This window comes from Mustela putorius, unplaced genomic scaffold (genome assembly GCF_011764305.1).
Source record: "Mustela putorius furo isolate JIRA1106 unplaced genomic scaffold, ASM1176430v1.1 tig00001433_pilon_pilon_pilon, whole genome shotgun sequence".
NCBI lineage: Eukaryota > Metazoa > Chordata > Mammalia > Carnivora > Mustelidae > Mustela > Mustela putorius.
Window position 1 is genome coordinate 294733 of NW_025421741.1, and position 60948 is coordinate 355680.

Genomic DNA, 60948 nt, shown 5'->3' on the forward strand with positions numbered 1-60948 from the left:
ATTCCACCAGCGAGCAGGGAGGAGCAGCCTCTCTCCTGCACTCACCCCTCCCTTCGGTTGGCTGAAACAGCTCACTGGAGGAGGGACTCCCTTGGCACAGTCCCAGCCTGGCACTGAGGCAGAGTGTGGAAGGGCGAGTCTACGGCTCACTGGGGACGGCCCAGAGATCTATGCAAAGTCAGAGAATGAGCCGCTGTGCTGATCCCCAGGGGCATAATACTTCAGGCAGCGTGGGAACCTGAGATGAGGGTCTGCTCGGTGTCATCCAGGGCCATGACACTGTGGAATGACCCGAGCCTGCTTCTGTATATGATGGCTCGTGTTTGCCTGCTATGAGTAGCCAGATTCCCTTCTGCCTTCCCCAACTAAATGGAGCCCTGCTGTTGCCTGATGATGTGTGGTGACGTCTTGCCTGCTGAACTGTTGTGGTTCTTGCAACCTGGCGTTAAGCACTTGGTAGCTATCTACCTGTTTTTCCCCTTCTGAAGATGCTAAGCACTCTTTCAAAAATTTGCTTCAGAAGATCGTAGAGACTGATACTTCCCTAAATGCTCAGTTTTAACTTTAGCTCTCATCTGGGATGAACTTTCTTCTTCCTGCCAGGAACAGGTGCAAGTCTGGGGCAATGGCAGCTGTCTTGCCACCATGAGGTGGCCATGGAGCTCAGAATCACTCCCTCTGGATGGTGAGCAGGAAGATAGAAGAAAGCTCCATAATAAAAAAAAAAAAAAAAAAAAAAAAACCACAGTAAATTTGTGACATTGCTGCATCCATCTCTCTTGACTTTTTGTCATAAGGCAAAGTAAATGGTTGATGATTTTACCCAGTGACGTTTGAAGCTGGTTTGGTAGGTAGCAACGAAGAAAGAAAAGTTCCTGCCAGATACAGGATGACAGAATATCTTAATGACAATCCCATAGGACCCATGACATGGTTGTATCATGCCTCTGGGCTGTGAAATTTCTTTCATTTCTTCCGAGAGACTTGGCAGTTCCCACTACCATTAGTTGTCCTGCCTGGCATGCGGTGGCTAATGCTGCTTGTGTCGTAGGCTCATCCGTTTGTGCGTGTCTTCTTTCCCTGGATCCCCCGAAGCGCTTGGATGTCGCCTTGGAAGAAAAATGTGGAACTGGAGTCACTTCTCAAATATTTGCCTTAGCGTCTGGTTTCCAGAACCAGATCGCCGTGTGGCTCTTGGATAACATTTCTCCCACTGCCAAACCCGACATTAGAGGAGCAGACGACAGGCAGACATCACCGACACAGTGAAGGTTGAACCGCTGGGACCGAGCTTGAGCCCCCGCCGGAGGCTGCCACAGCTAGGTCGCCCCTGCTGGCTATTCCAGGATGCCGTCAAGGGCAAATCAGAGGCTGAATGCAGAGATGAGAAATGGGTCTCACGGTCCACGGGGCATGAGTACTTCCCAAAGGCTGTTGCTTACCCCTTGCTAAGGACAGCTGTGTGACTATTCCACGACTAAATTTGAGATGTGCTGAAAATGTGCTAAGTTTAAAAAAAAAAAAAATCTACCTAGGAGAGTAATCTGAGGTTTTTTGTTTTTTTTTAAAAGTCAGATTAGTGTTTAATCAACTTCCGTTATCTCCCAAAATTGGGCGGGGGGTATTCGTGTGGGTTAAATACGCTAACCCTGGGTAGACTCCACACTGAAAGGAGCAAACGGGTATGGGAGACACGCCCGCTGCTTGCATGGATCGTGTGCAAATGGGGCCGCGGCTCTGAGGACCCAGGGCACTGCGCAAAGGGAACGCGTCATCAGCACCTGCATCCGTCGAACAATATGCCTGGCCCATCACTCACTCCTGTCTCGCGTGTGTTCAGCGGATGAGCAGCTCTTAGGTCCCTGCACTCGAGACCCTGACTGGCTGTCCATGAGTTCGTCCCACTGTCTCCTGACTTCCCTTCTGGGAGCATCTGTGCAGACACTCCGAAGGCACTGTCTCTTTCACGGAAACAAAGCCCTGTCTTGAAGAGGAACTCCTGAATAGTCAGAGGTACAAACCCAAACGGGAGATCCCCCACACAGCCTGCTTCAGGAACATGGGATACAAGAGTACCAAAGCCAGAGCCCCCCAAAATGAGGCATTCCCAGTTATTCATGGGACCGGTATATTGGAGTGCCGCATAAAATCCGAAGTTGGGGGTTTAGAAATATGTGACATTTTTTAGCCTAAAACCACCCACGGATATTTTCACATTTAAATACCCTTGTAAATGAAACTCCATTGTGAAATGCCGCTTTAAATATTCCAGCCTTGGAAAAAAAAAAAAAAATCCTATCATGGAGATTTCTTCCCACTCGTAAATGAGTCACGCATTTATGGAGCATGGATAGTTTTTATTTTTAATTTCTATCCCTTTGATAAACAGCTCTCTATGGTGACAGATATCCTATCCCTTTCTACAGAGCCCTAGAGATCAAATCCTTATTATGTGATATGGTGTTGTAGATCATATTACACTGCTTGATTAATTCTAAACCAGAGGTATTAAAAAAGATTGATGGTATGTTAGGATCATAAAATGCTTTAAAAAGAGCCTTTGATGTTTACAAACAAAAAATACTTTATTTCACTGCTGAGAAGTGATTTTTTGGAAAGTGGAGATATTAGAACATATTTAAATGAGGACAGAAGACACCCGCGTGACAGCATCTTTCGCTTTGAAAGAAGCGGGTATGTTTCTACAAACATAATGTGAAGAAATTTGAGCATAGGGCCACAAAGGAGACCCCTCTCTTCTGCTGGGGACCCCCCCCAGAAAACAAACGCAAGTGACCCAACTTGGAAGGACATAAATCGTAGGGTAAATACAGTGATACGGGTTGATTCTCATGGGAAATTTCAAGACCTGCAAATGGCTTTATTATAACATACATTCTTTACGAAGATCTTGGCAAGACCACAAGAAAATGCATCTTTTCAAGGGCCTGGGTTTTTTTTAAGTGATTGAGCTAGCATGCACGTGCCATCAAATGGACCTTTCTGAGGCTGTGATTCAGTGGGGTTTCAGATATCCACACAGTGGAGCCATGTCACTGTTAATTTTAGGACATTTTCATCAGCAGGGAAGGAATCCGTGTGCCGCTGGCAGCCCCTGGCCCTGTCATTGGCCCCAAGCCGAGATTCATCAGCCTGCTTCCTGTCTCTGCGGACTTGCCCGTCAAGACGTCTCATGCACCGGGGATCGTCCGGTATGTGGTTCTCGGCGCCTGGCGGCTTTCCTTCGTGCAGCACTTTCAAGTACATCCAGTTGTAGCAGGTGTCCCAGACAGGCGGCTTTCCTGCTGAATAATAATCCATTTGCTAGATGTACCACGTTTTGCTTTCTCGTGGGTCGGTTGATGAACATTCAGGTTGTTTTCACCTTTGGCTCTTTGGTAGAAGTTTTTAAGTGGATATATGTTCTCAGTTTTCTCTCACGGCTCAGGAGGCCAGACGTCCGATATCAAGGTGTGGACAGGGCCTTGTGACCTCTGAAGGTTCAAGGAGAGCGGCCCGTGGCCCTCCTCAGTCCCTACTGCCCCATGGCTCGTGGCCGTTCTACTCCAGTATCAGCCTCTGCCTTCACATGGCCTTTTCCTCTGGCTGTCGCTCTGTGTCCTCCCTCCTAAGGACAACCATCACTGGATTTAAGGCCCGCCTAAGTCCCTGATGATTTTATCTCAAGATCTTTAACTAGTTACAGCTCTAAAGACTCTTTTCTAAATAAGGCCACATGCTGAGCTTGTGTGTGAACATGAATTTAGGGGGTGGGATTAGACATCCAAAGATCGGCCAGGCAGCATCACCCAGGCCCCCCTTGCTGGCTGCCTTTGAGCCGGCTGCTGTCGGGGTTGGGAGGTAGGCACAGGCAGAAACCACGGGGCAGGAGGAGAGGCAGGCAGAGCATTTCTTACTGAGCGTCTCGTGGAGCAGCCCCCGGGTTCAGTGGAGGCTGCATTCCTGCCCACCTGCAGGTTCTGCTGACCGAGACCACCTGAAACCTCTCAGCACTCAGGGGGCTTCCAACATTCGGGCCCCAGGGGAGACACCCCTCACTGCAGCTTGCCTGGTGTCCCCATAAGCAGGGAGAGAATCAGCCTAGCGCTGCTTCCCTGCGCCCTGTCCACCTTCCCAAGAAGTCCCTTCCTTAAAATATCTTGCAGGGAACCATCTGAATGAATTCTTTCTCCTGCTGGAAACTTGACTGACACAAAGATGATCATTTATTTATTTTTCTTGGTACAAACTACAGACTGTCCTTCCTGAGATGGGTGACTTTTTTCAGTTTATCTACAAAATAGCAACATGGGGATAGGCTGGGTGGCTCAGCTCAGCACTCTATAAACACTTCCTGGCTAAGACCATCCCTAAAACACAGGAGTCCTGGGGAATAGGTTTTTGGTTACCTCAGTGCACATTCCACTCATTCCCAAGGTCTCTGAAATCTCCCGTGTCCCATCTAACCTGTGCGCTATCCACCTGACACCATGCACTGCCGGTGTCCCATTGGATAACATTCTTTCGAGAGACCAGTCCCACACACCATCCCACTTGCTGCTATGTCCTGCCAAACTTTGGGGAGCAGAAAAGGGAAGGTGTCCTATGATCCTGGGGCAAGACCTGGCTGCCAGAGAGAGGGGCACAACCAATGAGGAGGGACAGACTCACTTCTGAAGGGAGAGGGTCTTCTGTTTACAGCCCTCCGGGTAAGTAAGACGAGAGGGCTAGCGGCTGCATGCGCAGACCAAGGGACAGCCCCTCCCCACTGCCGACGGGTCATTTCACAAAAAGACCCAGACAAAAATCAGGTCTTCCAGACAGGAGCCCCCTTCGGTCTGTGCTGACAATTCGACGCTGGCCATGCAGCTCCCCAAAATATTTGGATAAACAATGATTGATTGTATGCAGCTTGCTCTTAGGTGCCTTGTTTTTTTTCCACTTAAAATACACTGTGAACATTTTCTCATGCCATTAAGGATCCGTTTATGATTTTACCGATAATTATCGCATAGATTTTCATTCAATACCTTTTATCTTGTTTGGCTAATCACATAATTTTGGGTGTTTAATTTGTTTGCAGGTTTTCAATATTATAAGTAGTACTGTAATACGTATCTTTGCCTATTAAATCTTGGAGCTTATCTTTGATGATTTCCTTAAGCCAAATTCCTCATAGTAGGATACGTAAGTCAAAGGATTGCATATTTTAAAGTTCGGTATATACTGCAAAAATATCCTCCAGAAAGTTCGAGCTAATGTAGACTCACACCAGTAGGCTATCATGTGATAAGCATAAAATGAATTCCCTTTGTGTCTGCATTTCTGTGATTGCTAGTGAGGTTTAATGTGGCTTGTTAATATTGATCAAAAATATTTTTCATTGTTTCTTGTCCACGTTTTAGGTTTGCTTTTGAAATTCTTTAATTTTACGGAAAAGTTGAAATCTTGACGTGGCCACGTATATCAATTTTTTTCCTTCACATCATGTAAGAGGTCTGCCCTTTTTATCTGCGGAGAAAGATTCTTTACTATGAAACATAAATACACCCATGTCAAACTTGGGGTTCTGGTGTTTCTTTGGCTCCTTGTTTTATGTTTAAATATTTAAACCACCCAGAATATCTTTAGAGAAAGTTATAAATTATGGGCTTAAATTAATTAATTTTGTTCTAAATGGTTATGTAATTGGCCCCAAATTATTAAGTAATCCACGCTTTCCCTCTGACCTGAAATGCTCTCTTTTGTCTTCTCCTGTCCTTGAGTTTGTGTTCTGTCTGTTCCCCGCCCTGCGAGCCCCCTTCTGACTTCATTGCTATAAAAATATATTTAGCTTGTGACATGAGCCCTTCCTTATCATTCTTTCTCAAAATACACCTTTGTATCAGTCTTGGTCCAACCTGGAAACAGAAACTGCCCAGTGATTTAAACAAGGGAAGTTTAATATGGAGAATCCTTTGATGATGATGATGATGATGATGATGATGATGATGATGATGATTAAGTATAAAATAGAAGGTACCCTAGCTGGGAGACGCAGGTCGAGGAAGCCCAGCCGGGGAGGGCTCTCCCCAGCCTGGGCTCAGACGTCATGCGGGAGGTGCAGGTCTAACTTCTGGGCGGGCGGAGAACTTGCCGGTGTGCCCGAGCCAGACCCGTGCCCACTCACTGCAATGGTGGGAAGCCCCTGCTGAGTGAGGCACAGGGGAGCCCCAGCTGGCGGCCAGGTACCTGGTGTGCAGAGACGGGGTCGTCTGCGCAGGCAGGAGCCTGCAGCCCGTGGTGTCCACACCCAGAGACCGCGGGACGTGATGGCCGGGCTGCACAGGGGCTTGGGCGGCTGAGGCACCGTGCACTCTGCGTGGGCATCTCAGGCAGGTGTCCACTGCGACCGCATGCTTGCCCTTCTCTGTGTGGGTTAGTGTCATATGTATCTTGTCACAGAATTCACACCACTGGAATCAAGTTAGTCAGAGACAATGAAGCCTTGGCAACCTTCAGTATCCCCGTCCGGGAGTATAGCTTCCTCCCCGTCACTCGAGGCAGGCAGCTCCGAAGTGTTAGGGTTTCTTCCTGTTCGTGCTTTATCTTCATACCTTCCCTTCACAGTTTACACCTCCTACTTCTATTTCGTGCCTTCTTGCATCAGCTAAAACATGATCAAAACAGGTAGTGAGTTTTTAAGTCTTTTGATTCTAGTCTTCATGCGAATGTCCCTGTTTTTCACTGTCCGGAAAGGAGCTGACCGGATGACATTCATCCTTGTGTCTGGCTGTGTCTTTCTCTTCCTAGTTTCTTTTGTGTTCAAATGCCTCCTTAGCATTTGTCAAGCTGACCCAGTAGTTTGGCTTCTTTATCTACTTCACGTGATGGATTGTATCATGAAGTCTCTAAATAATGAGCTATCCTTGCGGTATCAGAATAAGCCTGAATTGGCCACGGTGTGTTATCTTTCTGCATCGTAACTGAATTCGATTTTCTAGTATTTTATGGAGGATTTTGAGATCTTTAATTAGAAAGGAAATCATCTCTATTTTCTTTCTTGAACTGTTGGGCTTGGGGAAGCAGGATCCCACTTGTTTGCTAAACAGCCTGGAAAGGATTTCATCTTTCCCGAGGTGCACAAACCAAGGAACTGTCAACTTTTGGAGATTTGAACTCCTCTCTCCCATCTGCCCTTCCCAATCCCTCTGCCTTCCTTGCTTCTAACCACTATCATTATAGATTTCCAAACCATCTCGGCCTCCGCTCTCTGCCCCTGGAAGTTTCATGTAGGTGTTATGATTTAAACCTTGGCCCCAGACCCCATGCCCTGAGCCACCACCCTATGCTAGGGTCCTTAAGGTTTGATCACGAATTCCAACAGCCTGAGCACAAATTCAGTCCCCATCAGTTGCTGCCTGACCAAAAGCAAGTCATGTCACCTCTCTGATTTGTACAAGGGAATAATAATAATTCCCTCCTGTGAGTTTCCTGGGGCCACATAACCAAGCACCGCCCAAAATCTGCTAGAGAGAAATGAGTACAAAAATTTGGAGTAGGCACCATTGCAACCTGAGGGTGCAAAGTTTGCCAGTGTTTGCTGTATGTCAATGCTAATTAAAAAGAAAAAAAAAAGAGCTTGTATTTTGTATGTCTTTGTTTTTCCTCATTTCGCTTCTCTGGGCATTTATTTCTGTCCTGTTTTACAAAAGGAGCAGTCTGTGGCACGTGGGGCATAAACGGCCACAACACAACGGTCGTTGCTGGCTGATGGGGTGGGAACTCTGCCGTACAGAGGCTCTGAACTTCATCCCTGCAGAAATTCAGGAGTCCTGCAGATCCTGCTTGAGACAGGCAGGACCCGCTGGGCGACACTCACACCAGGTGTACACCTCGTGTCAAACACTTTGCACAGAAAGGATTGTTTTAGGTTCCCCAGATTCCCAACAGCAAGCTGAGGCTTTGGATGTTGAGCCAACTGCACGAGGGCTCAGATCTGGGAAGCAGCACAGACAGAATTCAAGTGGTGCTCCCGGGGTCCTGAAACCCACGTTGCTCTGATGTGAGCGGTGAACGTGGAGGGTGGCGTGAGGGGAAGCGCTGTCTCGATTACCGACAAGCAGACCCTCTCTCTCCATCCCCAACCTTCCCACCCAGGCGTGATTAGATAGGTCCTAGTCTGGTCACAGTGAACTCACAGGTGTCTTAAAAAAAAGGGGGGATAGAAAGAAAGGAAGGAAGGAAAGAAGGAAGGAGAAGAGAAGAAAAGGAAAGGAAAGAAAAAAGAAAAAACAGGCACTGTCTCAAATATTAAGGAAGAAGCACGAGACATCAAGCCATTCCAACAGCCCAGAACCAAAGCGGCAGAATTACGGTAGCCAGAAAAAGCAACCTTTCAAACCTGATCCTTGGATGCCAGTCATCTTTTTATTTTTTGAAAGAAATGACAAAACGTAGCTCCAAGATCCAGGTTTCAGATGCTCAGACTGATCCCAAGCAGCGAGACCATATTTTCTCAAACGCAAGCCTGTCCGTGGATTAAAGGCAAGCATTTGAAAAATTACTCCGTAGCTTAAGAAAACATACTTCAACAATTACTGTTTCCTTTTCCATGTAACCAAATTCACTGTACATTACAACTTTAAAGCTGAGATCTAAGGTTCGGATCAGCCCTTTAATCCTGCCTGTGGCTTCGGGTCCTTCCTGCTCTTTATAAGGGCTCCAGGCCAGCAGCTGCCTCTGAACAAAAAAAAAGGAGGTAGGGGGAGCATTGGGAGGGAAAAGAAGAGAAGAAAGTAGCTGACTGGAACAAAATTGTACAGCATTAACAAGGTTAAGCCACTGACAATCTGACACTTGAAGAACACAACGCGTAATGACACAGCTCTCCTTCGTGCTGGAGGTCAGGTAAAATCACTTAGGACCAAAGTGCCATTGAATCTCCTTCTCGTCAACAATTTAACTCGGAAACTCTGTTCCATACCGGGAGTGCCGCACGTTGGTTCTCACAGTCAAATTCACTTCTGTCTTAACTTGGCGCACTGCGTCCCAGAGTTACTTGGTTTTCTTTTGTTTGTTTGTTTGTTTTTTTGTTTTTTGAATTATTCATTGCTCTTCTTCAGCATCAGCAGAGTTTAACCAGACCTTGAGATGATGTTGTCGAGGAGGGATGCCCAGAAAACCCTGTGGATCCCCACATAATTCTCCATGATCTGGTGGGGGCTGTTCATAAAACCTGGGTCCGTGCGCGTCGGTGTGCATCATGGCTCATACGTCCGGCCACGTGGCCTTGAGCAAGCCGGGTACCGGTTCGGGCATCCCGTATTCCCGTCTGTGCTATAGGCACAGCCTCCATGTCGAGGGAGGATCCTGGGAATGAGTGAGACGGGAAGGTCAGGGGTCAAGCAACACCCGGTGCGGACATGTTGCTTCGTACACGCATTGTGTAGACTTTGCTCCCTGCTTCGTACCCTGCTGCTAACTGTATTGTCACCAGAGTAAACTGTCCCCTAGAAGATCCACAGAGGAGAGAAAGACAAACACAGTCACAGCCTCTCAGAAAGCAGAAAATGCTCTTGGGCTCTGTGTCCCTAAGCAAGTTAAACCCCGTGTTCAGGAGAGCTGAGACGCCCGGCTCAGCCGTGTCTGCTGAAAGCAGCAGGTAGTCCAGGTCCAAGAGCATCACCAAAAGTCTCTCCTATTCTTTTCCCTATCCCCTCCCATTTCATTCTGTTGGATTTCGCCAGAAATGTTTGTTTCTGGCTCAAGGTTTTCTAGAACGTATTTAACAGGACAGCGGAGAGCCCGAGGTCTCCCCATAAAAATTAAATGAGTAACAGGCCTATGGTTTTTATCCACAACGACTGACAACCAGTGCAAGACTGATCCAGGGTTCGTTCCAAGTTTTGTAAAATGGGACCAGCCTGTGTCACATTGAGGCTTGACTGGGCCGCGTGTGAGGACACGGTGACCCCGAATTACCAGCAACCTGCCCCTCGGCAGTGTGGGGACCCCCATGCCTCCAGCTGGCCTCAGTGGCATACAGAGAGGAGGCGCTGGGACTCGTTCCGAAGCCCGTCCCTGTCGCTCTGGGCCAGCTCCCACGGTAACGCTGGATACATCCGACACGGGCTCGCTTCTGCTAGTGCTAATGGAACTTAAAATAGCACACGGGAAGGTGGAGTCTTTCTCGAACCCGCTCCTTTCCTGCCGTTCCTTTCCTGTCGCCTCTTCCTTTGCACCTTCTCCAACGACACGCGCGAACAGCTGTCTCCTGAGCAATTCCGGCCTCCCCAGGCATCTCTTTCCTGTTTATACTTGTACATCAAATGTGCCTTTGGAAAATTCCCTGATTCCTTTTGTCCTGTTTTCTTTGTTCTGTTTCCATTTAGAGATGACATGTAAAGGGAAGTGGCTTATTGCGGCAACTGGGCATGGTGGGAAAGGATGTGAGCTATGCAAAGAAAACACACACGCGCACGGGGCACACTCACACACACGCCACGCTCGCGCACAGGGCACACTCACACACACATGTCACGCATGCGCACGGTGCACACTCACACACACCATGCACGCGCACAGCGCACACTCACACACACGCCACGCACGCACACGGCGCACACTCACACACACACGCCACACACGCGCACGGTGCACACTCACACACACGCCACGCACGCGCACGGCGCACACTCACACACACACGCCGCGCACGCGCACGGTGCACACTCACACACACACCATGCACGCGCACAGCGCACACTGACACACACGCCACGCACACGCACGGTGCACACTCACACACACACACCACGCACGTGCAGGTGCACACACACGCCACGCACGCGCACGATGCATACTCACACACACGCCACACACGCGCACGGTGCACACTCACACACACGCCGCGCACGGTGCACACTCACACACATGCACAGTGCACACACACCACACACGCACAGTGCACGCTCACACACCCCACATATGCATGCACAGTGCACACTCACACGCACAGGATGTGCACACACACCCCACATGGCACATGCACAGCGTGTGTGCACACACACACACCACATGTGCACCCATAAATACACCCCCCCCCGCGTCCACACATACACACACAGACGATGAGAAGGCAAATCTCAAAGTCATACCTCCCAAATAACGCCTGGCCGCTGCTCCTCACGTAGGATGGGGCGCACTGAAATGTGGACTTCTTTCCGGGAGATTTTATATGAAATGGCATATGTGAGCTTTTCTGTAACTTTCCGCTTCAAAGCTACTTTCTCTTTGATCATCAACAGGGGAACTAAATTCCAAACTGCTAAGTTCCTCCTAACACCCCCTTGATACATGGACTCCACTCTCTGTCTCTCTCTCTCTCTCTTTTTAAAATATTTTCTTTATTCATGAGAAAGTGAGAGAGAGGCAGAGATGGAGAAGCAGGCTCTCCACTGAGCAGGGAGCCCAATGTGGGACCCGATCGCAGGACCCTGGGATCATGACCTAAGCTGAAGGCAGACGCTCCATCGACTGAGCCCCCCAGACACCCCAGACTCCCCTGCCCCTTTCCCTGCAGATGGCAGCAGTGCTAAGGGCGGACAGCCTGGCGACAGAGGTAGGAGCTGGTCTGCCTCAGTGTCCCCCCACCTGAGCATGACTCCAAAGTGAAAGCGGCTTGCTGTCCATGCAGGGGTGCAGCCCGGCTCCCCGCAAAGGCAGGGCCATCCCCTCCTCCTCCAGGAACACTTGGAGCTGAAACCGTTTGCTCCGCTGCTGTGAGAAGTGAAAGATCTAAGAGGAACCACAGTCAGATGTTTATTTTAATTTACAGCACATCACGGATCAGGGGAGGGACCGGGAGGAGACAACCTTGAACACTTCCAGGCTAGAAATGACGCGTGCCTGTCGCTGTAACTTCGGGAAGTGGGCAGCGGCGTTCAAGTCCTCACGATTTCGTGAAAGTGGTCGTGGGGTTTACCGGCTCGGTGGTGGTTAGACTTGGAAGCCACCCCTCCCCCCCCACCCGCATGGCAGGGCATTTAACTAATATCGTGAAAAGGCTTTGATAATCCTTCTGTTTATCTTTCCGGCAAAGCTGAGCTCAGATGAGTCTCAAATCATGTTTCTGTAGCTTTAACCCTTGACCCGCAGGAGAGCTCAGCCGGTTACTGTATAATAAATCTCCCCACTGCGGGGAAAGTGCCCAGGGCAAGTTCAGTGCTAATCAGGAGAGAGCACGCCTTGCATAAATGTGCTCTGTTTTGATGAAATATTCATCTATATTGATATCGAAGCAATAAAAATTATGGCTGAGAAGTTCCATAACCTCTTTGTGGGCTCAGTCCCAACCTGTTAAATATCATTCTTTCAAAGGTCACTGACATTTGGATTCGATGATATCGGCTCCTGGCCTTTGCAATGGAGACCCAAACACAACGGAAACCTTTCATCCCCAAGGGCTGTGATCAGTCGCCTATGTTGCTTTATTTTTTAATATTGTTTTTTAAATATTGTTTTAAATATCGCTTTTATCCAAACTATAATGGAGTTTTTAAATAAACTCCAATGATTGGAAAAAGATGCATAAAGAAGAAATAAAAATGGGGAATACTGCTTCTCTCCAGTACTCTCCAGAGAGTGGAGTCAGATAGTATCTCTATCCTTCCAGATCTGCAGACCCACCTGCAGTGCACACACTCACATGCACACCCTCACACGCACACTCACACACACTCATACGCACACACTCACATGCACACCCTCACACGCACACTCACACACACTCATACGCACACACTCACATGCACACCCTCACACGCACACTCACACACACTCATACGCACACACTCACACGCACACCCTCACACGCACACTCACACACACTCATACGCACACACTCACACGCACACCCTCACACGCACACTCACACACACTCATACGCACACACTCACACGCACACCCTCACACGCACACTCACACACACTCATACGCACACACTCACACGCACACCCTCACACGCACACTCACACACACTCATACGCACACACTCACACGCACACCCTCACACGCACACTCACACACACTCATACGCACACACTCACATGCACACCCTCACACGCACACTCACACACACTCATACGCACACACTCACATGCACACCCTCACACGCACACTCACACACACTCATACGCACACACTCACATGCACACACACACACTCGTGGGTGCCTGCACACAGAAGATGGAGTCCAGATTTATAATTTATAATTATAAAATACAAATTTATCATTTATGGTTGCAAGCTAGACCATGGCACACGACCCCTCTCTGGTGTCCCCCTCCTCCCCAGCTTGCCTCCCCCCTGCTCCTCCCCTGCCCCTTTCCCTGCCTGTATCTCTGCCTCCTTCTCCCTCTAGCTTCCCGCCAGTTTAGCCAGTAACAGTGAATGCTGTGCCTTTTGCCAATGGACACATCATTTTCCAACAACCCTGCAGATGACTACTATCCATCCCATGATTTATTCAGATGCTCTCCTGCTCCTGGGCTTGTCTGCTCCTTCCAAGGAGCGTGGGTTCTAACGCCCCCTGCTCTCCGTGATGCTGGTTAGAGGCTGACCCGCACTCGGTCAGCCGTAGGGTGAATGAACCCGTCAGATTTGAGCAGAACGATCGGCTCGTTCTCCACTGTTACCATCTTGGTGTTTACGAATTCACTTCCTTAATTTAATACATCAAGTCTCCTTGAGGAACAAAAAAGGGATTGGCTTAGGGAAGAAGGGAACCGGGTAACCAAGAGAAACACGACAAGGAGCGAGATTTGGGAAATACTGGAGGATCCTCCTAGGGACAAAGTATGTAAGTTTGATAAAACCAAACAGATACCTATAAAACGACTATATTTTGCATATGTTGATAACTTCGATTTCAGCTGGTGGTGTATCTTCTTCCTTATGGTCATACACACTAGTAGTGTGCTTTTTGAGTGTACCAAACCGAAGGGGCACCTGGGTGGCTCAGGAAGTTAAGCCTCCATCTCTGACGTCCACTCACGTTGTGATCTCAGGATCAAGCCTCGTGCCGGGCTCTGCACTGGGCATGGAGGCTACTTAAGATTCTCCCTCTGCCTCTGCCCCTTCCCCCCTAAAAATATAAAAATGAAAACTGTGCCAAATCCTAAATCTAGCCATTTGTGTTGGGAGGACAAGTAGACCATGAGCACATCACTTTAAATAAATCTAATGATATCATTTCCTTGTATTCATAAATTCATGCCGAATATGATGTCCTTCAGTGATACATGGAGAACTGTGTTGACATGGTGGTAAGGTCTTCCTTTGCTGGGCATTGAAACACAGGTGCCTTTATTTAAGTGAAAACATACGAACACCTGGGCAGGCTCTTCCTACTTAGGAAGATGAACCGCTGACCACGGAAGAGCACGGGCGTCAAGGTCAGACAGACCCGGACCCACGATCACCAATGGCTAACACGTGTCCTCTGACCAGTTCCTGACTGCTCCAGCCTGTTCCTCCGTCTGGAAAGAAGGGGCAACAAGAGGGCTTGCTTTAGGAGGCTGGTGAGGGCTGAACGAATGATGCCTGATGCACGGCCAGTGTTCAGCAGAAGCAGAAGCTGTTATGATGATGGTGACGATGGACATGGAGACGTGGTTGTTGGCTGACCAAGCCACAGGAAGGGCAGGTGAGCAGTAAATGGCCCAGACGTGTCTGACCCACATGAGCTAAATACCTATGTCACCTGGAGTAGCTGCCATTCTTTGGGATGGAAGAAGGAAGAGTTATAGAGATGGCAATTTGTCCCAAGTGAATGTGGAAGCTCCTCGCCTGGCCAATCACACTGGGACTTTCCCTGGAGCTTACTGGGGTTGGTGTTGTCATTGATGGTCAAGGCATTCCTTCAGGGAGAGGTTCAGCACAGCCTCTGTGCTAACAATTTCTTCACATCACCTCCTCTTACCTCCACAAGGCCTTGATCAAGATCTCATATATTCATCCCCTTAGTGGGGTTTATACACTGGCAGGGTTGCGTAATCCTCATCACGATTCTAGAACATTCTCCTCCACCCCCCAAAAGGAACCCTGTGCCCATCAGTAGTCGCGCCCTCATTATACCTCAGCCCTGGCGGTATGGGCGATCGCTAATCTAATTTCTGTCTCTGCAGATTTGCCTGTCCTGGGCACTTCCCGTGAATGCGGTCGTAGACTATGAGGTCCTCGGCGTCTGGCTTCTTTCTTCAGTATCTTCAGTATCACGTTTTCAGGGTGTCTCCATGAAGGAGCTTTCCACGTTGGTCCTGAGTGGTCTGGTGTTATTTTCATCAGCAGTCTTGGACTTGCAGACTCTTTCCGCCACGTGGGTATCGTTTTTTTCAGTCCCTGATATTACTGTCTCTTGCATTTTACTACCTGAGAGGCTTAATATCTTATGGCCATTTTGTGACCCTCCTTTCTGAAATACTGATTCATATCATTCTCTTGCTGTTGTACTGGATTACACGAGCTCGTCACATGTTATAGATACAAACCCCTTATCTCTCATTTTTACTGCAGATAATTCTCCAAAATATCCTTTGTTCATATGCTCTACTTATGTCACCCTTTGCCATTCAGAATTTTTAGATTCTTCAACATTTCCATCTATTATAGTTTCTGGGTTTTCTAAAGTTACAAAGATCTCTTCAGTACCCAGGCTGGAACTTACAGTCTCCTGGTGGCTCCTGAGTGTTTGAACTGTTTACTTTGTGCATATACATTTGTATCCCATCAGGAATTTTATTTTGTGTCATGTCTAGTTTAAGCTGGGAATGCTACCTGATTTTTCTCTAGGTACTATGTTGGTTGTGCCACTCCTTTATTTCAAAAAATCTATCATTCCCCCACAACTGAATTGAAAAAAATCACCTTTGCTATATCAAATTCCCATTTATACTGGGGACTCTCTCTTACCTCCCTTTTATTCTTCACAGGTCTGTTTGTCTACTCCGATGTCAATACCATATTGTTTTGAATCAAGCCTTCATACTTGGTAGGAAAGTCTACTGGCTTACATTCTCCTTTTTTTATGGGAACAATTCCATTATATTTATTAGGACAATTTTTTTAAAAGATTTTATTTATTTATTTGACAGAGAGAAATCACAAGTAGATGGAGAGGCAGGCAGAGAGAGAGAGAGGGAAGCAGGCTCTCCGCTGAGCAGAGAGCCCAATGCGGGACTCGATCCCAGGACTCTGAGATCATGACCTGAGCCGAAGGCAGCGGCTTAACCCACTGAGCCACCCAGGCGCCCCTTATTAGGACAATTTTAAACCCTCCCCAAGACAAGATAAAATGACATTTTAAATTATTGTCTTCCCATCCAAGGACCAGATATGGCCTTGCATTTTTTCAGATCTTGTTCTATGCCCATCATGTGATTTTACAGTTTCTGCATGTAGATCCTACACTTTTGTTAAATGAAAACACCCAACAGTGGAGAGGATGGCAGTGACACGTATATCTGTGTAGCTACTAGCAATGGGAAGTAGCCCAATCAAGTCTTTCTGAAAAACAATTTTATAATATATAAGGGGTCATAAAAATGAACATTTCCTGGAAGATAATATCACGCTTTAGGGAATTCATCCTAAAGATATCTCCAAAAGAGAGAAAAGGCTACATATGGGGCAAAGCACTGTTTATAATGTTGAGAATTAAGAATCAATGAAAAATCCAATCAAAAAGATACGACTTTCAACTTATGATAAATCCACTTAATAGCATAAGTCATCAAAATGGTAATTTGAAATACATGTAACATAATCATCACCTACTAAGAGGAAAGGTAGAGTTTAAATTGAATGCATAGGTTACAACTGGAAATATATATAAAAAAAAAAAAGTAGGGGAAAGCCTGCTGGAGAATACGTGAAACTGTTAAAGGCATCATTGGCTTCCTGACATGATAGTTGAGCTTTTCCCTCTATTTCCAAAGATTTCAAAAATTTCATTATTTGTGTTGACTATTTAAGAAAATGTAACATGTTACTTATCAGATTTACCTAGAAAAGCAACTGGTTTGATTAGGGTGGGGAGATGTGAAGAATTTTGGAATTAAAAAAAAGAATTTGATTAATTTTAAATGCCCATGGCAACAAAAGTAGCAGTGACTTTACAAATAGGAATAAAGATCATATAATACTCGCAGGTTGTAAGCAGTGCAAGAGGCCATTGGTTCAAGAACAGTTTTCTTTCCTAAATAGGTTAGACCTGTCTCCGCAATCGTGTTGACACAACTGATTAGCAGCGGAAGCCCTCCTTGCTATACAAAGATAAACTTGGACCCAATTAAGGTTGCATTAGCCCTGATGCTCATTAACAAAACTCAACACAGCAAAATTTCATCCTGCATCATCATTTACTAAATAAATAAGGTTTTATGTTCATTCAAGTACATAAAACCAAAGTTGCTGTAACTCACGCGACCCGTAACTCAGGTTTGCAGCTCGCCTGTCTTGGTGCGACACAAGAATTTATTGTGCACCTACATGGTGGGAATAGTTTAGGCGTTTTATGGGTATTATCTCATTTGATGCTCACACCGGTCCTGTGAGGTTGGAATGGCTGATTCCAGTGTGACCGTGAGACACCCGGTGCTGAGCTCTGTGGCTTGCTCAGGATCATTCACTCATACTTGCATGTTGCATCGTTTACTCACTCAATAGATAATCACTGAGTCACTGTTTTTGTAAGGTAGCCAGAGTGAAAACAAATGGTGGTGGCTTCAGGGGCCTCTAGCCATAAATATCTGTAATCTATCAGCCCTCTTAAGCCAGCCCGAGTAAGTATGCAGTGGCCCACTGTGCAAATGAGCTTCCACACAAGTGTCCCAGGCTCTGGCCACTCTGTGCCCCTCCCCGCACCCGGCCCAGCAAAATAGAATGTTAATGGTGTTGCTGGTTTAGGCGGGGTGCTTAGGCTACCAAAATACCCACCATGGTCAGTCTAATCCACAACCAGTGCCTAGTACTAGGAAATCACTAGGTTCCAGAACATTCTAGTAAGGTATGGAAAGTTACATGCACAGTCATGCATATGTGTGTTTCTAAAACCAGGCCCACAGCTTCTGGATTTCCAAAGGTTGAGAACTACTAATCTCATATACTCAGTCCAAGATCTGTCTACTGTGAAAGTCCAAGCTCTGCTCATCACACAGCACATACTGTCTCAAAGTTACCTTTCCAGTATGATTCACTATCGCCTTTCTGATCAATGGAGGAAGAAAATCCTTATCGTGCATATTTCTTTATAATATACAAGTGACACCTCGTGTCACAGAGCCCTATATAATTTTGAAGCAAACAATATTGCAAGTGTTTCATTTTTTGCTCTTTGAATGCAAAAGATTGAAGTAACACTGGATGAAATTTTAAAAACATCAATACATGAATAATTAATAATACAGATTGAGTGGACATCTAATGGCCCGTCCAAATTATTTCTCCCTCTGCTGATGATCAGTTGATAAACTCAACAGTTTCTGAAAGAGATGGATCTTACACTATTTAGAAACCCAGACTATACAATCAAATACAAGGAGAAGCTAAAATTTCTAATGACAAATTTAATTATTTGCGATTGCATTATTGCCATTGTGACAATACGAACCTATTTCCAAAAATTATTTTTCAAAGTCCTATCTCCTGTGTCTCCTCCACATGCTAAAGATGCTGAAACTTTGTGACAACTTTTGCAACATATAAAATAACTTTGTTCCAGAGAGATATTAATGAACCCCTGAAGGATATAACAAGAACACTCAGGATACTTGTTTACTTCGACATAGTTACCCGAGATCTGCTATGTATTTGTCAAAATCAGTGCCCTTAACTAAATTCTGAATTTAATTTCAGCTTCAAGACTGACTTTGAAACATAACTTATAGTATTTCTCAAAGTTTGACCTTGAACTATTGACACAGAACCAGCCAGGGAGCCTCCTAAAACTTGAGATTCTTGCAGGGTACGGTCTAAGTTCAATTCTGTGGGCTCACCACTCAGCCGCGGAGCCAGGAATTTTCATTTACTGAGGTCCGTGGAGGTGCTGCCCCACACACAGGGGTGGGAAGAGCCCCTTCTTTGCTTAAGGTGTCGCTGGCTGCAGTGACAGCCCGGATTCACTGGGGTTAAGCCGCAAAGACAAGTATTCTCCAGTGGTTCTGCTCAAAGTCACAGGACGGCAGCAGCAGCTCTGGACCTCATCTACTTCAAAGTCCAGAGGCAGGAAGCACTGTCTCTTTGTTAAGCCTTCTTTTTCCTTTTTCTTTTTTTTCACTGACCCCGGCCAACATCCTCTCCTGTGTTTTTGGCCAGAATTATCTCACATGCCAGGGTCTCAAATAAAGCACTCACTGGCAAAGGTTTGGGGGCCACTGCTAACGTTTCAGACTAATTTATAATGAACCCTCAAGTCACTTGCAAAGGGGGTTGACACCCACCAAAATGCTGGGTCATGACACGGGATGGTGGGAAATGGCCCGTGGGAGACTCAGGCACCAAGAAATCGTGTGCCACTTAATTCTGGAGAAATACAGCCGATCGCTATTGTCACTGCCAAACAAAACAACACAACAAAACCCCAAACACCTGCAGCTTTTAGCAAAAAATAACCAAAAAATTTCAGAGCTCAAGACACAGTATTTGAAGGGGAAAGAGGCACCAGCAGGCCGATGGCTGGTGACTCTCACCCTCATCTGACGCGGGGAGGCCCCTGGAGTGGAAAGGGCCGTGTGCTCACAACACGCAGCCTTTACGTAGAGCTGAAGGCGGGCATCTCTGCTCATTTATTCAGCAGTATTGCCAGATCACACACCCAACTGGGGGAGACAGGTCCTGTCCTCAGGGAGCTTCCTGAATAACAAAAGGAACTAGTGGGGAAGGGTTCACTCCCAAGGCAGCAAGCCACAGGCTTGAACACACGCAGGACACAAGCCGCAAGCCCAGAGAGGAGAGCCCTCCTAGAGAGGGGACAAACTCCGAAGGAAAACTTCTTGGAGGGGTGCTGTCCGAGCCGAGCCGCGGGAGTGCCCCGGGCACAGGGCTGGCCCGGCTGCCGGGCAGAAGGCAGACTCCCGGCCATGTCCAGCACGCGTCACGGTAAGTGTTTGGGGCACGTGCGCCCAAGACATTTACGCTTAGTTACAGTACACTGCGGTCTGTACTTATAAGACACTGTGCTCTACTATGCACATGAAAAATAGGTTCCAAAATAAAGATCGCAAGGAAAAATTTCACTTTTGCAAGTTTTAAAGATGAAATTTCATTTCTTAAGACTTTATTTATTTATTTGACAGAGATCACAAGTAGGCAGAGAGGCAGGCAGAGAGAGAGGAGGAAGCAGGCTCCCTGCTGAGCAGAGAGCCTGATGTTGGGCTCGATCCCAGGACCCTGAGATCATGACCTGAGCCAAAGGCAGAGGCTTTAACCCACTGAGCCACCCAGGCGCCCCTGAAATTTCATTTTTGACTTTCATTTTAGTAAATTATTATTTTATGTAATTTATTATTTATATATTATTTTATATATTTCTATATTTTACATGTCTTATATGTTTATATATTATTTTATATTTTAATTCCTTACATATTTTTATGATATGCATTAACTACATTTGTATATTATCATATATTCCTATATTACATGATAAATTTAAAAACTATGTATTTCATCACATTTCATCTTTAACATGAAAACTTGAAAGACAAAATTCTTATTTGAGAAAAAGATCTCCTTCTTACTACCGATCATATTTTTCAAGTGAGCAACGAGCCTGTCAGACCCGTGGGGTTCAGCATGTAGGACCACACAATGCTTATACCATAAGCGCAAGTGTTGGTTTTAATACAGTCTTGCTGTTTGGTTCTGTTTGCATTTTTAGTTGTTTTTCTTTTTTTCTTTCCTTTTCTTCTTTCTTTCTTTCTTTTTTTTTTTTTTAAAGATTTTATTTATTTATTTGACAGAGAGAGACACAGCGAGAAAGGGAACACAAGCAGGGGAAGTGGGAGAGAGAGGGAGAAGGAGGCTTCCTGCCAAGCAGGGAGCCTGACGGGGGGCTCGATCCCAGAACCCTGGGATCATAACCTGAGCCAAAGGCATACGCTTGATGACTGAGCCCCTCAGGGACCCCATCGTGTTTTCCCACCATGGTTCCACTGCAGGAATCTATCTGTTCCAGAAGCTATCCCACTGGGAGAAGGTTGGTTCAGAGTGAGTGAGTTGGATTCCATACCCCAAGCCGCTGCCTGCGGGCCACACGCAAGTTGTAAGAGGTCCCAGTGGTCTGACCACAGGCAGGACACGGGATGGCCGTGGAGCCCTGCCCACAGACACCTCAAAGAGAGACCCAGGAGCACGGGAGGGCATCAGTGACACCAACACCTCAAACATCACTGAAGCTTCATTTCTTTTTTTGTTTTTAGAAAAAGCTCGTTCTGAGTAGACGCTCTCCCAAACTCCCACCGCTGTTTGTACCTCCTGCTAATGAGACTATTCCCAAAGTGACCAGGAACAGAGGAACCCCTACTAGACTATACCGGAATGGGGCTCAGCAGCGACCCACAGACACTAGGGCCATTGAGCTCAAGAGGACGTCTGAGGTCATGGCAATAAGTGAGCCACCCCAAGACCGAGTGGGTGCCAATCTCAACCCCTTGCTCGGGGAGTAGGCTCCATGGATCTCACACTACCCAGTGGTTCAGAGCCGATCAGCAGGCCACTTTGACACAGGTTTCTGGCCTTACCTTCAAGATCCTGGTTCAACCACAGTCTTGGGGTGGGACCCAAAAACCTCCTGCAGACTCTTGGGGAGGAGGACCACACTTTGGGAACCGCTGCCATGCACATCTAGGTCCCAGGCAGAAGGCACATCTATGAATCATACACAGAAGGACTAGCCGGAGATGGAGGAACAACACCCAGGTCCAGGCAGGATGTGATACTGTTGGGGTAAAAAGAGGAAGCATCACTCTCAATGGTATAGAGAAGACAGGCAGGTCCAAAAGGTGTCCCCTGGATTTGGACACGAGGATGGGATGTGGTCACGAACCCAATGGCCATGGGCTGACCATGAGTTCACAGGTGTCCAGGATCCCTGCTTCCCTTTAAAAACATTAGACCCATCCTTCAACGGGTAAATGGATAAACAGATGTGGTCTCTTCACACAGGGGAATATTATTCAGCCATAAAAAGGAAGGAAGAACTGATCCATGCTACAGCGTTCAGGACCAACCTTGAAAACATGAGGCTCAGTGAAAGAAGGCAGAAAGCCACAAAGGACCACACATCGTATCAGTCTGTTCACGTGACACAAGTAAAGGAGGTAAATCCATAGAGACAGAAAGATTTGCAGTGGCTGGGGCTGGCAGGGAGGAGTGAACAGGGAATGACAGCTTAAAAGGAGTGGGGTTTTGCTCTGGGATGATGGAAATGTTCTGGAACTAGAGAGAAGTGGTGCTGGCACAACGCTGTGGAGGTGCAAAGTACCACTCAACTGTTCGCTGTAAAATGGTTAATTTCATCTTGTATGAATTTCCCCTCAAGGAATCAAAGCAAACAACAATGATAAAATCGCATGAGAGCCAGCAAATCTGAGCCCTCCTTCCCTCTTGGTAGAGTCTGGCTAGGACCCAAAAACCTCTGACCAGTTCAGGTATGGAGCTTACAGGCCTGTGGACACAGTCCCTGCCTCTCACCCTGTTCTGTGCCTGGCTTAGCTGTGACATGTTCCCCTTGGGGGTCCTGGGGCTTGGCATCATCAGGACGACAGAGAGCGTGTCTTATTCACACCATCTAGCAAGGTGTATTCAGCAGCCTGGACATTGTTTATTGTCATTCAACTTCTAGAACCTGGTCTGCAGCTCAGTGTCACCCCCTCAGTGATCACTCCTGCTGGGCCAAATAGCTAGATGCTCCCTAAACATCCCCACCGGCTTGGGCCACAGGGGTCCCTGCAAATCCCATTCACCCTTTCAGACCGCAGCATCAGCATCTGCCAAGTGACCTCCCTCCCAGCAGCCAGGTCCCTCGTAGTGTTCTGCTCCCTCTCCGGGATGGACTCCCACCTCTCCGCCCACCCCCCTACTCCCCAGCACCTGACCAAACTCCTGGAAGGAGAATCTATATCCCTTCACTTTTCAGTTTCTAGCAGGGGCAACACAGTTGTATCCAGTAACTGGAGCCACTGTGTCATGCTGTCGATGTCGAAACTCTTGAAAAAAATGATGCTTCCCCAATGTCTCTCTGTAGCTTTTCTTTTTAAATTTTAGGGGAGGTTTGTGAGTTGCACTGTTTGCACCATCAGAAGCACGAGGGGTTTGCCTCCATCTTGCTGAATCACAACTTCCTATGTCTTTAGAAACCACGCATTTCATACAATGCACACACCAAGATCCTCTGCGGATGGTGTATTCTTAGCAGTCCCAAGGAGTTTAGGCACACAGAGAAGAGAAACGGGAAAAGGGTGACTTCTTTGCTGTAAGCTGCATTCCTGGTATTTCTTGCCCCTGCACCCAGTTGAAACTGTAGACTTATTTCTTGTTTTCTCGCTCCATCTGCTGGCAAGACCACAGAACATCTTTCTCACCAACATGTTAAATTCCTCTTAGAAAAGTGAAGGTTTGTATCGTTTTTTTTCCCCAAACAGTGCCTTCTATTTTTATAAAGTGAAGTCATCCCCCCACACAAAAAAACTGATTGGGTGTCTCCCCTTTTCACATTAATCCTTTCTTTGTGTACGATGTCAAGATCACAGATCTTGCCTTACATTGCTCAAAATTTTCTCAGCAGAAAAATCACCTGGTGTCTCTTAAAATACTTGGCTCCCATTCCAAATCTCTTCAGTCAGGATTACCTGGGAATGTGTTTTTCAGAAGTTTCCCCCTTCTCGGTTTTGACAATCAAGTGAGTGAGGTACACCCTGAAACCCAGAGGGCTCCTTCTGACCCACAGGGGAGACAGTGGACTTGGGGAGGTGGCTTGGGAAAACTTCTGCCCCACCCCACCCCAAGCGCCCTGAATACATGCATAAGCATTAATTAAATGTTTGCTGTATAAATGCAGCTTTAAGACAATCCCTCCAGATAACTGTTGCCACTGCCCCCCTACACTCCATCCTTAAGAAACCCCTGAATCATTACTAGACTTCTCTAGCTACATAGAATCCCATTTCCCAGTCTGACCAAAAAACTGCCCTATTTTACTATGTTTACAATAGTTTCAATTGCGTTGGGTTTGCCCAACGACGAAACAAATTCTCAACGAAGGCATCTAATTCCGGGACCTCGTATTCAGGCGGACCCCGGAGCAGCTGGGGCAGCGTCAGGAGCGATTTGTCAAGAGACGGGGAGTAGCTGGCGGGCCAACTGAACCTGCCGAGTCCCCGGGGAGGGGGCGCGGCCCCGTGCTTTGACCCGCCCCGTAGGTGACGGTGCAGGTAGATGCAGATAAATGCGGCGGCCGACCACCGCCATACACGTCCACACGCGTGCACTGGGCACACCGTCTGTGCACACGTAAATGGGCAGGTGCACAGCCGCCCCGCATTCAGGCTCTGGAATGCGCTTTCTTTTCTTGGGGGCAAAATTCGAATCTCATCTCTCGATTTGAGGAGCTAAATAGCCTCCCATTTGAAGGGGCCACCCAAGGTTCAGTCCGCTGTTTTGCACCTGGTCCGGCTCTCACAGCGGACCCAGGCCGCGGCCCTGGCTCCACGTGGCTTCCCTAGCGGCGAACGAGGCAGGTGTTGGCGTCCGCCACCTGCGGTTACTCTCGGGGCGGGGCCTGGGGCGGGGCTCCTGGGGCTCCGCCCCCCCGAAAACCGCCGTGCACGTGCCAGCCAATCAGGGCGCAGCGCGCGCACGTCCTCGCCGCGCCGTTAGCCCGATGTCACGTGCGGGTGAGTTCACCGCCAGACGCAGGTGTCCTTCCGCGCAGGAAAGGAACGCGGTGCCCCTTCCGCCGGGTCCGCGCCCCGCGACGGCCCGCGAGTCGGAGGGAGCCTCGGCTGATGGTGAAGGGACGGTGAGCGGCGCGGCTCCGCGGCTCCGGGGAGGGCCGGCTCGCCGGGTTAGGCGTCGGGGCGCCAGGTCCGGGCGCGGAGGGATCCGGCGTGCGGTGACGGTTGGCGGCGCGGCAGCTGTTAGCGCGGCGGCGACGACGCGGAGCTGAGGGGTCCGGGGCGCGGCGGCCTGGCCGGGTGCGTGGGCTTCGCCGCGACTGCCGCTGTGCGCCTGGTGAGGACGGCGCCGGGACGCGGGGAAGGCCTGAGGGCGCGCTGCGGGGTCCGAGGGGGCGGTCCCGGCCCTGCCCGGGCATGGGGCCACCTGCGAGGTCAGGGCGCGCTCCGGGACGTGGCTGCGGCTCGGGGGCTACTCTTCGGGGCACGAGGCGTCCCGGATGCTGCTTGGGTTGGGGGCGCTCTGCGTGGCTGGGTCTGGGGCGCTCCTGGGCAGGCCGAGGGCCGTGGGGGCCGTTGTCTGGGTTGCGGGTGCTCCTTCCTGGACGCTGCGGGGCACGGCCTGCGGGGGGCGCACTGCGCGGGCCGACGGCGTTCCTCGGCGCTGCCCGGGGCGGGACAGGGGCCCCGCGGGGCGGGGCTGAGCCTGGGTGCTGCCCCGCGGCGGCCGGTGTGCGGGGGCAGGGGCCGTGGCTGCCGGTGTGCGGGGACGGGCCGCGGCGGCCGGTGTGCGGGGGCAGGGGCCGTGGCTGCCGGTGTGCGGGGACGGGCCGCGGCGGCCGGTGTGCGGGGACGGGCTGGGGCGGCGGGTCGTTCGCAGCCGGGTCTCCCGGGCCCCATCGTCTGTGGCCCCGGGTGTCCCGAGAGCGGGCGGGTGTAGCGGGAGCCGCGGCCGCGCGGACAGCCCCGCCCGTGTGCGGTGCCGTGGGAGGCCTGGGCACGCGGGAGGCCGCTGGGTCGGCCGCGGGGGCCTCGTCTGTCTGACCGGCGGGGGGACAGCCCGGTGCCGGGCCGGGTGCCGGGGCGACCTGCGGCTCGCAGGCTGGCGGGCAGGGGTGCGGCGGCGGGAGGAGCCCCGAGCGAGGAGCGAGGCGCCGACGCTGGTGTCCCTCCGCACAGCGGCCGTGCGACCCCTGAGCGCGGCGCGTCGGGCCCCGGGAGCAGGCTCGGGGCGTGCGGCCGCCCGGCTGCAGGCAGCATTGGGCGCAGAGGCCTCAGTGCGTGGCAGTTGTCGTGTCCCGGCCTGCGCCGGCCGCGCTCTGCAGCCGCGCCTGGAAGCGGCTGGGCTGGGGGCGGCCGGTGCAGGGGCTGGATCTGCCGAGCCCCCGCGCTGGCTTCTGCGCCGCGAGGCCCGCCCCGTGGGACAGTGTCCGGGAAGGTCCTGCCGGAGCCACGAACCTCGGAGCTGCGAACGCCGAGACCAGTGGGACCCTGCCTTGCAGCGGAGCGACCTTCAGCGTCGGTGGTGCCGCAGGCCGGCCCTTGGTGCTCACAACCTTGCGGGTCTCCGCGCAGTGACGGTGGAATCCCGCCCTCCTGTTGGCCGCAGGGCCCACGTTCGGCTGCACCAGCTCCCCTGCCCCCGTGCCCTGCGGCCTCACTCGGCGTCTTGCAGCTGCACCCGCCGCGCTTCCCCGGAGCCCGGCGTCTCGTGCCCGCGGCTGCGGGTCTCTGGCACCGCCTGGGCAGGAGGCCGCTGCAGCGTGTAGCTGAGTTGCTGCTTGCTTCCCTGCTAGAACGTTCGGCTCAGTTCCTTCATAAACTTAAAAAGTCGTCGTTCCAGTTTTATCTGCCTTTCCCGCGAGCGCTAAGACGGGGCGAGAGTTCACTGCGCGCCCGGCGCCCTGAAAGCCCTTCCTGCGTGTTGTCACTGGAAACGCGCGCTGGGCCTGCGGGGCGCTTCATTCAGACGCTTTCACAAGTGAACGCACGAATCTCAGGTTCTGTCCCTTCTGTGAGGGACTCGTAGCGCTGAGGTCTCCACCCTGTGTGACCTGATACGCTTTCTGCTCCGTGGTGGGGGTGAGGGCGTGCATCCGCTCTTATGCATGGCGATCGCTCTGCCCTGAGCATGGGCCCTGGCTCCCAGCCACTTCACGGTGCTGCTGAGCTGGAGAGCAACAGACGAGGCATTGGAAGAGCGAGGACCCTGTCCTTTTTCTTTACAGACACGGCAGATGGTCGTGCCTCTCGCCAAGACAAGATGGGGGGCATAAATGGTGTGCTGTAGAAGATGGCGGTTTGGGTGTGTTTACGCTGCGCATTGTGCTGTGGGAGGACCCAGGAGTGTGCAGCAGACACGTGGAAGAGTTAGGGAAACGGCCTGACCTCAAACATGCCGTGTGGGCCCAGTTTCATAGATACACACCCACATGTGAAAAGAGTTGGTCACCAGCCTCTGAGGTCTCTTAAGTTTTCCCTAAGTTTGGTTGAGATAGTAATTCAGCAGGTGACTGTCCATATTAAACAAGCCCTGCACCGTAGCCCTGCCACCCAGCATGTCCAGTCCACCGTAAGCACTTATGTTCATTGAAGGTAGTGGACACTGCCTTTAGCTCGGTTAGGAGAGGTGCGATGAACAGGTGCTGACTCAGAAACTTACTGTGGAGTCTTCAGTACATCTAAAGGAATTCAAAACCACACTGAGATACCACCTTACACCAGTCAGAAGGGCCAAAATTAACAAGACAAGAAACAACGGGTGTTGGAGAGGATGTGGAGAAAGGGGAACCCTCTTGCACTGTGGCTGGGAATGCAAGTCGGTGCAGCCACTCTGGAAAACAATGTGGAGATTCCTCAGAAAGTTAAAAATAGAGCTACCCTATGACCCTGCAATTGCACTACTGGGTATTTACCCCAAAGATACAGATGGAGTGAAAAGAAGGGCCATCTGTACCCCAATGTTCATAGCAGCAATAGCCACGGTGGCCAAACTGTGGAAAGAACCAAGATGCCCTTCAACGGACGAATGGATAAGGAAGATGTGGTCCATATACACTATGGAGTATGATGCCTCCATCAGGAAGGACGAATACCCAACTTTTGTAGCAACATGGACGGGACTGGAAGAGATGATGCTGAGTGAAATAAGTCAAGCAGAGACAGTCAGTTATCATATGGTTTCACTCACTTGTGGAGTATAATGAATAGCACAGATGACATGGGGAGAAGGAGAGGAGAAGTGAGATGGGGGAAATTGGAGGGGGAGACAAACCATGAGAGACTGTGGGCTCTGAGAAATGAACTGAAGCTTTCGGGGGAGAAGGGGGTGGGGGGTTTGGTGAGCCTGGTGGTGGGTATTGCATGGAGCGCTGGGTGTGGTGCATAAACAGTGAATTTTGGAACACTGAAAAGAAAATAAAACGGGAAAAAAAAATAAAGGGAACGTTGCAGAAACAGTCAAATGTAATCATGTATGTTGAGTGTTGTCTTTACAATTGTTTCCTCTCTAGGAAAAAAAATGACTGGGCGAGCCAGAGCGAGAGCCAGAGGACGCGCCCGTGGGCAGGAGACAGTGCAGCATGTGGGGGCCACTGCGGTGAGTGCTTGACCTTTCCCCTACAGAGCATGTCCTTGTAAAACAAAAACCTACATCTTTATTGGCTTAGGCTGTTGAAGATAAGTTTAAAAACTGTTCTGTGAAGGATGCAGGAGCCGAACAAGAATGATCCTGTTCCATTTCCTGAGCATTGGAACAGCCGATTCTTTAGTTAGTGACTCTTCTTCTTCTTTTTTTTTTTTTAATTTTATTTACATCCAATTAATCATAGTGTAATACTAGTTTCAGAGGTAGAGTTCAGTGATTGTTCAGCTGTGTACCACACCCAGCGCTCCTTCCATCCTGAGCCCGCCTTAATGCCCATCAGCTAGTCAGTGATCCTTCTTGAAGAAGCTGCTTTAGGGGAATACTTAGTTACTAACATAGACCAGTTTTGTTTGAACGTCTTAGACTTGCTGAAGACTGTTTCCTCTGACCTGTGACCTTTTGACATGAAAAGAATGCTGTTTGTTTGCATTATCGCCGTAGAGTCAGCAGCCTGGCTATATCCAGCCCAGGCCTCAGCAGCCACCAGCGGAAGGGGAGTTAGTTGGCCGTGGACGACAGAGAGGAGCAGTGGGAGCACCCGCCAAGCCCCAAGGTGAAGGGAGAGTGAAAAGATCTCCTGTGCGCGCGCAGTAGTAGACGTGAAGCGGTAACCAGCATGCGGAGTCATTATAAAAAGGGGCCCCTGCCGTCCTTCAGGAAGAACAGACCCTTTCTCTCAGCGGTGCAGCCTGGACTTAGGAAGGTGCCACAGGATTTTTCTCCTTGGAAATGAAAAAGTGTATTCTTGCCAGGGCCCCGTATTAGCTCTTGCAGAATGATTAAGTTCTGAACTAACCATCCATGTGCCGACTCATTAGTCATTGAGAACTTTTTGGCATCGCTAGTGATTTCATCACAAGCTGAACTGCCTTTAACATGTGTAACTTTGGTCTCCTGGGGGTTGCCCTGGCTGGCCATGTTTCTCAGCTGCAAAACCCAGGCCAAAGTTATGACCGCTGATGAGGTCAGCACACCAGTTCGGATTACAAAAATTGTGTTTTTTCAGTACTTAGTTACAAACGTGAATTATTTAGATGCTTGATAAAAGATTTATTTTACAGTTACATTTGGTTTTGATACAGGAAACACCCCTGTGCACACAGGGAATTAACTAAGGACATGGCTTTCCAGCTAGGGTGGGCATGGAAGTGTGCTTTTGGGGAAACTTAGCGTGGAGGAAGCCGGCTAGCAAGAAGGCAGAGCCGCTTTCCTCTCTGTGCTACATTCCCCCCTTCTCCGAATCACAGCTAGTGACGTCATTGAACAGTAGAGGGTGAATAAATCTAAGATTTTAGGGTGGTGTGAACGGCTGTGTCAGCTACTGGGCAGCCTGAAAACTTCCTGAAACACAGAGCATTCTTGGGAAACCACAATGTTTAACAAGCCAGGGAGCGCGTGGAGAGGGAAATGAAGGGGCAGTGCCTTGAAGCCTGCAGAAAACATTGAGTCTTCATAAAGACGCTTAAGCCAAGGGAACGCTTTTTACCTCTTTGTTCTGCACCATTTTATTTTTTGCCATTTTACAAATGCTGACAGTGGAAAACTGCTGCTACTCCCTGTGGGCTGGTAGAATTGTGCCAGCTTTGGGATACATGGAGCAGTTGCGATGGTACATTCACTAGCAGGTCCCCTCATGGGAAGGCAGTTGTCTGTCAGTGGGAGGGTGCTGACTGTCCTGCTCTGTACCCCACACTGCGAACACCTGACCAGGAAGAGCCAGCACTGCCCTATTGGTCGAGCACCCCGTACCACTGCCCTACATCCTACAAAACCAAGTGTTATCTCTGTATCTTTAACAAATATGTGATTGTATAAATCTTTGCACAGACAACTTTGAGGAAAAACATCGGTTAATAGTGCTACCCTTGAAGAGTCAGAGGAGGAGAGGGTCTTTCATTTATGTATCCAATTTGCCACTTTTTCGATGTAAGATACGTTATTTTTCAAGATGTCTGATGAGAGTTCATTCATGGGCAGTCATCTCTTTATAAAATTATAGGATTTTGCCCAGTTTCTCCTCTATACTTGGTATCTGAGTTTCTATGACACTTTCCCATCTCTAAAAAGCTAGTATCTAACTTTATATGTAAAGGTCACTGTGAGGATTAAATAATACTTGGAATAACAAATGCAAGGCCCTATTTCACAACTTTTCACTGCTGTTGTAAGCATTATATCTGAGAAGTATTTGTCATAAATGTTCAAGTGTTTACTGAATTTTAGAAATTGACAAGTTTAACAGATTTTCTATGAATGAAACCTTGCCTAGGACCGTGGTTTGCATTCTGTAAGTGGGGTGTGGATATGTGGAGGGTTCTTAAACAGCAGTAGCAACAGCAGGCTTGTGTTTTTAATCACTCCAGCAGCTACACAGAAGGGAAGTTCTAGGCACACCTTGAAGTTACTGCAGCTCCAGTTCTAGACCACTGCAATAAAGCAGACCTCATAAAGCGAGTCCGATGAATTGTTTGGTTTCCCGGGTTTTATAAGAGTTGACACCATACCGTAGGCTATTAAGTGTGCAGTAACATTATGTCTAAACTGTATATACTGCTAAGAAATTGTAACCATTATTTGCGTTTTCAGCAAATTGTAATTACTGACCACAGATCACCATAACAAATATAATAACAAAAGAGTTTGAACTAGTGTGAGAATTACCAGGATGTGACACAAATGAAATGAGCAAATGTTGGAAAAATGGCACCAGTAGACTTGTTTACCACAGAGTTGCCACAAACCTTCAGTTGTAAGAACTGCAGTATCCGCGAAGCACAGTAAAGTTAGGTGTCCTTATAATTAGCAAGCTTTCCAATTTTATTCATTCTAAAACCTGTCCTCTTTACAGATTGACCCATAAGGTTTGGCTAACTGTAAAAGTTGTGTTGTATATAGAGAGGGAAACAGACTTCATTGTTTGTATTCAGAAACTTGCAGTCAAGTTTACATATCCAGAATTGAATTTTTTTTTTAATTTTTTTTTATTTATTTGAGAGAGAGTGAGAGCATGAGAGGGAAGGTCAGAGGGAGCAGCAGACTCCCCGCGGAGCCAGGAGCCTGATACGGGACATGATCCCGGGACTCCGGGATCATGACCTGAGCCAAAGGCAGTCGCTTAACCAACTGAGCCACCCAGGTGCCCCAGAACTGAATTTTAAGACAAACTCAAATTTTTCAGGAAAACAGCTGCCGTGACCTGTTATTGTTACCAGCTTGGATTCGGTATGCCTGACCTGCATTAGTATAGTTAATCAACCAAGACCAAGGCTACTTTAAATTGAAAGTCTCTGGTATAAAAATTTCAAGGGAAACAGAACAGTTATGTATTTGAAGGACTTTTAAATAAGTCCCTGAATATCCTGAGGTAAAACAACCTACATATTTAGCAACACCTTTAAAGGGGTTTATAAATTATATTTTCATGTAAAACTCAACATGCCCATGAAGTGCATCAGTTTTTCAGGTAAGGAAGTTGAAACTCATGTTGGAATAAGTTGCTTCCAGAGTATATCAGGAACCAATATTCTGTTAAAGCCCAGTTCCTTCTCTAACAAAAAAGTCCAGAAGTTGGCACTTCAGAGCTAGTCCTGGCATTGGTGGTCAGAAGAAAAATGGCCTTTTCGATTGTTTTGTTCTTTTGTCTTGACTTTTGTCATTAAGGCTTATGTTTGGTGATCACATCCAGATTCCAGGCAAGACTGACAGGTCAAGGGTCCCAGAGAACATAGACACTGGCTGCTGACTCCCTTTCAAGGCACTTTCCCAGAGGTTGATCCGGCAATTTCTGTAAACCTCTTAGGCCATCCTTCCCTCTTGGGAAGATGGAATTCTAGTCCATTAGGTATGACTCCCTAAAAAAATCCAATTTTTAAAAAGAAGACTGAGGGCTTATGGAGGCCACCAAAGTGTCTGGTACTCAAGGTACGGTCCCTATTAACTGAAAGCTGCATTTGTAATAGCAGATGACCGAGGCCACGTTCATTCTTCGGCCCACACCACACTGTTGATGAGATGCACTTCTGTATGATGTACAAATTGAAGGATTCAATAATTTTGGATGTTATAATCAGCTTTGGAAACCACATGAACTTCTAGCTAATCTGTCCCACTGGGCCATGTGTATGGTGGCCGTGGGGTACACATAGGATGATCCTGTCTGTTCTTTTTTGTTGTTGTTATTTGTTTTTGTTTTGTTTTTTGTTTTGTTTTTTAAGATTTTATTTATTTATTTGACAGAAATCACAAGTAGGCAGAGAGGCAGGCAGAGAGAGAGAGAGGGAAGCAGGCTCCCTGCCGAGCAGAGAGCCCGATACGGGACTCGATCCCAGGACCCTGAGATCATGACCTGAGCCGAAGGCAGCGGCTTAACCCACTGAGCCACCCAGGCGCCCGATCCTGTCTGTTCTTAAGGAATTAGTGAGGAAATGACACTAGACATTTACACATTAAAACCTATGAATCACCGATTCCTATAGCTATAAGTGCATCATAAAACTGTGAAGAATACTTCTGTTTAGGCTCTTAGGTTGTTATCAGAACTGTGATTTCCCAGCCACTAAGCATGCTCCTGAGTTCTTGAATCCCAAGCCAGTTGTCTTAGTTTTTTTTTTGGTTTTGGTTTTGGTTTTGGTTTTTAACACGGATGTATCTTACAGGGGACCAACTGAATTTACCTGGGGCAGTGGCAAACGGTTTATAAAAGTCCTAGCTGAGGTGCCCTGGCCAACAGATAACCTGTGAAATTTCTAAACAGTATCTTAGTACCTCTGTACCTTTTAGGGTCCATGTAGTACTTTGGGAATTAATGTCATCATTGTTTCATGTGACATAGGATATCATTTTTTTTTTTTAAGAGATCCAGATATCTGCTGGATTTCAGGAGTTATCATTAGCAGAGAGAGGAGGTCGTCGTAGAGACTTTCATGATCTTGGTGTGAATACAAGACAGAACCTGGACCATGTTAAAGAATCAAAAACAGGTGAGTTAATTATGAAGAATGCAGTTTCCTGGGATTACTTTTTGAGTACACAGAACACTGAATTGAAGCCCTTTATTTTACATATTTATTTGTATGGTGTAGTAGTAGGGAGAAAAAGCACATTTGGTCAGGATCCAGCTTTTCCGATGGCTTTTCCATTTCCCTCTCTCTTTTGACTTTAATGAAATAGGTTGTCAGTGTCTTCAGCTGCACTGAAATGTTTTACTGTTACATAACTTTTTTTCTTTTAAAACTTCTTGCCACAGAGATTTGGTGGGTTCTGATGTAGATTACTTAGTCTAAGGAGGATTTATTCTTAAACATATGCTTGTGGGAACTTAAGTGTGGGTAGGATAGTCGTACTCAAAGTCAGTTGTCTGAGAAGTTCAGTGTTGTATGCTGTTCTTAGCCTTTTGTTACAGATCTGTGTCTGCTTTGTCACGGTAGGAAAGAGTAGGAAAGATTTCAGGGAAGAATGAACTTGTTATTTTGTTAATGAAACGTGACTCGTTCTTACAGGTTCTTCAGGCATTATAGTAAGGCTGAGCACTAATCATTTTCGATTGACGTCCCGTCCCCAGTGGGCCTTATATCAGTATCACATTGACTATAACCCACTGATGGAAGCCAGAAGACTCCGATCAGCTCTTCTTTTTCAACATGAAGACTTAATTGGAAGGTGTCATGCTTTTGATGGAACAATACTATTTTTACCTAAAAGACTACAGCACAAGGTTATTTTAAAATGTTGGGTTGGGGAGAGGGTGATGTAGGATTTCCACCTCAAAAGCAGAACTGCCACAATCTAGGGTAGCTTTTAGAGAAACTCCAGTGGTCTTCTGTCTCACAGTTTTAATGAACGCAGAGGGGCCTTTGGCATTACTGTGTCATTTTCAAATCCGCCTGAAAAACGTGATGACAATTATAATAAGGCCCATAACCACTCTTCTCATAGTCATTCTTTTTTTAATTTAAAACTTTTCCATACTTTTCACTGTTGCCTTTTTAGCAGGAATTATGTGATTGGGATTATTAGTTTCTCTTAACAATTAAAAGTTTGGTTTTCCACTGCTCTGGCTCAGGTTACTGAAGTGTTCAGTCAGACCCGAAATGGAGAGCATGTGAGGATAACAATCACCTTAACAAATGAACTCCCACCTACGTCACCAACATGTTTGCAGTTCTATAATATTATTTTCAGGAGGTATGTTGGTGTTTTCTTAACATTTTACTAAGAAAAATTAAAAACCTAGAGAAGAGTTGAAAGACCAGTGTGGTGAGTCCCTGTGCATGAAGACACTTAACCAGTATTTGCTCCTGTCTTCTGACCTTTGAATTTCTAGGCTCTTGAAGATCATGAATTTACAGCAAATTGGACGGAATTACTATAACCCAAGTGACCCAATCGATATTCCAAATCATAGGTTTGTATGAAGTGGAACCTTTCTGTTCCTTAGGTATGATCACAGACTTTGAAAATGATGTTCTTATTTGAAATAATCAAATTTATTACTGGGGCTGTTAGTGGTACCCGTCATGTTAAGTAAATATTTAACTTGATTTGAATAATAAGAGACATCCTAGAACACTTGGATATAAAAACATCACGTGATACTCCTCTCTCACTAGGGAAGCATGAAGGGTTGTCCAACACTGTATTTGCTTTTGGGAAACAAAATTTATGAGCTAATGAAGATTGTTTCAGAAGTTCCTGTAGTGTATCCAAGTGTGGTACACACAGTTTAGGGTTATTGTACTAATTATAGATGCTTTTGATTAGACTGGCAACCGTTTCAAGTTTTACCAACATAAAAAATCATTTAATAAAGTTAGTGTATTCAAAATGGAGTTTGAATTATTTTACTATAAAACAACGTTCGTTGTTGAGGATCTTAGAGGGATCTTTATCTGGGCCCATGTAAAACCTAGAAATAACTAAATTTACTCAATTCGAGAATTTTGTACTTTAGATCTAATTAATAAAGGAGAAGAACACACTTTGATGTACATAGAACATGGCAGGGTTGTTCATAGGGTCCCTTCATTGCTCTCCTGTTTGACAGGTTGGTGATCTGGCCTGGCTTCACCACCTCTATCCTCCAGTACGAGAACAACATCATGCTTTGCACGGACGTCAGTCACAAAGTCCTTCGCAGCGAAACCGTGTTAGATTTCATGTTCAACTTGTATCATCAAACGGAAGAACACAAATTTCAAGAACAAGTTTCTAAGGAGCTAATAGGTTTAATTGTTCTTACCAAGTAAGACGCTCTTTAAAATATGAAATAATCATTTTGCAAGTCTTAAGATCGTGTAGCTTTCTAGTCCATCCTCTTAGAATGTAGGGTTTATGGTGGAGGAGTGGGAATAGGATGAAAACGGGGAAGAGGTGTTTTTGACGTTTCTCAAGATGCAAGCTGTCAGGGGGAGCATGTTCTTTTGAAAAGGACAAATATTTAATAACTTCTTTCCTTTTTAGCCTTCATTTTATTTTCTAGTACTTCACTTACTTCCCCACCCATCTAGCGTGGTCTTTAAGAAGTTTTCCCTTTGTCTTCCTGTGACATCATATATTACTAAGTGATTTGGAAGTTTACAGAGACTACATACTATCTGTATCTAGCTTCTTTTTTAATGTATTTTATTTTATTTTTTCAGTGTTCCAAGATTCATTGTTTATGCACCACCCCCAGTGCTCCATGCAGTCCATGCCCTCCATAATACCCACCACCAGGCTCACCCAACCCCCCTACCCCTCTCCCCTCCAAAACCCTCCGTTTGTTTCTCAGAGTCCACAGTCTCTCATGCTTCGTCTCCCCCTCCGATTTCCCCCAATTCACTAATACTCTTTGTACAATTCTAATCAAAGACTAATAAATCCCAACCGTTGCACAGGTATAACAATAAAACCTACAGAGTAGATGATATTGACTGGGACCAGAATCCAAAGAGTACCTTTAAGAAAGCGGATGGTTCTGAAGTCAGTTTCTTAGAGTACTACAGGAAGGTAAGAAGATCATGTAGTCTTTATCTTTTTCATGTCAATTGTTTAGGCCTTAGGAAAAATGTGAACTATCTTCAGTAGGATTTTCTTGTACACATGGAACAAGTTGCTTTGAAAGCTGTATATAAATATATTTATTAAGGCCGTAATAACATAGTTTATATATAGCTCATTATCACATGAGAAGTGCTTGGTCCTGTTCCCTTTTTCCTAGTAAAATGAAAGATTGTTTTGAATTTAAGCTTGTGGAGGACAAACAAGGTAATTGGTAATGAATAGTACAAGTTTAGTGACCCATATCCTGTCATGAACACTTCTTTTAACTTCACCCAGGGATGGGGGTTAAAGGCGGGTAAATCCTCAGCATCAGTTGTGCTAAATCTGCATATAGGTTAACTCTTTTTTTATTTTGTATCTAAATTCAATTTAGTTAACATATACTGAATTATTAGTTTCAAGGGTAGAATTGAGTGATTCATCAGTTGCATGTAACACCCAGAGCTCCTTCCATCCCATGCCCTCCTTCATGCTCATCACTCGGTTACCCGTCTCCCACCCGCCTCCCCTCCAGCAACCCTCGGTTTGTTTCCTATAGTTAAGAATCTCTTATAGATTGTCTCCCTTTCTGGTTTCATCTTAATTTTTCTGCTTGTCCTCTATGTTCATCTGTTTTGTTTCTTAAATTTCACATGAGTGAAATCATATGGTGTTTGTCTCTGATTTATCTCACTTAGCATAGCACCCTCTGGTTCTGTCCATGTCGTTGCACATGGCAAGATTTTTTTCTTTTTAATGGTTGAGTAATATCCCATTGTACATATATACCACATCTTCTTTATCCATTTATCTGCCAATGGACATCTGGGCTCTTTCCATGGTTAGGCTGTTGTGGACATTGTTGCTATAAACGTTGGGTTACAGGTGCTCCTTCAGATCCCTGCATTTGTATCTTTGGGATAAATATCCAGTAATGCAGTTGCTGGGTCGTAGGGTAGCTCTACTTTCAACTTTCTGAGGAACCTCCACACTGGTTTCCAGAGTGGCTGCACCAGCGTGCATTCCCACCAACAGTGTAGGAGGCTCCCCTGTCTCCCCGTCCTTGTCAACACCTGTTGTTTCCTGACTTGTTAATATTGGCCATTCAGACCGGTGTGAGGTGGGAACTCACTGTGGTTTTGATTTGTATTTCCCTGATGCCAAGAGATGTGGAGCACTCTTTCATGTGTCTGTTGGCCATTTGCATGTCCTCTTTGGAGAAATGTCTTCATGTTTTCTGCCTATTCCTTGACTGGATTATTTGTTCTTTGGGTGTTGAGTTTGATAAGTTTATAGATTTTGGATACTGGCCCTTTATCTGATACGTCATTTGCAAATATCTTCTCCCATTCTGTCGGTTGTCTTTTGGTTTTGTCGACTTTTTCCTTTGCTGTGCAAAAGCTTTTGATCTTGATGAAATCCCAATAGTTCATTTTTGCCCTTGCTGCCCTTGCCTTTGGCGATGTTTCTAGGAAGAAGTTGCTGCGGCTGAGGTCGAAGGGGTTGCTGCCTGTGTTCTCTAGGATTTTGATGGATTCCATTTAGGTCTTCCATCCATTTTGGGTCTGCCTTTGTGTGTGGTGTAAGACAGTGGTCCAGTTTCATTCTTCTGCATGTGGCTGTCCAGTTTCCCCAGCAACATTTATTGAAGAGACGGTCCCCTTTCCATTGGACATTCTTTCCTGCTTCGTCAGAGATTAGTTGACCATAGAGCTGAGGCTCCATATCTGGGCTCTCTATTCTGTTCCGTGGATCTATGTGTCTGTTGTTGTGCCAGTACCATGCTGTCTTGATGACAGCTTTTTAATAAAGCTAGACATCTGGAATTGTGATGCCACTAGGTTTGGTTTTCTTTTTTGACATTGCTTTGGCTATTGGGGGGCTTTTCTGATTCCATGCAAATTTTAGGATTATTTTTTAAAAGATTATTTATTTATTTGACAGAGATCACAGGTAGACAGAGAGAGAGGGGGAAGTAGGTTCCCTGTGGAGAGGAGCTCAGTCCCAGGACCCTGGGATGATGACCGAAGACGAAGGCAGAGGATTAACCCACTGAGCCACCCAGGCTCCCCATTGTGTGATTTTCTAATACTAGTTCCGTGCAGGCGGTTCTAGCTGTTGCTGTGGTAATCCTTGAAAAAAGTGCCGAGGCAAATGGGAGCAAGAAAGACCCACTGCCCACTGGAAGTACAGTGTTTACATCAGAATGCACACTAATGTGGTCGCTCGGGTGAGCACATCTGCCCCCTGAATCTTTAAGAGCTTGTGTGCTGTTTGATGTGCTGTTACAAGTGCTGGAGGAGTAGTTCTAAAACATGAATCAGTTAAAATCTTAACGCTTATCTTTAAAGTGCTAAGATTTATTTCATGTTTTTCCCACATTCAGTACATTTCTTATTTCTAAAAAGCTGAATAAAGAATCCATGTTTGTGTCTTATGTCAGAATTACACAGCAGACTGGTGACCTCGAAATGTCTTTTGTACTGGTTGCGTACTATTGCCCGAGCTTCAGCTGCTCTGCTGTGAATGAAAAGATCAGACAACACTCTGGAAGGAATTGATTCTCTGAGAAGCCACCTTAAGAGCTGCTCTTCTGGGTCACCTGCATGGCCCAGTGGTGAAGCGTCTGCCTTTGGCTCAGGTCATGATCTCCAGGTCCTGGGTTTGAGCCCCACGTTGGGCTCTCTGCTTAGCAGGGAGCCTGCTTCTCCCTTTCTCTGCCTGCTGCTCTGCCTTCTTAATGCTCACTTCACTTTCTATCAAGTAAAGAAATAAAATGTTTTTAAAAAGCTGCTCTTCTTTTGGGCAAAATGAAAATAGGTCAGGGGCCATCTCAGCTTGATTTCCCTACCACTGTTTTTACCCTCTTAACTCCTTGGGGACCCCAGTCATATTTAACCTAGATTCCTTCTGGGTGTGGGAGTTACTGTGAGAAATGAGCATTTTCCTGTGGTTTCTAATCACTGTTGGGACAGGAACAGTTGGTATATATCAACAGCGGTTATAAAGGAGACGCTTGTGGAAAGTTTGGTTTCCACCTGAGGCCAGGCCAGGGGAGGGTCTCCTTCTCTGACTAGTAGTGAGTCTTAAACACCAGCATACTCCTCTCCAAGTGGCCTACTTGTTGACATACTTGAAAGTTCTGCCTGGAACTCCCAATTTCTCCATAGTAACTTGTTAGGTGATCTCCAGGCTCGTCTATGCTATAGTTGACAGTTCTCAAATTTCTAGCTCTAGCCCAGTCATGTGTAAGTCTGCTTGTTCTCGATAACTGCACTCTCAAGACCGCTTCCGTGTGGCTAACGCTGAACATGTTCTGGCCCCCGTGCCGTGCTCTGATCAGCACAGAGACTGTAACTTCCACAGGGCCAGAGGGTTCTGGGTTTATGTGCAGCACCCCCACCCCCCAGTTCCTAGGAAGGCACTCAGGCATCTGAATGAACAAATGCGTAACAGGTAGCTAAAACCTCGGGCCTGCGGGCCTTTTCTCACCGTGCAGTGCTGCTGGTGGCCTCACCTTCTGAAATGCCTCCGACCGCCGCCTCTGGGTAGCCGCCCTGCCCATTCTGTGCAGGCCCCATGCCCATGCTGGTCTCCATTTGCATTTCTCCTGCTTTCCGATCCATTTTCAGACGTTACTCTTCTCCCCACAGTACTGGCGTGCATTGGTGTGTGTCCAGTGAGAGCCCAAGTGATGTAGTCCCTGCCTGCATGTTGATGCTCGTCTCCTCGCTCTCCCTGGCCATCTCCTCTGACCCCAGGCGGCTCCTGCCTGGAACACTACACGCCTGACTCGTGATCTTAGCCTTAGACTCAGCACAGATGATTTCTGTCGGAAGCCTTCTCTCACAGCCGGGACTGACTGGGCATCTTTAGTCCACAGTCCGTCAGAATGGTGCACGGTTGAGATGTTTCTAAGAATCACGGCATTCTCAGGACTTCCTAGGACAGGTGCGGTTTTCATGATAAGTGATGGCTTGGATGTTCTATGTTAAAAATCATATTTAAGCAGCACTGGGAGTGGAAGAGAGAAGGGCCTTTAAAAGGGAGGATCAAGGTCAGTTTTAAAAAGAAAAGTTTTGGCAGTAATGTTAAATGCATTAAGTAGTCATAGTGGGTTTTTAGACCTACTACCTAAACCTAAAGTAGTAGATTTTTAGATGTAAGGGAAGATGGTAAAAGAACTGGGCCCTAAGAATATAGGAAGGGGATCCCAAAGTTGTACAACAAGGAACCATGCACTGAAGGCCCATTGGTGAGATCGGGAGGATGTAGGAAATGTGTCTGATTCCACTTCCACGCACCTACTCGTGTGTGCACCCATTAAGTGACGTGCAAGGGAGGGGGTGGTCAGCGGGTGGACGCCAGGAAAGAAGGTGGTATGATGAAATATGTCATGTAGGCACAGGGAGCAAGAGTCAGTTAAGAGCTGCTTGAAATTTCCTTCCCCAAATAGGAAAATGAACTTTTCCGCTCAATGGTTGGTAAGGAGTTCTGTATAGGACAAAGTCAGAACAGACTGCAATTCCTGGTCTCTTCGTTGCTAAGGGTAGGTGGCCTGGACCTTGGCCTAGGAAGGGACTAAGGAACAGGAAGCACTTCTTCTGTTGAAGGGCTGTCGTGGTGCTCAGCCTCTGCACACTGAAGGCCGATGTGTGGCTCTCTGAACGTAAGAAGAGAAGGCACAGGACGTGCTGGGAAAGAGGGTCTCGAGAACATGGGGTCAGAAACAAGCGGAGATGACACAAGGAAACCTGTCCCATTCGAGGGTTGCAGACCCGAGGCCTGCGAGCCATCTTAGGTGCATGTGAACTCACCAAAACTCACAGTTTTGGTTTTCTTTTTTTACCAGTTGTGAAAAACGTGCCTTAGGGATTGCATGTGGGGAATCTTAAGACCGCCGAATTGAGGGGCGCTTGGATGGCTCAGTCCGTTAAGCATCTTAGGGCCTGATCTCGAGGTCCAGGGAGTGAGCGCCATGTGGGGCTGCCCGCTCAGCTGGGAGTCTGCTTCTCCCTCTGACCCTCCCGACTCTCATGCTTGCTTGCTCTCAAGTAACATCTTTTTGTTGGTGTCTGTTTTATCGTGTTCAGTTAGCCAGGATACAGTACGTGATTAGGTTTTGATGGAGCGGTCAGTGATTCATTAGTTGCATGTAACACCCAGTGCTCATCACCACACATGCCCTCCATGCCGGTCACCCCGCTGTCCCATCTCCGCACCCCCTCCCTTCTGTAAGTTCCAGTTTGTTTCCCTGAGTCCAGAGTCTCTCATAGTTTGTTAGACCTTTTAAACAAAAAGATTACCAAATTAAAATTCAACTTCTACCTTCTGTAAAAACTTTTCCTAATTAAAAATATTCTCTGGCATGCAAACTTCTTCCTTCACCCCATGTGTTATGTCAAGGCTTGTTTCCGATGTCACTTCTCCCTATAATAACTAGTAGTTTTGGAGGAATTCTGTCGTGAGGACCCAGAGATACACAGGCTTTTGTTTCTAAACCAAAATAATAATAATAATAATAATCACAAAATAAAGTGAACTGTGAGTAAAACTCAGAAAGATGGTCAAGGACAGTGAGGCTGTACGTTGTAAAGAAGAAAGATGAGGTACTCAGTAACACCTATAAATCACAAGCTGTCCTGGAAGGATTAAAGGTGAGCTTTTTAAGCTTTACTTGGATGATGATACCAGCTGTGCTATTGGCATCAATTCTCGACTTAAAAAAACAACTCCTTTGTTTGGTCCACTGAACGATTATTAGAGGCATTTGCATGCACAGTGATACTTTTCTTTCCATAACTAGCAATACAACCAAGAAATCACCGACTTGAAGCAGCCTGTTCTGGTCAGTCAGCCAAAGAGAAGGCGAGGCCCTGGCGGCACCTTGCCAGGCCCTGCGATGCTCATTCCAGAACTCTGCTATCTCACAGGTACCGCTGCGCTGGGGCCGCCTTCCCTGCCTCTTCTAGGAGCCCCGCCACCCCTGGGAAAGCCCTACCCGCTGCTTTGGCTCCTTACGCTTCCCCTCACTCTTCACCACCCTGTACCCCAGACACTGAGACGTGATCCGTGTTTGTCTAATCGGACACCTTTCGATATTTTACTTGAAGGGCTAACTGATAAGATGCGTAATGACTTTAACGTGATGAAAGACTTAGCTGTTCACACAAGACTGACTCCTGAACAAAGGCAGCGTGAAGTCGGAAGGCTCATTGATTATATCCATAAGTAAGTCCTCTGCATCCCACTGGGGCGTGGGTCCAGTTTGGTGTTATTTTCTGTGGGTTGGGGGAGTGAGAGAAAGTCATTTTGTTTTCCTTTTGTATTTGTGGTATTTGGGTGGGTTCTTTGTGTTTCTGGGTGACCCTGCACTTTGTCGGGGAATACTAACCGCTGGAGCCCGTGGCCTTTTCTGATTCTTCTATTAGCCAAAGACAGTAAAGCAGAGGTGAAATGTTCTGGACAAATTTACTTTCTCTCTTTGTTATAACACTGAGGGGTTTACTTTGAAGAGAAGGGAGTTTGGACATCAGAATTGTAATTTAAAGACTGTCCTGAAGGGACACGGGGACACAATGAGGGAGAAATGGAGAGCCCGTCTGTTTTCCTGGCATTCTCTCCAGGCTTTCAGTCCTGAGAGAAATAGGAAAACGTCCTGTAGGTTAGCATGGATCTCTGCGTCTGTCTGATTTTGCTGCGTTTGCTTTATGCTGAGTGGTCCGTAAATATGTTAAATTTACAGAGATGATAATGTTCAGAGGGAGCTTCGAGACTGGGGTTTGAGCTTTGACTCCAACTTACTGTCCTTCTCAGGAAGAATTTTGCAAGCAGAAAAGATTCACCAAGGTGGAAAAACAGTAAGTTGTCGATCCCATCAGGTTTGGGTCTTGTTCCGTTAAGCTGAAAAACCCTGCTACGGGGCGGCCTGCCTTCCTCACGTCCGGGAAGCGAGGTCAGCTCCGGGGAGCGAGCAGGTGGCCATGGGGGCTGCCAGGGAGACCTCACTAAAGGCCGGCCTAACGTGTTGCTCGCAGCACAATTACTTAAGGGAGAGAAGAATTTTAAGGGAGTGGGTTGGTATTTTGTCTGCCACTGAGGTGATCTTTTCTACAGAAAACTTTCAGTATTTGACTTCATTTTTGCCCGGACCATTTGTTGGTAGGGATATATGCATTAATATCATGAGGCCTTTTATGCTTTCCCCTCAGAAAAGGAAAGCGAGTATTGCCAAAGTATTTTTGTGTCCTAGAAGCAGGGCAAGGGCCAGAACTTTAACGTCTTTTCATAGACGACTGCCCTCTGCCTTCTCCGTTGTAGGAACGGCACGCTGGCCATGTACTTAGTGTTTCACCTGCAGGCGTGGTCATTGTCCCCATGGAAATTGTCCGCGTAGACACCCCTGTGCTGCGGGTGTGGGATGTGGGGACACGGGAGCGACGCTGGGGTTTCCTCTGTGGGGCCGCACCCCATGTCACGGTGCTTCAACTTGCTGAGCTTTCTCCCTTGCTTGTAGCACCCAACACCCTATCGAGCTGCCTACCTTCCCAGGCCATGTTTGTTTTGTTTTTATCACAAGGAATGGAACGCTTGTCCCTGTCGTGTCTCAGAAGATGGAGGGTCCAGGAAGCACCAGGGGGAGGGCCTGCTCACGAGGCTGAGGCACTTGTGTGGCAGTGATGCCAGCCGCGGCGGGGGGGGGGGGGTTGTCCCAACCTCCTCGGACACACTTCTGCACTGTTCTCCCCCAGCAGGGCATTTCATCTGTCCCTAGAGTCCCAACGGAGGCATAGTCCCCCAAGGGTCAGAATGCCACGGGAACTGGGTCTAGACTTGTTGGCTTTGTCACTGAGAACAGACAGCAGAATTCACAGTGTCTCTGAACTTTCTTCTAGTTCGATTACAATCCACAGTTTGCAGATTGGTCAAAAGAAACGAGAGGTGCACCATTAATTAGTGTTAAGCCGCTAGATAACTGGCTGTTGATCTATACTCGAAGAAATTATGAAGCAGCCAATTCACTGATACAAAATCTATTTAAAGTTACACCAGCCATGGGCATACAAATGAAAAAAGCAATAATGTAAGTTTATCAAGTCATTTCTACTCTGAACGTTGATTAATAGTCGTTTGGAGGGTGTGGGAACACAAAAGTGATAAAAATGTTAAACACGGTAACTAGGTTATATTAGTTTAAAGGTCTGATACAGCGCGTGTCACGGGGATGCAGAAATGTGTTTGTCACTGGAGAATGGGGGAGAGCGGGCGGCACCGTTTCTCAGATTCTGCTGCCCTCTGCGTTAGAAACCACCTGCCTACATGGCTGCTTCGTTTTTATTTTATGTTTATACAGGAGTGTTTCGTGTGTGATAGTCTATAGGGCATTTCTTTTATGTACGGTACATCTTTCATTACTTTTTCTGAATGTAGGATAATGAATTTCCATTCTAGGATTGAAGTGGATGATCGAACCGAAGCCTATTTGAGAGTCTTACAGCAGAAGGTGACCTCAGATACCCAGATGGTAAGTAGCTAACTGATACATAGGCACTTGTCCTCAGATGACTTTTTTAAAAACTGTATTTATAAATCTTAGAATTTGAGTTTGGAATGTTTTAATTCGGCTTACAAACTGGCCACAGCATATGTATTTTACCTTCGTAAGGAGCTGCGTGGACTCTGGCTGGAGCCGTGTGTCTGGGGGCTACTTTGCCCTGCAGCTGGGGAGGAAGGGCTGGGGGCCAAAGCCTTCAGAGATTTATTTGGATTCAAAGGCTTCAATTCCAGGAAATTTCGTGGAGAATGGGCACAAAAGTAAAAGTTAGTACTTAGTTGTTCGGCACGCAACTAAGTGTGGCAGAGACAGATGTAGTGGTAAACAGCATATGTATGTGGCTTTAAACCGAAGAAGCAAATTGGCTTCAGCTAATCCATTGCCTTTCTGGCCCTTCATCTCTTATTAAATGCTACAGGTAGCGTGTGATTCCATTGTCTGCAGTGATAGAGATGCCTAGGATGGCAAAGGGATTTTGTTGGGGCCAGGGAAAGGAGGGAGAATCTGGGAGTATAAATTGAGAACACAGCAGTGAGTCAAAGAGCTGGATCCAGCTGTAAACACAGACTCGGACTGGGCAGGAACTGGTGGGTTTATTTGCACTGAGATCTGACCGACATACGAGCTGGAGGTGTGCGGTGAGACCCTTCCATGCATGTGTGAGTTGCGGAGTGACTAACAGCAGGCTAGTTCCCTCGCCGCCTCACATGATCACAAGTTGATTTTTTTGTACCAAGAACATTTCAGCTCTAGTCTTCAGCATCTCTCACGTCCACACCTCAGCATTGTTGGCTGCGCTTGCCACGCTGTACAGCAGACCCCCAGAACTTCCTCAGTTCACACCTGGCAGTTTGTGTCCTTGACTAACATCGTCCCCTTTCCGGCAGATTAGGTGCTCTGTGTGGTCCCCAGAATTGTCCACGGGCTTCCTAGGAAATTCCATAGTGTGATCATAGCGTGGTTCTCAGGCCAGAGCTTTATGTTTAAAAGCCAAGGGGCGCCTGGGTGGCTCATTGGTGAAGCATCTGCCTTTGGCTCAGGTCATGATCATGGGGTCGAGCCCTGTGTCAGGCTCTGTGCTCAGCGGGAAGCCTGTGCCTCCCTGTCCCACTTCCCCTGCTTGTGTTCCCTCTCTTGCTGTTTCTGTCAAATAAATAAATCTTAAAAAAAAAAAAAAAGTTTAAAAGCCATGATTCTAGGTGGATCATCAGTAAATGAGAACTGTGAGCGTGGTTTTGCTGTTTCCCATCTGTGAGTTATCCCCGGCTGGTGCTGGAACGTATTTAAGTTCTCGTGGTGTTCAGTTGTGAGTCAGTGGCTTCACGTGGCCTCCTTCGTTGTGTCGGCGTCTATCCCGAGGGGAGTGGGGTGAGCAGCAGGCAGCAGTGAACGTGCTGTGTGTTAGCTCCATACGTGGACGCTGACGTTTACGCCCAGGGGGCAGGTGTGGTTGCCATTCTCTTCCTTGAACTTCAGCGCTTCCCGATTGTCCGTAACGAGAACATTCTTTTGGTTTCAGGTTGTTTGTCTGTTGTCGAGTAATCGGAAAGACAAATATGATGCTATTAAAAAATACTTGTGCACAGATTGCCCTACCCCGAGTCAGTGTGTGGTGGCCCGGACTCTCGGCAAACAGCAGACAGTCATGGCCATTGCCACCAAGATCGCCCTGCAGATGAACTGCAAGATGGGCGGAGAGCTCTGGAGGGTTGACATGCCGGTAAGTTTGATTTACCTGGTACATGAGAGTTTTCATTGTTTGAGAAAAAATGGATTTACTTTCTGAAAACTGCTCATACTCTGTTGTATCTAAAACTACAGTATTTTTCTTAAAGCTAAAGCTGGCGATGATAGTCGGCATTGACTGTTACCATGACACCACAGCTGGACGGAGGTCGATTGCAGGATTTGTCGCAAGTATCAACGAGGGGATGACCCGGTGAGCGCAGGGCTGGGCGGCGGAGCACGGACAGTGGATGTGGGCAGGAGCAGGTGGGAGCACGCAGGGCCCGTGCTCTGGGGGTCTGTGAGGCTTGAGCTGCAGGCTGAATTCCTTCTTTACAAAGTTAAAGTTAGGGAAGTAAGGGAAGTTAGCTACCCTGCTGTTTTTGACTTTGTTCACTGGCCCTTAATCTACAGTAATCTACAGTAATCAGATTACGTTTCAGGCTATTTTATGATTATTTCTGTTTGGGGGAGGGTGTCTCTCATTAAATGCGAATGTCTCTGAAACGTCTTTAATAAGACTTCTTTGACTGCTGAAATGTCCTTTAAAGTTTTTGTGTTGATTATCTTTTGGAAGATCCACTTCAGTTTACCCAGTCACTTGTGTTTCAGTGTGGTGAATTACTTTTCAGTGCTTTTCTTAGAACTAAGACTATGAACTGTCTCTGGGTACTATAGTTTAAATTTTATCTTGTCTTCAGCAGGGGAATTGTAGTATTGATTTATAGTAAAATAAAGCTTGGTTTGTGGTGTTAGGAGTATCTGGTCCTGTCTAGATTTTACAAAGTATCGGAGATGTTAGCAGGTATTTTAAAAAGGGTTAAACATTACGGGCTGCTGAGGAGAGCGAATGCGCGTGCCCGGTGCTTGCGAAGGAGCAGCTTGCAGACCGCGCCCTCCTCGCCCTCGTCCTGGTCTCTCTGAACAGCTGGTTCTCGCGCTGTGTGTTTCAAGATCGAGGACAAGAACTTGTAGACGGGCTCAAAGTCTGCTTACAAGGTTAGTGTCCTGTCGTGTTGCTGTCCTGGTCTCTGTGTTACTGAAATTCTGGGCAGAATTACAGCGTTTGTCTTCTGTTAATTGATTTAACCCCTTGCTGGCTGGCTTTCAGCTGCCCTGCGGGCTTGGAACAGCTGCAATGAATACATGCCCAGTCGGATCATTGTGTATCGGGACGGCGTGGGCGACGGCCAGCTGAAAACGCTGGTCAACTATGAAGTGCCCCAGTTTCTGGATTGCCTGAAATCTGTTGGTAGAGGTTACAAGTAAGCATGCGAACTGTAAAGCATTTTCTCTTTGTACTTTTTGTCTTTGAAATTAGTGTTCCCTGATGCAAAGGTAAGTGTGAACCTAGCCTCAAGGATGCAGTGGGGTTTGAAGGCGTGGAAGGGGGAGGGCTGGGCATGTAGAGGGTCCCTCCCTAGAGGGGAGGAAGGACAAATGACACTTTTGCCAGTTCTCTGCCTGCCCCCTTTCTCTCCTAAAGCCTCGACGTGTGGGGATCGCAGAATTCTAGTACATCTGTAGGCATCCACAGAATTGTTTAATGGAATAAAATCCAAACAGTCTTAATTTACTCTTTCTCAGTTTCTTTATACACTGAGTACCTGTTTGATTTCTTTTTTTTTTTAATAAAAATTTTTATTTATTTGACAGACAGAGATCACAAGTAGGCCTGAGAGGCAGGCAGAGAGAGAGGAGGAAGCAGGCTCCCTGCCGAGCACAGAGCCCAATGCGGGGCTCAATCCCAGGACCCTGAGACCATGACCTGAGCCGAAGGCAGAGGCTTTAACCCACTGAGCCCCCCAGGCACTCCTAGCTGTTTGATTTCTTTGTGAACTTGACTGGTACTTGATCTCAGTAAGATGGTTGACATGTGTTTAGTGTCCCAGGAGATGAGGTTACTCTTCTCCTTTTGGAAGGTGTGCACACGTGAGGGCAGTGTGCTTGGTGGCCCTGAAACCCATGCTGGGGTCCGCCCCCTCCACTCCTACATGCCTCCTCGTCCCTGCCATCGGGCAGTGGCACTGCATACCCACTCTAGACCGCTGTTTCAGGAAGTTCTGTCTTGTGCTCTATCAGATTGTGGGCAAGCGGAGCTCAGGGACTGTTGTGTTCAGAGTTTATTAGTGTAACATAAAGATGCGTAAATCCGATTTTAAGGGTACTCAAGGAACCTGAGAGTCCTGTTTGGGCTTGCACATGCATACTGCAACACTGGTTATTTTTGTCAGACCTCTTTAGCCAGCACTTGATATTGTTGTAGAAATGAGGGATTTTGAAACCCACTGACTGACCATCTATCTGGGCTGAGTGTGATTTATAGGGCCTGTGGGGCAGGCATGAAGAGCTTCCTGCTTATTTCTAGCTGAATTGGAGGACAACTTCAAGTCTTCTGTGGCCAGATTCTAAATGCTGATTCTGCACTTTTAAAAAATTGATATGTCAATGTTTCTTTACATTTATTTATTTAAATTCATTTAATATACAGTGCACTTACGAGTTTTAGAGGTAGAATTTAGTGATTGATCAATTGCGTACAACACCCAGTGCTCCTTCCATCCCATGCCCTCCTTTACAGTGGCCGCCGCCCAGCTACCCGGCCCCTCTCCTCTAGCGGCCGTTTCCTACACTTGAGTCTTGTGGTTTGCTTCCTTTATCTTTCCCTCCCTTGCTCCATGCTCCTGTTTTGCTTCTCAAATTCCACATATGAGTGAAACCATATAATTGCCTCTTACTGACTTAGTTCGCTTAGCATAGTACCTTCTAGTTCATTCACACTATTACAAATGGCAAGATTTCATTTTTTTTAAGATTTTATTTATTTATTTGTCAGAGAGCGAGCACTGGCTGGCAGAGAGAGCAGCAGGCTTCCCGCAGAGCAGGGAGCTTGATGTGGGGCTCGATCCCAGGACCCTAAGACCCTAAGATCATGACCTGAGCTGAAGGCAGATTCTTCATCGACTGAGCCACTCAGGTGTCCCAAGATTTCATTATTTGATGGCTGAGTAATATTCCATTGTACATATATACCACATCTTCTTTATCCATTCATCTGCCAATGGACATCTGGGCTCTTTCCACAGTTTGGCTGTTGTGGACATTGTTGCTATAAACATTGGGGTACAGGTGCTCCTTCGGATCCCTGCGTTTGTATCATTGGGATAAATACCCAGTAATGCAGTTGCTGGGTCGTAGGGTAGCTCTACTTTCAACTTTCTGAGGAACCTCCACACTGGTTTCCAGAGTGGCTGCACCAGCGTGCATTCCCACCAACAGTGTAGGAGGCTCCCCTGTCTCCCCGTCCTTGTCAACACCTGTTGTTTCCTGACTTGTTAATATTGGCCATTCAGACCGGTGTGAGGTGGGAACTCACTGTGGTTTTGATTTGTATTTCCCTGATGCCAAGAGATGTGGAGCACTCTTTCATGTGTCTGTTGGCCATTTGCATGTCCTCTTTGGAGAAATGTCTTCATGTTTTCTGCCTATTCCTTGACTGGATTATTTGTTCTTTGGGTGTTGAGTTTGATAAGTTTATAGATTTTGGATACTGGCCCTTTATCTGATACGTCATTTGCAAATATCTTCTCCCATTCTGTCGGTTGTCTTTTGGTTTTGTCGACTTTTTCCTTTGCTGTGCAAAAGCTTTTGATCTTGATGAAATCCCAATAGTTCATTTTTGCCCTTGCTTCCCTTGCCTTTGGCGATGTTTCTAGGAAGAAGTTGCTGCGGCTGAGGTCGAAGGGGTTGCTGCCTGTGTTCTCTAGGATTTTGATGGATTCCATTTAGGTCTTCCATCCATTTTGGGTCTGCCTTTGTGTGTGGTGTAAGACAGTGGTCCAGTTTCATTCTTCTGCATGTGGCTGTCCAGTTTCCCCAGCAACATTTATTGAAGAGACGGTCCCCTTTCCATTGGACATTCTTTCCTGCTTTGTCAGAGATTAGTTGACCATAGAGCTGAGGCTCCATATCTGGGCTCTCTATTCTGTTCCGTGGATCTATGTGTCTGTTGTTGTGCCAGTACCATGCTGTCTTGATGACAGCTTTTTAATAAAGCTAGACATCTGGAATTGTGATGCCAAAATTCCAGAAAACCACAATGGTTTTCTTTTTTGACATTCCTTTGGCTATTTGGGGGTCTTTTTTGATTCCATACAAATTTTAGGACTATTTGATAAAGATCTGTGAAAAATATTGATGGCATTTTGATAGGTGTCGCATTCACTGTGTAGATTGCTCTGGATGGTATGGACATTTTAACAATATTTTTCTTCCACTCCATGAACATGGAACATTTTGCCATTTCTTTGTGTCTTCCTCAATTTATTTCATGAGTGGTTTATAGTTTTTTGAGGACAGATTCTTTCCCTGTTTGGTTTATTCCTAGGCATCTTAGGGTTTCTGGTGCAATTGTAAACAGGTTCAATTCCTTAATTTTTCTTTAATTTAATTGTCTCATTAGTGGATAGAAATGCAACTGATTTCTGTGCATTGATTTTATATCTTGACACTTCACTGAATTCCTATAAAATTCTAGAAATTTTGGGATGGAGTGTTTGGAGTTTTCCACATAAAGTTTTATATCATCTGCAAAGAGTGAGAGTTTGACTTCTTCTTTGCCGATTCAGATGCCTTTTATTTCTTTTTGTTGTCTGATTGCTGAGGCTGGGACTTCTAGTACTATGTTGCACAGCGCTGGTGATAGTGGGCAGCCCTGTTGTGTTCCCAGTATTAGGGGAAAAGCTCTGTTCTTCCCCATTGAGAATGATAATTTGCTGTGGGGTTTTCACAGATGCCTTTGATGATATTGAGGTATGTACCCTCTGTCCCTACACTGTGAAGAGTTTTGATGAAGAAAGGATGCTGTACTTTGTCAAAAGATTTTTCAGCTTCTCTTGAGAGTATCATATGGTTTTTGTTCTTGCTTTTATTCATGTGTTGTATCACATTGATCTGTGGATGTCGAACCAACCGTGCAGCCTAGAGATAAATCCCACTTGGTCGTGGTGAATCATCCTTTTAATGTACTTTTCTAATGTACTTTTTAATTTTTTATTAACATATAATGTATTATTAGACCCAGGGGTACAGCTCTGTGAATCACCAGGTTTACACACTTAATGGCACTCACCATAGCACATACTCTCCCCAATGTCCATAACGCCACCGCCCTCTCCCTACCCTCCTCCCCCGAGCAACCTCAGTTTGTTTTGTGAGATTAAGAGTCTCTTATGGTTTGTCTCCCTCCACATTTCCCCATCTCCATCTTGTTTCATTTTTTCCATCCCTAACCCCCAAACCCCCCACGTTGCCTCTCAAATTCCTCATATCGGGGAGATCATATGATAATTATCTTTCTCTGATTGACTTATTTCACTCAGCATAATACCCTCTAGTTCCATCCACGTTGTCGCAAATGGCAAGATTTCTTTTCTTTTGATGGCTGCATAGTATTCCATGGTATATATACACCACATCTTCTTTATCCATTCATCTGTTGATGGACATCTAGGTTCTTTCCCCAGTTTGGCGACCATGGACATTGCTGCTATAAACATTCGGATGCACGTGCCCCTTTGGATCCCTAAATTTGTATCTTTAGGGTAAATACCCAGTAGTGCAATTGCTGGGTCATAGGGTAAGCTCTATTTTCAACTTTTTGAGGAACCTCCATGCTGTTTTCCAGGAAGAAGTTGTTGTGGCTGAGGTCAAAGAGTTGCTGCCTGTGTTCTCCTCAAGGATTTGGATGGATTCCTGTTTCACATTGAGGTCTTTCATCCATTTGGAGTCTATTTTTGTGTGTGATGTAAGCAAATGGTTCAGTTTCATTTTTCTGCATGTGGCTGTCCAGTTTTCTCAACACCATCTGTTGAAGAGTCCATTTTTTTCCATTGGACATTCTTTCCTGCTTTGTCAAAGATTAGTTGACCATAGAGTGGAGGGTCTATTTCTGGGCTCTCTATTCTGTTCCATGGATCTATGTGTCTGTATTGTGCCAGTACCATACTGTCTTGATGATGACAGTTTTGTAATAGAGCTTGCAGTCTGGACTTGTGATGCCACCAACTTTGGCTTTCTTTTTCAACATCCCTCTGGCTATTTGAGGTCTTTTCTGGTTCTATATAAATTTTAGGATTATTTGTTGCATTTCTTTGAAAAAAATTGATGGTATTTTGATAGGGATTGCATTAAACATGTTGATTGTTTTAGGTAGCATAGACATTTTCACAGTATTTGTTCTTCCAGTCCATGAGCATGGAACAATTTTCCATTTCTTTTTTTTTTAAGATATTATTTATTTATTTGACAGGCAGAGATTACAAGTAGGCAGAGAGGCAGGCAGAGAGAGAGAGGAGGAAGCAGGCTCCCCGCTGAGCAGAGAGCCCGATGTGGGGCTCGATCCCAGGACTCTGGGACCATGACCTGAGCTGAAGGCAGAGGCTTTAACCCACTGAGCCACCCATGTGCCCCCAATTTTCCATTTCTTTATGTCTTCCTCATTTTCCTTCATGAGTACTTTATAGTTTTCTGAGCACAGATTCTTTGCCTCTTTGATTAGGTTTATTCCTATTTATCTTATGGTTTGGGGTGCAGTTATAAATAGGATTGACTCCTTAATTTCTCTTTCTTCTGTCTTGCTGTTGGTGTATAGAAATGCAGCTGATTTCTTTGCATTGATTTTATATCCTGACATTTTACTGAATTCCTGTACAAGTTCTAGCAGATTTGGAGTGGAGTTTTTTGGGTTTTCCACATAAAATATCATCTGCAAAGAGTAATAGTTTGACTTCTTTGCCAGTTTATATGCCTTTTACTTCTTTTTGTTGTCTGACTGCTGAGGCCTGGATTTCTAGTCCTTTGCTGAATAGCAGTGGTGATAGTGGACACCCCTGCTGTGTTTGTTCCTGACCTTAGCGGAAAAGCTCTCATTTTTTTCTCCATTGAGGATGATATTCGCTGTGGGGTTTTCATAGATGGCTTTGGTGATATTGAGGTATGTACTCGCTATCCCTACACTGTGAAGAGTTTTGATCAAGAAAGGATCCTGTACTTTGTCAAATGCTTTTTCAGCTTCTATTGAGAGTATCATATGGTTCTTGTTCTTTCTTTTATTGATGTGTTGTATCACACTGATTGATTTACAAATGTTGAACCAACCTTGCAGACCTGGAATAAATCCCATTTGGTCGTGTGCATAATCCTTTTAATGTACTGTTGGATCCTATTGGCTAGTATTTTGGTGAGAATTTTCATACCTGTGTTCATCAAGGATACTAGTTTGTAATTTTCTTTTTTGATGGGGTCTCTCTTTTTTTTTTTTTTTTAAAGATTTTATTTATTTATCAGAGAGAGATGGGGGGAGGAGAAAGCGAGCACAGGCCGACAGAATGGCAGGCAGAGGCAGAGGGAGAAGCAGGCTCCCTGCCGAGCAAGGAGCCCGATGTGGGACTCAATCCCAGGACGCTGGGACCATGACCTGAGCCGAAGGCAGCTGCTTAACCAAGTGAGCCACCCAGGCGTCGATGGGGTCTCTTTTTTGATGGGGTTTTGGGATCAAGGTTATGCCGGCCTCATAAAATGAGTTTGGAAGTTTTCCTTCCATTTCTATTTTTTTGAACAGTTTCAGGAGAATACGAATTAATTCTTCTTTAAATGTTTGGTAGAATTCCCCTGGGAAGCCATCTTGCCCTGGGCTCTTGTTTGTTGGGAGATTTTAGATGATTGCTTCAATCTCCTTACTGTTATGGGGCTGTTCAGGTTTTCTATTTCTTCCTGGTTCAGTTGTGGTAGTTTATACATCTCTAGGAATGCATCCATTTTTTCCAGGTTGTCAAATTTGCTGGCTTATAGTTGCTCATACTATGTTCTTATACTTGTTTGTATTTCTTTGGTGTTGGTTGTGGTCTCTCCTCTTTCATTCATGATTTTATTGACTTTGGTCCTTTCTCTTTTCTAATTGATAAGTCTGGCCAGGGGTTATCAGTCTTCTTAATTCTTTCAAAGAGTCCGCTCCTAGTATTGCTGATCTGTTCTACTGTTCTTTGGGTTTCTATTTCATTGATTTCTGCTCTGATCTTTATTATCTCTCTTCTGCTGGGTTTAGGCTTTCTTTGCTGTTCTTTCTCCAGCTCCTTTAGGTGAAGGATTAGGTTGTGTCCTTTAGACCTTTTTTGTTTCTTGAGAAAGGCTTGCATTGCTATGTACTTTCATCTCAGGACTGCCTTTGTTGTGTCCCACAGATTTTGAGCAGTTGTATTTTCATTATCATTTGTTTCCATGGATTTTTTTCAGTTCTTCTTTAATTTCCTGGTTGACCCATTCATTCTTTAAAAGAATGTTGTTTAGTCCATGTATTTGGGTTCTTTCCAAATTTCCTCTTGTGATTGAGTTCTAGCTTCAGAGCACTGTGGTCTGAAAATAAGCAGGGAATGATCCCAATCTTTTGATACCAGTGGAGACCTGATTTATGACCCAGGATGTGATCTATTCTGGAGAATGTTCCATATGCACTAGAGAAGAATGTATATTCTGTTGCTTTGGGATGGAATGTTCTGAATATATCTGTGATGTCCATCTGGTCCAATGTGTTATTTAAGGCCTTTATTTCCTTGTTGATCTTTTGCTTGGATGATCTGTCCATTTCAGTGAGGGGGAGTTAAGTCCCCTACTATTATTGTATTACTGTCGACATGTTTCTTTGACTTTGTCATTGATTGATTTATATAGTTGGCTGCTCCCACATTAGGCACATAGATATTTACAATTGTTAGGTGATCTTGTTGGATAGACTCTTTGAGTACGATACAGTGTCCTACCTCATCCCTTATTATAGCCTTTGGCTTAACATCTAATTTATCCAATATAAGGATGGCCATCCCAGGTTTCTTTTGATGCCGCTAGCGTGGTAAATTGTTTTCCACTCCCTCACTTTAAATCTGGAGGTGTCTTTGGGTCTAAAATGAGTTTCTTATAGACAGCATATCGATGGGCTTTGTTTTTTTACCCATTCTGATACCCTGACTTCAGATATTTGATATAAGAACAAACCGAAGTGTCAGAGGATACAGATGACCTTTCTGTCCTGACATTTGCTCAATTGTTTCTTGTGACATCAGAGGACTCAGATCTACTTTGGCCTTGGGCTCCTGGGCCTGGCTTTGCTACGTCCGAAGCCACAGGAACTGGGCAGCACTAGCCCTCATGGGGTAGATGGTGATACTTCTACAAGTGCCTTCTGCTTATATAAACTCACCCCCTGTCCCTTCGGGATTTGCTTATTGGATTATTGTGAAGGAGCTTGCTTGTCAAACAGAAGCTCCCACTTCAGGGTCTTTTTGACCATTTGTCCATACAGCATACCATAAACAACCTTCCCAAGCCAGACCTTCCAGATCCCACTATACGTAAAGCTCTCTGTGACCCACAGTTTGGAATCAAGAGTATTTCTGCTAAGAACTAACATTCTTGTTGGAAAAGGGGTACAGGAAAAATGGAGGCACGGGTAATGGTCTCTTTCAAATGTCTAACACACACCAGCACGGTTCCCGAGTGCCTTCCGTGCACCCGTCCCTGTACTCCAGCATGGCTGTGACTTCAAGCACTGGCTGTGAATGGACTTTTCAGAGCTGGTAGAAAAGGTGTGAACCACATTCCAACCCACAGGTGCTGCCACTTGAAGGGCTGGCCTCCGGAGAGCCAAGGAGGCATGTTAGGGCCAGTAGATGGCTTCAGGTGCAGTGCTGAGGCTCGGGGGGAAGAGATCTGGGCATAGGGAGACCAACTGGAGATTGGCATCGGGCGGCGGGGTGCAGCACGGATGCAAAGGGCGCGTCCTCTGCCAGCATGTGCTGAGCCAAGAGGTGATTGGGCCCCAGGAGGGAGACAGAGGGAGCCCCAGTAGCTCACGGAACGGTAGTGCTGGGTTAGACTTTGACATTGCTCAAACGAGCTTCCCTCACAGCCGCTCTAGGCTCCAGATGCTCGCGCTCCAGCAGAAAATGACCCTGAAGAGCGTTCCAGGCTGTGTGCTGGGAAGCATGCTGAATGTGCCACTTCTGTGTGCCAGGCCAGCTGTGCACACGCCCCTGCCTCACCTGCTCTCCTGTGTCTCCCCCGCCCCCCGCCACCTGACTCCTGGTCCTTGTCTAGGGCCGTTCACAGCTTGGACTGATACTCTGCCTTGAGAGGGAGAGATGTTTCCATTTAAATGTGGTTGGGAAGGGGGATGTCTGGATGGTCGGCTGCCTGCAGGCAGGACAGACACAGTCATTACATTCGCCATCATCATCTTTCAGCCCAAGACTAACGGTCATTGTGGTGAAGAAACGAGTGAATGCCAGATTTTTTGCTCAGTCTGGAGGAAGACTTCAGAACCCGCTTCCCGGGACGGTTATTGACGTAGAAGTTACCAGACCAGAATGGTAAGTTCTGTGCGGTTACACGATTGTTTTCTTCTTTATCGACTTCAGCACATTTTCTTTTTCTTCTATTTCTGATAAATACTAAAGTCTTCAATTAGTTTGATCTCATAATATTACTAAAGCCTGTGATTCGTTTGTATCTGAAATGGTAAACGGGTTTCCGTCCAGTTGTCCTTTGGGGGAAGAGGGTTATCGTCTGCGGCAGTAATCATACATGCAGAGGGTGAGCTCTGCTGCCGTGGATTATTTTGTATTTTATTCACTTGTGATCTTGTGCTCAGATTCCTGTCCCCTAGTAAAAAGTTTTAGATCTGTAACAGCTTGCTGTCATCCAGAGGTCAGAAAGTTGCAGCTGAAACACGACTGCAGATAAGAAAAGTGGCTTCTGAGGAAACAGAACTTTCTGTGTAACTTGGAGCTGCACTTTGTCATAGGAAAGCCAGCTGGTTGGGACATCCATGGCCACAAGGGGGCCACGGGGCAGTGCTGTGGGCACCCAAGGGTGCAGCGGTCGGGGCTCAGGCTTGCTGGATCCTTGGAAACGCTTTTAGGAGGCGAGGCCTAGGGTGCAGTAAATCGTGCTGGGTGGTGGCTCTCTGGCCGGTCCAGGAGAGTGTGCTGGGAGGGCCGTTCCTCTTTCCCACTGTGGCGGGGTTTGGGGAAGGAGCTTTCATCGGGCTGAAGTGCCGGCCTTGGGGCAGAGCTGCTAATGTGGAACGTCCTTCCTGTACGGACCTCGGGTAAATGAGGCTTCACTACACTAACTTCACGTAGAGCAACAATAATACAGATTTTTAGTTACCTTTAATCAGTTGTGTTCGCGACAGGGAGGGGACATTTCCGTGTTGAGATGTGTTACTTGGACTCCTGTCTCAGGCACGGGTCAGTCGTGGCGGTGCTGCAGAGGGTTCTGCTTGTGGGGAAGTCAGCTGAGGGAGACGGTGGCTGAGACAGTAACGCAGCGAGCTCCTTTCCTGCAGGACCTTCTAACCGGTCCGAGTGGCCCCCCCACCCCCGTGCCCCCTGCTGACACGCGTCCTGCTCTGCTGCCCGCGGCTCAGGGCCAGCCCTGACCTGGAGACAGCTGATGGAGACAGACTGGCTAAAATCCACGTTGAATTTTGAAGTATGAGAACATCTCATGACTTCTTACCAGATGCTTTTTAGAACTTAGCAACGCAGGCTCTGCACATGCCTGGAGAAGCCCCATCGTGGGCGCCGCCTGTCCCAGCTGCGGCCAACACTCTGGGCGCTCAGGCACCCGGGTCGGGACTAAGGCTCTGACTCGAGCTCTGCTGGGGTTTCCCTGCGGCTTAGGGCACGTGGTCGTGTGTGCGTCGGCTCGCGGTGTTCTGATGTGTGTAGCTTCAGCGGACCTAGCAAGCTGCACAGGTAATTCCCTTGTGGCGTGACGAGGGCGGACGACCAGATCTCTGACCTGTGCTCTTGCTACCCAGAAAGGGGGGAACGGGTGTCCTGTGCTCTGTGCGCACCCCTGCGGTCTGCCGTGGCGTCTGGGCCCTGCGCTGCTGCTGCTGCCGGCCCTGCAGCTTCTCCGGTCCTTCCAGAGTCTGCTTTGCGTCCTTAATGATTAAAATGAAGGATGTTTTCGTTGCATAACCACGGAACAGCGAGAGGGGGAAAGGTCCTGTGGTAAAATCGTGTTTTGGGAACAGCAGCGCCTGAGTGGAGAGCTGCTCTCCGTGCCCCGCTGCCGCCGCCCTCCCCGACGCCGCTGTGGCTCGCGGCCGGCGCACGTGGTGAACGCCCCGCGGCACCAGTGACACGTATTTGAAATCTAATAGTGGTTTCTGAAGCCTCGGTCACAGGTAAGTGTTCCAGAACGGTCCATGAGAGCAAGTGTTATGGACCTGAAGGAAGCACGTTTCATCCTGACGAGGTCAGCGTCCCTTAGAATACGGGCTCTTTTCTCTGGAGGAAACGGGGCCCACGGTAACTTCAGCTTTCAGACCCGTAAACCTCCCTCCCGTGGGGCTTTTCTCTTGTAATTCCAGGTATGACTTTTTTATCGTGAGCCAGGCGGTGAGAAGCGGCAGTGTTTCGCCCACGCACTATAATGTCATCTACGACAGCAGCGGCCTGAAGCCAGACCACATACAGAGGCTCACGTACAAGCTGTGTCACGTCTACTACAACTGGCCAGTAAGTGGGTCTCCCTGGGCACGTGTACGCACATCTGTGAGCGCCGATTTTCCAGACAGGAGTCGCTCTGTTTTCAGAGGCTTTTCTAGTTAATACCGGGCCGGGTGCTGCAGGGAGCAGGTCGGGAGTAACAGCCCCGTGTTTCTTCCACTCAAGGGCGTCATCCGCGTTCCCGCTCCTTGCCAGTACGCCCACAAGCTGGCCTTCCTGGTGGGCCAGAGCATTCACAGGGAGCCCAACCTGTCCCTGTCCAACCGCCTCTACTACCTCTGACCCTCGGGAGACGACGACGGGCCGCCACGCCTTCTGTTTGACCTTGTAGCTTCCTGCAGGGTGGGTGGGTGGGGGTGGGTTTTTTTAGCTGTTACCTTTATAGATGAATACTGGGAAGGGAATTAGGAGATTTGGTGTCTCGTTGGTAGCATTGCTGCTGTGACTGGCTTGTAGGTAAAAATTAAAATTTTATATTTTATCTTGTTTGCTTCTCAAATACGTTGTGAGAATTTCTTGTTTTGAAAAAAATGTGGATAAGGTACTTCGCATTATAAACAGAATTTCTTAAACTATTTGAAAAGTGAGAATTTACTTGAAAGTACTTTCAGGAGTGAGCACATCCTGCTTTGTAAACGTACATTAATTCATCATCTTTTTGAAATATTTTTAATTTAAAGGAGAGAGGCGTGAAGTGGGGAGCTCACTGCAGCTGTAAGGTCGGCTTTTACTTGGGTGTCTGGTCTATTTTAAAGATAAAAAGCTGCCATTGAATAACCTGTCCAAGGTACGAGAATGGTAGGAGACTGGAGAAGTAGGCTAATTTTTTATTTTTGGGGGGCTAGATGGTATGGGGGTTGAAAAGTTTTTAAAATTTCTGTCCAAGAAAACATTTTAAGACTCTTATCACAGAAGAGGCCAGTAGCCTCTGATAATATTACTGTTCTGTTTGTGATGGGGACATCCTTCTCCTTGTTACAAAATAAAATTGGATTCTCACATTATTCACTAACTGTGGTTTGTTTTTACTGAAAACATACATTTTCTTTGCATGCCATGTATTCTTCTAAATGCTGGAGAGCGCACTCTGGCCGGAGGCTGCAGTCCCACTTAGAAATGCTCAGTCGCCACCCCCTTTTGCACTTCGAGGTCCAGAGCCGCCGGCCGCAGGGCTCGTGGGACCGGACGGAGAGCGGCGGCAGGGCGGGCGATGGCGGGAGGTTGACGATTGTAATTATTCACGTGGACGTGCTTGTGGGTAATTTCAGGAAATTTGGCAAAGAGCTGGCTTGCTGTCAGTGGCAACTGTACTTGGAGTGAAACTACTTGGAGAATCCCTTCGGCACTGCCGGCCGCGGTAGGGCCTGGCCCCCAGGGCTCCTGCCTCAGCCCCGCCCTCCGCACCGCTGCACGTGGTCCCAATAGAGACTTTCTGGGCTGAGCCTCACAGGGATGAAAACCCTTTTATTCTCGTCTTAGTTGTTCAGGCTCCTAACC

General features: G+C 47.0%; 1 protein-coding gene across 3 annotated transcripts; it reads left to right on the plus strand.

Moving 5' to 3' along the window:
- Positions 1-24955: 24955 nt before the first annotated feature.
- On the plus strand, positions 24956-60446 carry PIWIL1 (piwi like RNA-mediated gene silencing 1). 3 transcript variants are annotated; one of them, XM_004778210.3, is made up of 21 exons: positions 24956-25057; positions 28445-28530; positions 29020-29131; positions 33432-33557; positions 34077-34291; positions 34640-34761; positions 34901-34981; positions 35621-35818; positions 36453-36564; positions 42404-42530; positions 42711-42828; positions 43343-43457; positions 44493-44680; positions 45049-45121; positions 46671-46871; positions 46987-47090; positions 47805-47875; positions 47988-48141; positions 57172-57297; positions 59313-59460; positions 59617-60446. In XM_004778210.3, the coding sequence occupies exons 2-21, from the start codon at positions 28453-28455 to the stop codon at positions 59731-59733; spliced, it is 2586 nt and encodes an 861-aa protein (XP_004778267.1). In that variant the 5' UTR covers positions 24956-25057; positions 28445-28452; the 3' UTR covers positions 59734-60446. The 3 variants fall into 3 exon arrangements, with proteins under 3 accessions (XP_004778267.1, XP_004778265.1, XP_004778266.1); XM_004778208.3 differs by lacking the exon at positions 24956-25057 and adding an exon at positions 25123-25269; XM_004778209.3 differs by lacking the exon at positions 24956-25057 and adding an exon at positions 25127-25232.
- Positions 60447-60948: the final 502 nt, after the last annotated feature.

Bases quoted from the DNA above. Each gene is read 5' to 3' on its own strand.
- PIWIL1 (XM_004778210.3), top strand. From the start codon at position 28,453: ATGACTGGGCGAGCCAGAGCGAGAGCCAGAGGACGCGCCCGTGGGCAG. The intron at 29,132-33,431 runs GTGAAGGGAGAG...TTTTTTTTTAAG, and splicing joins AGCACCCGCCAAGCCCCAAG to AGATCCAGATATCTGCTGGA. The intron at 33,558-34,076 runs GTGAGTTAATTA...TCGTTCTTACAG, and splicing joins TGTTAAAGAATCAAAAACAG to GTTCTTCAGGCATTATAGTA.